The following is a 61,986-nucleotide window of genomic DNA, read 5'->3' as shown; positions in this document are numbered from 1 at the left end:
GCTGGCCATACACGTTCAGATTTTTCTTCTTCTGACAAACGTATGGTATGGATTGTGCGTTTAAATGCAACTATCTAAAACTAACATTCAGCCTTAAATTGTAGGATAATGACCTAAAAAGAACAAATGGGAGGAGGTTCTGAGCATGAAATAGTTGGCAGCACCAATCGTACCAAAGTGACTCCCAGTGTAGGTATGTATGTATGTATGTATAACTTTATTTATAAAGCGCTTCTTATGTATGCAGCGCTGTACAGTAGAATACATTAATATAAACAGGGGTATTAAAATAGATGAATACAAAGTATTACAATAAGCACAAATAAATACAAGATACAGTTGCAATAAGTTAAGAGTCAAAGACACAAGAGGATGGAGGCCCCTGCCCCGTAGAGCTTACAATCTATATGGGAGGGTAACTTACAGACACAAATAGGCAAATATAAGTGCTGTAGGTCACAGTGGGTGACATTACAGTATAAGTGCCAGTTCCCAGATTAGGTGCTGGGCGAGTGTTCCAAAAGGGAGTCTTTTAGTTTGTTTTAAAAAGACTGAGGGAGGATTCTCTCCGGAGGAAATCAGGGAGGGCATTCCCAATGTGAGGGGCAGCAAGGGAGAAAGGTTTAAGGCGGGAAACAGCAGTAGGAGTGGGGGCGCAACCAAACGATTGCTCTGCGAGGAACGAAGGAGTCGGCCAGGAACGTATGGAGACACAAGGGAAGAGATGTAGGTTCCCCAAGTATATTGCCAGATACACACAGGGTCGGACTGCGGGTGCAGGGCCCACCGGGGCTTCTGCCTTGGGTCCCCCTGCACCCCCCAATTGCCCCCGCCACAGCCTTTCAACCCCCCCCCGCCGGCCCCTCTCCCGTCCGACCCCCTCCCCTGAGCACTCCTAAATTAAACTTATGGTCAGCACGTCAGGGGAGGCGGGAGGGAGACCGGGCTCCAGCAGGTCCGGGGCCCACTGGGTTTTTTCCCGGTGTCCCAGCGGCCCAGTCTGACGCTGGCTGCCAAGCTCTCAACCCCCCCTACATGTGCAGATTTTATCCTTATCCAGAAGAAATGTTCTAACCCAGCCATTTGACTAAACAACTGATCACCATGGTACAAAAATTATGGGGATAATTCGGAGCCCACACAGTCTGAAAAGCAATTTTGTACAATTTTATCGGTGTGTGTATGACAGACAGGGACTAGGGTGCCAGGTTTATAGAAGCACCCCTAACAGATGGAGCAATAGGTGTAACTTACAGTAACAGTAGACAGTAGACATAGAAATGGGTGTAGCATATAGTAACAAAAAGGGATAATGTAATATACAGTGACAGGGGCAATGGGTGCAATACAGAGTAAGAGACACACAAGTCAGAACAAAGACATTGGACATTGGGTATAACAGTTTCTCAGAGGGATCAAGAGTAACAATTAATATCCGACAGGGACAAATAAGAACTTCCTATTGGTTGGCCTGTGCGTAACGCTACACCTATCCGCAAGGCCATTGGTGCCCCAGCCTGCCGCTCTCCGGGACGCCCCGCCCAAGCTGCAGTTCCACTTGCTGTATGCCTTGTTCCCTGACTAACAGTGCAATGGAACTCTCCTACCAGGCGCTCCGAGTTGCTTCCCAGAACCGAGAGGCGGTAAGTGCCCGTACACATTATAGTTTCGGCTATATGTGCGTTATTACCCTGTTTTTTCTTGACACTAAACCACCGATGTGCTGAGGGGGGCACTGTGCTTATTCGTACCGCTGCGGTGATAAGTAGCGAATTATAGCGGTTTTCCGTCCTACCAGTCTGCCCATTATCGACGAAATAACTAGTGAGGACGTTGCCTATCACTTTGGCACCGAAAAGGTTAACCCGGTGTGAAGTTTCTTTTCGTTGCCATGGTAACAGGCCGTGCGCTCTAGGTGGTTCCGGGTGTGTACAGAGCGCATGCGCAGAGTTGAACATGGGAGAATTAGAGAAGGACACGTTCTAAGCAACTTTTCAACTGTTTTTCATTGTCTATTTTGTATTGTGTTTTTGAGTTATTTTCCTTTCTCTTGTATCACTTCCCATCATGCAACCCAAGATGCTGCCTGGCTTTGGGGGTCACTGACCCTTGGAAGCAAAACCATTGGAATTATAAGCCATCCTCTTGTACCACTTCCCATCATGCACCCCAAGATGCGGCCTGACTTTTGGGGGCCAGAATCAAAATCAGAATGACTTTGAAACTTCAGATTTATTCCTATTCTATTTTTTATTGCATATCTTTCTTTTTAGGTCCCTTAATGCTCTTCTGCCATTTTCATTATAAGACAGGGTTACATAGTAACATTGTAAGTTGGGTTGAAAAAAGACATACGTCCATCAAGTTCAACCATAATGCCTATATATAACCTGCCTAACTGCTAGTTGCCCCAGAGGAAGACAAAAACCCCATCTGAAGCCTCTCTAAAAAAATTCCTTCCTGACTCCAAGATGGCAATCGGACCAGTCCCTGGGGCAACTAGTACTGAGAGCTATCTCCCCTACCCCTGTATTCCCTCACTTGTACTGAGAGCTATCTCCCCTACCCCTGTATTCCCTCACTTGTACTGAGAGCTATCTCCCCTACCCCTGTATTCCCTCACTTGTACTGAGAGCTATCTCCCCTACCCCTGTATTCCCTCACTTGTACTGAGAGCTATCTCCCCTACCCCTGTATTCCCTCACTTGTACTGAGAGCTATCCCCCCTACCCCTGTATTCCCTCACTTGTACTGAGAGCTATCTCCCCTACCCCTGTATTCCCTCACTTGTACTGAGAGCTATCTCCCCTACCCCTGTATTCCCTCACTTGTACTGAGAGCTATCTCCCCTACCCCTGTATTCCCTCACTTGTACTGAGAGCTATCCCCCATACCCCTGTATTCCCTCACTTGTACTGAGAGCTATCTCCCATAACCCTGTATTCCCTCACTTGTACTGAGAGCTATCTCCCCTACCCCTGTATTCCCTCACTTGTACTGAGAGCTATCTCCCCTACCCCTGTATTCCCTCACTTGTACTGAGAGCTATCTCCCCTACCCCTGTATTCCCTCACTTGTACTGAGAGCTATCTCCCCTACCCCTGTATTCCCTCACTTGTACTGAGAGCTATCCCCCCTACCCCTGTATTCCCTCACTTGTACTGAGAGCTATCCCCTACCCTTTCCCCTTTATGAGGCTTCCCCCCTGTATTCCCTCACTTGTACTGAGAGCTATCCCCCATTACCCCTGTATTCCCTCACTTGTACTGAGAGCTATCCCCCCTACCCCTGTATTCCCTCACTTGTACTGAGAGCTATCCCCCATACCCCTGTATTCCCTCACTTGTACTGAGAGCCTATCCCCCCTACCCCTGTATTCCCTCACTTGTACTGAGAGCTATCCCCCTACCCCTGTATTCCCTCACTTGTACTGAGAGCTATCTCCCCTACCCTGTATTCCCTCACTTGTACTGAGAGCTATCCCCATACCCCTGTATTCCCTCACTTGTACTGAGAGCTATCCCCCCTACCCCTGTATTCCCTCACTTGTACTGAGAGCTATCCCCCCTACCCCTGTATTCCCTCACTTGTACTGAGAGCTATCCCCCATACCCCTTATTCCCTCACTTGTACTGAGAGCTATCCCCCCTACCCCTGTATTCCCTCACTTGTACTGAGAGCTATCTCCCCTACCCCTGTATTCCCTCACTTGTACTGAGAGCTATCTCCCCATACCCCTGTATTCCCTCCCTTGTACTGAGAGCTATCCCCCCTACCCCTGTATTCCCTCACTTGTACTGAGAGCTATCCCCCCTACCCCTGTATTCCCTCACTTGTACTGAGAGCTATCTCCCCTACCCCTGTATTCCCTCACTTGTACTGAGAGCTATCTCCCCTACCCCTGTATTCCCTCACTTGTACTGAGAGCTATCTCCCCTACCCCTGTATTCCCTCACTTGTACGGAGAGCTATCCCCCCTACCCCTGTATTCCCTCACTTGTACTGAGAGCTATCTCCCCTACCCCTGTATTCCCTCACTTGTACTGAGAGCTATTTCCCCTACCCCTGTATTCCCTCACTTGTACTGAGAGCTATCTCCCCTACCCCTGTATTCCCTCACTTGTACTGAGAGCTATCTCCCATACCCCTGTATTCCCTCACTTGTACTGAGAGCTATCTCCCCTACCCCTGTATTCCCTCACTTGTACTGAGAGCTATTTCCCCTACCCCTGTATTCCCTCACTTGTACTGAGAGCTATCTCCCCTACCCCTGTATTCCCTCACTTGTACTGAGAGCTATCTCCCATACCCCTGTATTCCCTCACTTGTACTAAGAGCTATCTCCCATAATGCTGTATTCCCTCACTTGTACTGAGAGCTATCTCCCCTACCCCTGTATTCCCTCACTTGTACTGAGAGCTATCCCCCCTACCCCTGTATTCCCTCTCTTGTACTGAGAGCTATCTCCCCTACCCCTGTATTCCCTCACTTGTACTGAGAGCTATTTCCCCTACCCCTGTATTCCCTCACTTGTACTGAGAGCTATCTCCCCTACCCCTGTATTCCCTCACTTGTACTAAGAGCTATCTCCCATAACGCTGTATTCCCTCACTTGTACTGAGAGCTATCTCCCCTACCCCTGTATTCCCTCACTTGTACTGAGAGCTATCCCCCCTACCCCTGTATTCCCTCACTTGTACTGAGAGCTATCTCCCCTACCCCTGTATTCCCTCACTTGTACTGAGAGCTATTTCCCCTACCCCTGTATTCCCTCACTTGTACTGAGAGCTATCTCCCCTACCCCTGTATTCCCTCACTTGTACTGAGAGCTATCTCCCATACCCCTGTATTCCCTCACTTGTACTAAGAGCTATCTCCCATAACGCTGTATTCCCTCACTTGCTTAAATAACAAGTAACAGCTTAAATCAGGGGTCCTTAAAATTTTCAAGCAAGGGGCTAGTTCATGGTCCCTCAGGCTGTTGGGGGGGCCGAACTATTGTGCTCCAGCTCCCTGCTGCGGGGTCAAACTACAGCCCACTCCCACTCCCCACTTCATACTCTCTCTTCCAGCTCCCCTCACATCGGCAGTCCTCCCTCTCCCAGCTCCCACCCCGCTCCGTTTCGTCTGTCCTCCCTCCCTTTCCCCGCTGCCCACTCCCCACTCTCCGTTGCTCTTCCAGCACCCGATCCCGCTCTGTCCATCCGTCCTTCCTCTCCCAGCTCCTCCCTCCCGCTGCCAGCTGAGTCCTCCCTTTTCCAGCTCCCCCCTTCTCTGTCTGTCGTCCCTCCTGCTACCCGCTGAGTCCTCCCTCTTCCAGCCCCCCCCTCCGTCCTCCCTCCCGCTGGCCGCTGAGTCCTCAATCTTCCAGCTTCCCCCCGCTCCGTCCGTCCTCCCTCCTGCTGCCCACTGAGTCCTCCCTCTTCCAGCTCCCCCCTGCTCTGTCCGTCCTCCTTCCCGTTACCCGCTGAGTCCTCCCTCTTGCAGCTCCCCCCCGCTCCATCCGTCCTCCCTCCTGCTGCCCGCTGAGTCCTCCCTCTTGCGGCCCCCCCCCGCTCCGTCCATCCTTCCTCCCACTGCCCACTGAGTCCTCCCTCTTCCAGCTCCCCCCCTGCTCTGTCCGTCCTCCCTCCCGCCACCTGCTGAGTCCTTCCTCTTGCAGCTCCCCCCCGCTCCGTCCGTCCTCCCTCCCGCTTCCTGCCGAGTCCTCCCTCTTCCAGCTCCCCCCCTCTCCGTCCATCCTCCCTCCCGCTGCGCGCTGAGTCCTCCCTCTTCCAGCTCCGTCCATCCTCCGTTTCCCAGCTCCCCCTTCCCTCTCCCCACTGAGTCCTCTCTCTCCACTGCCAGGGGTAAGGATGCAGCGGGGGCCAGGTAAATTACCCTGGGGGGTGGATCTGGCCCGCGGACCGTAGTTTACGTAGTTTAAGGATCCCTGACCTAAATGACCAGCCTCCAAGCTACAGAACTAAAAAATGGAAAAGAAAAAAACAAACAATATGCAAATAGAAAAACAATAGCAAATTGCCTTGGAATTTTGCTCTCTGCACAATACTAAAAGTTATCATTAAGGTGAACAACCCTTTTCTTTAAATGGAGACAATGCACTCTGGATAAACAAACTCCTACCAGGCACAATGTGCATCAGGCTTTTAGATAAGTAGGAGTTCATTATACAGAGGATGTGTCTGTGGATTGGTCAGGGCCATTTTAATAAATGGGCAAAAGAGACAACTACCCAGAGCAGTCATCTGCTTTAACTTTAACTGCTGCATCGCCCCCATTTGGGAGGGTCCTTATTATAATTAGCTGAGCTGGAAGGGCTCAGCACAACCATTCTCTTTTGTTTACTTCTAAGGGATAATTTTTGATTAAAAAAATGGTATTTGTGATTACGGTTTATAAATTATAGTTTATAAATTTCTAGGGGCAGCTGTGGGTCCCTTAAATAAGATCTGTTCCCTGGGCCCACTTGTACGTTAGAGCATTCCCTGGATTAAAGAGTTAATTAAAGGGGAACTCCTTTCGACACAACTTTTTTGAAAAGTAAACATAATTTCAAGCAACTTTGCAATATACATCAATTAAATAATATACATCCTTTTCATAATTGTAATGTTATAATATGGTTTGGAACAGTTCTCTAAGCCCCGCCCCCTGTTCCATAAGCCCCGCCCCCTGTTCCCCTGCTGATCTGGCTGCTTTGTGACTCAAATAAAATGTAACATTAGTCGCCTGTCCTCAGCCTGCCTCCTCCCAATCCCACAATTCCCTGCACAGGTGATGTAAAAAAGGAAAGGAACATCCCAGTGCAATGCATTGTTGGTTATGTCATTGTTACAATTTGTAACATCAGTGTTTTAGTCCCTCCTCCCCTGCCAGGATTTCAAATGAAGCAGAAAGAGAAGAACTATTTTGCAGCTGGATTTCAGCATAAAAAAATGGTAGTTATTCCTACTTTTTAATGGAACGGATTACAGTTGTAGATAAGTTAGGGGTTTCTGTGTTTGGCTCTTTAACAAATTTTGGTTTAAAAGCCGGAGTTCCCCTTTTTCTACCTGTAGCTCCTCCCACAGTTGCTTGCAAGAACCAAGGCAGTTGGAAAGTGAAATTGAAATATTAATATTAATCAAACCTTAGCGATTAAATGAAATTAGAGTGACCAGATCACTTGAAAAATCAGAGACGCATCTTAAAAAATCCAGCTAGCAGGGATTGAACTGAATGTAGTTTATTTTAAATTCTGCCCTGCAATATGTATTTATAAGATGTGTTCCTGAGTTTACAAGTGATCTGGTCACCCTACATGAAATTTAATAAAAACAGGATTAGCAGAAGTCCTAGTCACTGAACAAAGGGGTTTACTGCCCCTTTAACTGCAGTTTTCTGAACCCTGCCCATTTTCCCTTTTATAGGGGTAACTGTTGCCTTTATTGTTTGTGGTCATGGCAAAGATAAGCCTTTCTGGATTGTGTTCTAGTAGCAAATAAGAAAATCACCTCGTTAATTCTAATTAATAAATATTGCTCCGTTATTGGAGCACTTGAGAATTTAATTGCGTTTTAAATTAGACGCATTTTGTGCATTTCTCCCCCTTTCCATTTTTTACCCGTTTCTGCTAATTATTTGCAGGCAGCGCAGAGCGGTTGCTTTTAATTACTGCTTTTTTAAGCAATTAGCTCTCACGCATGTTTATCTTACTTAACATTTAGTCGAGGCACCGATACAACGTTTAGTTGGGAAATGCATCGGCATATGCGTAATGACCGCCAGTGCGTATTTACCGACCATTAAAAAGCGCCATTCCGAAGGTTTCATTAAAGATTAAAAAGAAATTATGAACTGTTTAAGATTTCTAGGACAAAAAGAAAAACAGCCCCTGAAGCATTGGTGCTAAGGACACGAGCCACTATTGGATCATATTAAAGGGGAACTATGACCAAAATGGAAGTGTAATATGAGCTTTACCAATGGAAATAAGGAACATTTTAGTATAATCAAATTGATGTTTTTCTGAGTCAGATTTTTATCAACAGTTTGGTAAAAAATGCTGTCTTTCAAAATAACTGACTTGGAGACAAAGCTGCATGTACAGAGACATTGTCGAGAGGGGGGCAGTGAAGGATAACGTGATTATTTTACAATTAGAAAGTTTGTAATATTATTATTATTAACATTTATTTATAAAGCGCCAACATATCCCGCAGCACTTTACAATAAGTGGGTTTCATACATTGGACATACAGAGTAACATATAAAGCAATCAATAACCGATACAGGAGGGGAAGAGAGCCCTGCCCAAAAGAGCTTACACTCTACAAGGAGTAACATATAAAGCAACCAATAACCGATACAGGAGGTGAAGAGAGCCCTGCCCAAAAGAGCTTACACTCTACAAGGAGAAACATATAAAGCAATCAATAACCGATACAAGAGGTGAAGAGAGCCCTGCCCAAAAGAGCTTACAATCTACAAGGAGTAACATATAAAGCAATCAATAACCGATACAGGAGGGGAAGAGAGCCCTGCCCAAAAGAGCTTACACTCTACAAGGAGTAACATATAAAGCAACCAATAACCGATACAGGAGGTGAAGAGAGCCCTGCCCAAAAGAGCTTACACTCTACAAGGAGAAACATATAAAGCAATCAATAACCGATACAAGAGGTGAAGAGAGCCCTGCCCAAAAGAGCTTACACTCTACAAGGAGTAACATATAAAGCAATCAGTAACCGATACAAGAGGTGAAGAGAGCCCTGCCCAAAAGAGCTTACAATCTACAAGGAGTAACATATAAAGCAATCAATAACCGATACAAGAGGTGAAGGGAGCCCTGCCCAAAAGAGCTTACAATCTACAAGGAGTAACATATAAAGCAATCAGTAACCGATACAAGAGGTGAAGAGAGCCCTGCCCAAAAGAGCTTACAATCTACAAGGAGTAACATATAAAGCAATCAATAACCGATACAGGAGGGGAAGTGAGCCCTGCCCAAAAGAGCTTACACTCTACAAGGAGTAACATATAAAGCAACCAATAACCGATACAGGAGGGGAAGTGAGCCCTGCCCAAAAGAGCTTACAATCTACATCCATGGTTTGGAGTTTAGATTACATTTCAATTCCCCCTTTTAAGGTGAAGACACACTGAGCTACTAGTAGCAGCTACTTTTTCATGGCTACTAAACTCCAGAAAATCCCCTGCCATAGACAATACTGAGAATTCCCTCTGCTAAAACACACGTAGAGACAATAATCAATAAATGATCAGCATTGTCTATTTTAGTAGCCGTGACAAGTAGCTGCTACTAGTAGCTCAGTGTGTCTTCAACCTTATGCAGTGTATTGTGTATAAACATACAAAAAGAAAAAGGGATTGATCAATGCACATTCCCTGGTCCCCTGTTTCATAAGTAAATTGTCTATATTAGTTTTATGCTAGTGCGTATATTGACAAAAAAAAGTGCCAGCCTTTGAAAAATATGGCCAGAGGTAAATAGATAGGACCACCATACGGGGTTTACCTTGACGTGGTATGGTGGCTTACCAATCTTATGATCATAATTTTGTAACTAAAAACCCCTGTTTTTTGTCAATATTCGCACTAGCATAAAACTAATATAGACAATTTACTTATGAAACAGGGGACCAGGGAATGTGCATTGATCAATCCCTTTTTCTTTCTGTATGTTTGTAGTTAATTTGGCCAGATCAGTCGCACTTCCATTGTAATTGTATACTTTATTTAGCCTTGGAGTGCTCCCACAACCCCTTTCTGTGTATTATTGTGTATAAAATGTATGAAATGAAGAGCAAACAGACAGTAACATTTCAAACACTTTTCCCTTGTCTCTGCCCCGGTCTGAGTTTTCTTGTGAAGTTTTTAATAAAAAAAAACCCAAAACCCCTATATATTAGGTACCTGTCTACCAATTCATGTACATTTTGTTTATGTTAAATGAAGGAACAAAGTTGCAGCAGTTAAGCAGAAAAAGTGATAGTGATCCTTTAATTTCCCATATAGGAAGAATTGCGCACAGAAGCCCGGAGGAAGAACCTTCTGATCCTTATCATGCATTACTTGCTGCAGGAGGGGTAAGAAATTGCTGTCTCCCTCAGCTGCTGATTGCTGGGGATGTGCTGATTAAAGCAATACTGTCATGGGAAAACATTTTTATTTCAAACCCCATCAGTTAATAGAGCTTCTCCAGCAGAATCCTGCATTGTAATCTGTTTTTCCCATGGGGCTAGCCATATTCTACATTTCCCAGGGTGCTCCAGCCATGTGACCTGTGCTCTCATAAACTTCACTCACACTTTACTGCTGCGCTGCAAGTTGGAGTGATATCCCCCCCCCCCCTCACCCCCAGCAGCCGATCAGCAGAACAATGGGAAGGGAGCAAGATAGCAGCTCCCAGTAGGTATCAGAATAGCACTCAATAGTAAGAAATCCAAGTCCGGCTTGGGACTCCTCCAGTTACATGGGAGTAGGAGAAACAATAGGTTAGCTGAAAGCAGTTCTAATGTGTAGCGCTGGCTCCTTCTGAAAGCTCAGACTCAGGCACACTTTACTGCTGCGCTGCAAGTTGGAGTGATATCCCCCCCCCCTCACCCCCAGCAGCCGATCAGCAGAACAATGGGAAGGGAGCAAGATAGCAGCTCCCAGTAGGTATCAGAATAGCACTCAATAGTAAGAAATCCAAGTCCGGCTTGGGACTCCTCCAGTTACATGGGAGTAGGAGAAACAATAGGTTAGCTGAAAGCAGTTCTAATGTGTAGCGCTGGCTCCTTCTGAAAGCTCAGACTCAGGCACACTTTACTGCTGCGCTGCAAGTTGGAGTGATATCCCCCCTCACCCCCAGCAGCCGATCAGCAGAACAATGGGAAGGGAGCAAGATAGCATCTCCCAGTAGGTATCAGAATAGCACTCAATAGTAAGAAATCCAAGTCCGGCTTGGGACTCCTCCAGTTACATGGGAGTAGGAGAAACAATAGGTTAGCTGAAAGCAGTTCTAATGTGTAGCGCCGGCTGAAAGCTCAGACTCAGGCACAAGGCACTGAGATGGCGCCTACACACCAATATTACAGCTACAAATACATTTGTTGGTTCAAGAATAAAAGGTTAAAGGGCAGAGGGAATTATTTGCTGTGTAACAGTGTCATTTAGAAATAAAAAGTACCCCATAAACATCATGTTTCTCCCTCTGTGATATTGGCAGGTACATGGATTCTGCCAATTCCCTGGAGCAGGAAACCAAAATCAGCTTGAGGCGATTCGATGTCTGCGACAATGTTGACCTTGAGACCATCTTAATGGAGTATGAAAGCTATTATTATATCAAATTTCAAAAATACCCTAAAATCACCAAGAAAGCGTTAGATCATGGTATGTTATTTATTTATTTTTCTCCTTTTTTAAAAGAACAGAAAATAAGACATGTGGCCCTTTTTAAAGGGAAAGTTGACCTTGCAATGAATCATGTAGAAAGTGATAGCCTGAGAAGTTGCAGTTGCTCTTCTTGTTTTAAACTTTTTTTTTTTTGTAAATTATTTACCTTTTTTGTCCAACACGACATTTAAAATGCCCTCTGTACACAGATGGGATCTAAGGCTTGATTTTTCTTGTGGTTAGGATTTCCTTATTTCTCTTTTAAAGTCATCTCCTGTCCTGTTGATCTAACTACTGCCAGACTGGTAGGGTCAGTGACCATAGAAACCATATAGCTACTTGAATGCCAGAGTGCAGCTTTGCAAAACAGGGAGGGATATACAAAAAAAGTAAAGTTGGCCATACACACACCGATAAAATGTATTGGTGTGATTTTAGGCCTATGTGGGGGCTCCGAATTATCATCCCTATAATTTTCATACCATGGCAATCTGTCATTTAGTCGATCGATAACGATAAAATCTGCGCATGTATTGTGTATCTGTATCCATTCAAATTGCAGCTAAGTAGAGTGCTTATTGCTGCAACTGTGCTTGATGCATGGCAACTTACTGCATGGCAGCAATGGTGCAGGGGAAAAAACACTGCATTATGGGGGACATTCATCCAAAAGTCCACTTTGCACCCAGGGCCCCAAGAGTTATTTTGGGGCTTTGTACTACCAAGATAGCAGGGCCCTTCTTCCAGGGTTCCCAATCATTAGCCCACTGCTTACCTTAAGGTGGCCATACACGTAGCAATTTTGATGTTTTGTTCCCACCCACCACTGATGTTCAGGGCTGAATCGTCAGATATGGAGGTAGAAACAATAGAAATTCGACCTCCTTCTGCCAATTCAGGCCTGAAGGTATATTTTGCTCAGGTGCATTCAATGGTGCCCAATCAAAATCTTTTAAGCTGCCGATCAGCGAGTCGACCGATATCCACAGCCTTTTGCGATATCAGTCACCTCGTTGAGCTGCCATACTCGCACCAAATATCGCACGTAACGAGGTTTCGTACGATTTTATCGATGTGTGTATGGCCAACCAAGTGGCAGGCCCTGCCAACAAGTAGAATGAAGCACCAATAAAAAAACAAAAGGCCTGCGTGCTGTCATGCCCCTAATCTGCCTGACCTCGAATCCTTATGCAAAACCCTGTCCCATCCACTCCTTACAAGCCACGCCCCCTGCACAGCCCACAAATTGCACTTTTGTATCTCTTGGGGCCCCCTCACCCCGTACTACTAAGGGCAGCCCTGTCTACACCATGCACTTTGTTCATAACTGAGTTTATAACTCCAAATATACCCAACCCCCAGCATCGGTATTAAATATACTACAAATGTGAACCCTTGTTTGCTAAGGGAAAAGCAGAGAGGCTTTGTGTCTTGTTCCTATAGTACAAATAAATGGCTCTAAAGCACTATTCTTTGCTTTGCCGGGTAGTCTGGTAACCACAGGGAAAGCCTTTATGCTACCCCCCAGGTCTTTTTATTCACTGCCTGGTAGATTAGATTTGTGAGTAGATGTGTTTGCCAGGGTACAAGCAGTGCTGCCCAGGGCTTATTATACTGCACAATCACAGTAGTTGGATTGATAGAGCCACTACTACAGTTTATCCTTTACCTGGGCAACAAAGAGCCCACAAAGATAAACAAGGAGTCTGGTTACCCCTGGATTCATCTGTTTTCAGTACCTGTGGCCTCTGATCATAGCACATTTATTAAAGGGGTGGTTTACCTTTAAGTTAACTTTTAGAATAGAGTGTCCTATTCTTAGCAACTGATTCTATTTCTAGCAACTTTGCAACTGGTCTTCATTATTTATTTTGTATAGTCTTTAAATTATTTGCCTTTCTCTTCTACATCTTTCCAGCTTTCAAATGGGGGTCACTGACCCCGGCAGCCAAACAACTACTGTTTTGCAAGGTTACCAGTTTATTGTTATTGTTACTTTTTATTCCTTATCTTTCTATTCAGTCCCTCTTCTATTTATATGCCAGTCTCTACCTTGCTGCTAAGGTAAACAAGGCCCTAGGGCCTAAAGGTCCCTAGTATGACACAGTATCCACTTTAAAGCCTGGCAATTCATCACTTTAAGCTTATAAAATATACCTGATACAGGGCTGCATAGGTTTCTACATAACATGGTGAGAAATGCTGTAACAAATCTCTTTATAGCCCTATGGGGTGTATCCCTATTGAAAAGGTAAAAGCATGGTATTCTAGTGGAGAGCTCAGCAGTAGCTGTTTAATCAATGTGTGGGCCCCTACATGCGTCCTAAGGGAGAGCCAAATAGGAAGCATCTGATTGCACAAGCCTCCTGCATATGTAATGAACACCTTCCTTGCTTTTAAACCTCTTTTTATATTAAAAAAAGTTAATGTATTTAAAAGAAAACTGCAAAAGCGCTCAGGAGAGTATTTATGCATATTTTCTGTAATGTTCTTATGGGGTTATGTAATAAAAAGCACTAGGTTTGCCCAGGAGCAGAAATTCATAACAACCAATAGGCAGGTAGCATTTACTGGTCACCTGTTTAAAAGCAAAAATCTTATTGGTTGCTATGGGTTACTGCTCCTGGGCAAACTTTTATTACATATAGGAGATAGTCCTTTTACTTAGTTTTCACAAAATCCTAGTCAAACCACCTTTCCTAAGCTCTACCTATGGGGCAAGGGTTAGACAGGTATACACAGTGCTACTTAAAGAATAGTTACATAGGGTTGAAAAAAGACCAGAGTCCATCAAGTTCAACCCTTCCAAGTAAACCCAGCACCCACACCCTATATTTACCAATCTATACACTCACATACATAAACTATATATACAACCACTAGTACTAACTGTAGATATTAGTATCACAATAGCCTTGGATATTCTGCTTGTTCAAAAACTTATCCAGGCCCCTCTTATAGGCATTAACAGAATCTGCCATTATAGACGGCTTCAAGCTATTTTTGTCCAATACATTTCACTTTTTTAATTATAGATAGCCGAGTGCAGTCAAAACCTCGGAGTGCGGGAAAGCTGAGAAGGTAACTATAGAAACACAATACTGTAAGTGAAGCCATATTGCTAATTGCTCGGAGAGATAATGCAATTACACTGGCAGTGTTAGAGCAATTACAAGATTAGCAGGCATCAGCGGGATATTGTGTGGGCAACTAAACAAAGCCCTTGCCCATAATTGTCTCTTGTCCAGTGTAACAATTCTGGCTTGGCCAGTCTTTCTCCAGAAGCCAAATCCTTTATTAGCTTTATTAGCTTTGTTGCTCCTCTCTGGCCTCTGTTTAGTTCTATATACTTTAGTATAGTGGAGACGGAAATTGTACTGCATATTATACTCACTTATTTGTTTCCCACAGAGCAGGCAGTAACTCTACACAAGGGCTTCCAAGGATCGCCCAGCAGACAGTTCTTCATAGGCCAGTCTCAGGCTCCTACTTTAGGACCCATGCTCATCAGAAGGCACTGAGCAGGGAAAATTCAAAACAGGTGAGATGGGGTCATTATTCTAGGAGGCACGACCCTTCCATGTTATAATGAAGCGTGAAATCCATATGGAATAAAAATTACATGAACTAAATGTTTTATGGCTCATAGAGATCTGATTGGTTGCTATGGGCAACATCACCAGTGATGTTTGTCTTCAATATTATTACACCCCAGAATGTGATCACGAGTGGCTATAAGCATTATTGCCCTGTTAGCTTCAAATGAACGGCTGCCGCCACATGTTATAAACTGGGTGTCACCATGGAGCCTGCATTTTGCTTCACAGGAGAATGGAGGGAACAGCCCTCGAGAGGCCTCTGAAATTGGGTTAAATGTGTCGGCAATCAGCAAGACAAGTGGAGAAGGAGGCCAGACACGGAGGGTCAGTAATTTAAGTCTGAACTGAGAAAAATGCTGTGTAATTGTAACATTAAAAAAATGACTATACTGCTTTCCAAGCCTTTGCAAGGGATAAAAATGAGGTCTTTGGGCTCCCTGCGGATGTTCTTTTCTCACAGAGAAACAGACCTTAGGCTATACAGGTAATATTGATATTGGGATACAACTAGAATGAGAAGTCAATTGAAAGTGAACTTCAATTTTTAAAGGATAAGTAAGCCTTTTGTTTTTAAATCCCCTAACATTACCCTAAACAGCCCCCAGAATAACATACCTTTCCCCCGACATCTACTTTGGGAACAGTGGGGTATAGCTGCTACCAATAGGAGACAGGACTCACCATAATAAAAATCTAGAGAAAGAGAGTTAACAATAAGTAACACAAAGTCTCCTTTTCTCCCTGCATGCAGATTTATTTTGTTTCTCTATTACAAACAGACAAACTGCAGCTCTTTTACTGACTTCCTTGTCTAGCCTCCTTTTGCTTTCTGAGCACTCCTTCTTTCTCTGACTATAAAGACCTCAAAGAGGTGCCTATTGGGCATGCTCACTGCCTCTGCTCCAATTAAAATCAACCAGGCATGCACAGTAGGCACCTCTTCAGGACATCATAGTCAAGAGAGAGAAGGCGTGGCTCAGAGAGCAAAAGGAGGTGGAGCTTCGTGTTAGACAAGGAAATCAGCAAAAGATCTGTTGTTTAACTGGCTGTAATAAAAAATTAAATAAATCTGGATGCAGGTAGAAAGGTTATTTAAGTGTATTATTTGTGTGCAGGCAAATACAGAAGAAACTTTCTTGACACTAAGGGGCACATTTACTAATCCACGAATCCGAATCACGAATGGGAAAAAATCGCATTGGAAACGAAAATTTTGGAAGATTGAAAATATCACGAAAATGCTTACGAAAAAATCGTATTAGTTACGATAATATCGCATTGGCGATCCGAAAGTCACGAAATTTTCGTACCGAACAATTGTAAACAACGGTAAAACCTTTCCGATTTTTTCGTGCAAACGTCCGAAAAAGTCGTGCGCCGTACGAAAAAGTCGTGCGGACGCCCGAAAAAATCGGCAAAAATACGCTCAGAGCGTTCGCATGAACGCTCGAGCGTTCGTGCTTTTGTAAATGTGCCCCTAGGGGGCGTATTTATTAACACTGGGGATAAACATCACCGTTGATGTTCCCCATAGCAACCAATCATATCTTTGCTTTTGTTTTCTAACTTGTAGGTGACCATTCAAATTTAATTGCTTATTGGTTGCTATGGGCAACATTGCCGGCGATGTTTGTCTCTGGTGTTAATAAATACACCCCTAAAGGTATTGCCATGGCTCACAGAGCACATTGTCATAACACTAAAGACTGGGTATTCTGAACTTTGCTTTAGGAACTATGGGTAGAGAAATGCATATCACCCCTATATAACCCATAGCCAGTAAAGCATGTACATACCTCTGGATAAATACACACTTGCCTCCTGATGGGTAGAACTGGGAGAGTAGCCCCCCCCCCCCCCCACAACAGCCTTTTTAACAGTAGAGTATTCCCCCCATTCTGCACAAGTAGTGCTTCTTTAGAGCCTAACAATAGGGTTGTGCAGAGCAGTGCATGGAGACAGTGTGAATGCCAGTCAGGGAAGGATGTGGGATACTATATCTGACTAATTGTTATTACAATACTACTCTTTGTCACCTTTTCTTCTCACTTTAGCGGCAAGTCATTGATTTTCGCAGCATGATCCAAGACACAATTAAGGGGGCATCTCAGGAAATAGCGCTGAATAGTCTGAACTGCAATCCAGACCCTTCAGTAAGTGGAGTCTTCTCTAGAATTCCAGAAATTACTAAACTGCACTATTACTGGAATGCTGTATATATGTATAGACTAAATCCTCTCTATTAAACACCTTGTATAGCACTGCTGCCTTGCAGGGCCTGGCTCCTAGGTTTGATTCCAGTCTGCAAGGAGTCGCTATCTTCCCCACGTGTCCCTGAGTTGCCATTACTTATAAGAACTGTACAACATGATATTATATCAAGATGTTTAAATGTACTGATCTGTGTTTCACTTTTTTTCTTCCACAGGAGCGTTTAATTAAACCCGTGGGTGCATTTATTGGTGGAAACAGTGAGATGAGGGAACTGGCAGCTGTGATTAGCAGGGTAAGAGGAAAATCAGCATCAGCCAACTGGTATTCAATGTCATTAAATATCATGTACTACTATGTGCTGTATGTAGGTCCAACTAGGATCCTGCAGTCTGCCAGCTGCTATATATAACATATACATATTTATGTTTATTTATACTGTGCTACTTGTTTTATCAGCACTTTATATACAAAACAAGGTTCCTAAAAGATAATAGAGATCCAACTTGCATCAAACTAGCATCCTGCACTCTGCCAGCTGCTATATATAACATATACATATTTATGTTTATTTATACTGTGCTACTTGTTTTATCAACACTTTATATACAAAACAAGGTTACTAAAAGGTAAAAGGGATCATTTGGTGGCAGTGGGACGGGGTCCAAAGTACAAAAGAACAGACGCAGGACTTAGGTTTCCCCACAGATATAGTACAGGTATGAGATCCCTTATCCGGAAACACGTTATCCAGAAGGGCCATCTCTCATAGACTCCATTATAAGGAAATAATTCTAGTTTTAAAAAATGATTTCCTTTTTCTCCGTAATTATAAAACAGAACCGTCTACTTGAGATACTGAGATATAATTACTCCCTTATTGGAGGCAAAACAAGCCTATTGGGTTTATTCAATATTTGAATGATTTTTAGCAGACTTAATTTATGGAGATCCAAATTACAGAGAGATCCCTTATCTGAAAACCCCCAGGTCCTGAGCATTCAGCATAACAGGTCCCATACCTGTACTGCTTGTATTTGGCAGCCCTGTATTCACTAGATGTCCCCCTAGCCACCCACTTGCACGTCATTCAGTAAGGGACCAGGCTTCCTTGAATGGCTTTTAGCATGTATGTGGAATTTACTGTTGAGTGGTTACAAATAATCTCTATAATGAGGCTCAGTGGTAAAGGGGTAAAGAGAAACTGTTATTTTATTGGACCTTTAACACTGTGTCACAAATATTCTCTAAGTTCATTTTAGTCTTAATGAGGCAGATTTATCAAAATGGGAGTTTAGAGCTTAATGCATAAAAACTCATCTTCTATTCATTCCTATGGGATTTATGAAAAAGTGATTTCTAACTTTGATAAAATTGCTAAATATGCTTACTCACCCTAATAATTACTGAAAATAAAATGTTTTATTCTGTATATCCCTAACTCACAGTATAAAGATTAGGATCACTCAAGAAAATCAAAATCAATATATATATATATATAAAAAGAGTAATAGTAGATTTTTGTTTCATTGTTGGAATTTTACTGTTTGTGCATAAACCAATCATGGCTGCTGTCACTCAAAAAAAAATCACAAAATTTCTAATGTTGTTGCAGGATATTTATCTCCAGAACCCGAATGTGAGATGGGATGATATTATTGGTCTGGATGCAGCCAAACGACTGGTGAAAGAAGCAGTGGTCTATCCCATAAGGGTACGGCACAACTCCTGCCATCATTTTAAATGGCTTAGTACCTTACACTCTATAAAAATGGCAGATATTAAAAACAGATCTATTTTAATATGTACTATCAGGGGGGCACAGGGTGGATAGTCATCAATTCTCGCTTTTAAGGGGGGCCCGGCCATGATACAGTTTTTTTTAGCTCAGGTTCCCTTTAAACAATTACGGGCCCTGTCATTGGTGGTCAGCGGGTAATCCAATTGGTCGCGCCCGTGCATACCTGTGACGTCAGTACGCAGGGGGCTCAACCTTATAAAAGTGAGGACACAGTGGGGAGCCGGAGGAGGAAGCAAGATGATGCTGGGGGGAATGGGACATAGTATGAGGACACTGGGGGAGGACCACCAATGTTTTAGGGGGCTCTGGGCTGGCTAGCAATGTTTTAGGGGGTCCCTGCCCTGGCACCAATGCAAAACTTAACCCCTGGCTACCAATGTTTTAGGGGGCCCTGGCTACCAATGTCTGTGTGTCTTTTGTACTTGTTGTGAGGGGCCCTGTGATTTCTGATGGCGGCCCTGTGTACTGTACGTGGTAATAATCTATGAGGCTGGGCTGCAGGTGCTTTAATGTCAGAGATGTAGACTTTACAATCCCTGATAAGGGGTTAACTGGGTTGCTTTACGGGTCAAAAGGGAAATTGCAAGTGGCAAACATTTTATTTACCTGTTTAATCTTACGTTTTAGGGCATAGATTTTGCATTAAGAACTGTAGAACAATTCCTGAGCCTCAGGGCCGCCATCAGAAACTTTGGGGCCCCCCCATGAACACAAGTGCACAGTACCAAAATTTTGGCCACGTCCCTTGTGTGCATAAACAGCTCATGTACCCTGTAATAACCAGTTCATAGTGATAATTAAAGGCCAGTTCATTAGCAGAAAGTGGAGTTTGAATTTTAATCTTTGCAGAAGTTAAGTAAACATAGATTTAGGGCCCCAATAACTAAAAATAAAGTGGTAATGTCAGTCTTTTAATTGGGGGTCAGTGGAGTTTGCCCCTGTCTGCCCCTTCTTTTGCTTGATATGCGTCAGTTTCTTAAGTTTCTAGGCAACTTTTGTGGAAGTTACATAAATTGCGGAAGTTTTAACGTAACCTTATACGTAACTTATGCAATTCGTGTAAACAGTACCCCCTTTTTTCCCCTGATGGCGGCCCTGCCTGCCTTTACTGTAGGTTGCAATCCTAAAAATCTACCATATCAGTTTGCAACTAATCTGTTACATTTTTCTTACAGTATCCACAGCTGTTCACAGGGATACTCTCTCCTTGGAAGGGATTATTATTATACGGACCACCAGGTAACTACTTAAGTTGCGGATTTCAGTTTGCTTCTGTTGTGAGGTCCCTTAGAACCCACTGCCAGTCGGAGGCTGTCCCACAAGATGTTTCTGAACTATGACTTTCTGTATTTCCTGAAGTCTTGGGAGTTGCAGTTCAGAAGCAGCTGTAGCCCTATCAGAAGCTGCAGTTTGAACCTGGGCTATACAAGCACCACACTTAGGAACACTGCTGTGCTTTATTGGGCACTGACACGTCTCTTGGCCTGTATGATGGGAAGGAGCAGAGAAGCTGTTTAACTTTAACTTAAATTAACAGTTTTTGGGTGGAGTTCCCCTTTGAAGGAGAAGGAAAGTCTAAATCACTTTGTTAGGCACCCCCCCAGTGATTGTAATAGCTTACTGATAACCTGGGCCAGTGTTTCGGGTAGCAGAAAACTGCATCGGCCTGGGCTATTTCTTCAGAAGTTCTACTGTGCAATCTTTCTTCCACTTCTCTCTTGCACCTGCCCAAACCGGAACGAAGACACTAGATAGCGATGGGCAGGGTCGGACTAGGGGGTGCAGGGGCCACCGGGGCTTCCGCCCCAGGGGCCCTGCAGGTTCCCCCGCAGGCCACATCCCCTAACCCCTCCCCCCGCTGGGGCCCCCCTAACCCTCCCGCAGGGTCCCCCATGCGGCGTCCTCCCCTGAGCGCGCGTAAGTTTAACCCATCAGGGGTGGAACGGTCAGGAAAGGGGAGTGCCGGCAAGTATCGGGTCTGGGCCACGGGGGCCCCCCAGGATTTTTCCCGATATCCTGGCGGCCCAGTCCAACCCTGGAGATGGGGATCTTCTTCAGAAATACCCTCGGCTGGTGCAGTTTTTAGCGAACAGGAGCACCAGCCCAGGTTATCAGGGAGGCAATATCAAAATATTAGGCACCCCCAGTGACTTAAACTTTCTTTCTCCTTTAACAACAACTGCTGGTTTGGACATGTATGGCATTGCTTGTGTATCGGTTCCCTCACTTAATCTTCCAATCTGCTTGGTTTCAGGAACTGGAAAGACATTGCTAGCCAAGGCAGTGGCCACAGAATGCAACACAACCTTTTTTAACATTTCAGCTTCTACAATTGTCAGCAAGTGGAGAGGAGATTCAGAGAAGCTAGTACGGGTAGGGACATTAATATTCCTGATATTCTTCTGGTACCTGTGTGTTTGGATAGCAAAGTCTGAAGCGCCTGGGGTACTCCTGATATGAAACATAGCTCATCCAGCTCATTAAAACAGGGGTTTATTGCGTTCAGAGGGAGTGAGATTGTCTCACTGTAGCCTGTGGGATAGAGATGCTTCCTGGTTAAACTGGCGAGGCTTGGAATTGGGGATTTGCCCAGTTCTCTGAAGAATTGGCAGAGTTCATTTCTGTAAAGCTTAATGTTCACTAGATGGCGATGTTCCTCTGTTGGTATGGTTCAGGTGCTTGAAGTCGCCAACCCCCCTACTATAAAGTCAGTCTTTTCACCCTCCCATAAATGGTTTTTCTTTGCTCAGGTGTTGTTTGAGCTTGCCAGATACCATGCTCCCTCTACTATTTTCTTGGATGAACTGGAGTCTGTGATGAGCCAGCGAGGGACTGGGCCAGGGTGAGTGGCTTGAACCTTTAAATTGCCCCGTTCTGTTCTTTTACATATAAACTATTAGGGCTAGGGATGCACCGAACATAGGATTCGGTTCGGTATTCGGCCTTTTTCGGCAGGGTTCAGATTCCGACGAATCCACGGTCCTGGACGAAGCGATTCCAAATTAGCATAAATTCGGCCGAACCCAAAAAAACTGGGTGCATCCCTAATTGGGGCTGTCCTGTAATCCCGAGTCGGTGTTCCAAACTGCACAATCTTTCCCTTTCTATTAGGCTGCACCAAATCCAGGATTCAAATTCGGGCAAATCCATACCCCTGGCCGAACCAAACCCTTAAAATCGTGTGACTTTTTGTCACATAAACACGGAAGCTCTTTAACCCTTCTGTGTCCTAATTTGGATATTTGTCTTTTTCAGCAGGATTTGGGCAAACGGAATCAAATGCTTAAAATCACATGACTTTTTGTCACATAAACACGGAAGTTTAACATTTTTTTTGTCTTTAACCCTTCCTTATCTTAATTTGCAAATGCAAATTCAGACTTGGTATTCGGCCAAATCTTTAGCAAAGGATTTGGGGTTCAGCCGGATCCTAACATAGTGGATTCAGTGCATCCCTACTTTCTGTAGGGGGAGTCAGTTGCCCTTTTACCCATAGGGTATTAGGATTATGTATTCACAGTTATACCAGGGCTCCAGTGTATTGAAAGCTTTGTACACTTATAGTACCTTGAATTAATCTAAGTGTGCTGTATAGTGGGCTTCTAATGCCCAGATACTAACACTGAACTGTCTTCCAACTCCACCCAGGGGGGAACACGAGGGAAGTCGGAGGATGAAAACAGAATTATTGGTGCAGATGGACGGCTTGGCCCGATCTGATGATCTTGTATTTGTCCTGGCTGCTTCTAATCTGCCGTGGTAAGGAAACGCTTTGTGACTACATACCCATCATCCCCTAAGCACAGATAAAGAAAGTACTTAGGGCCTTGTTTTGCTTAGAGCTTTTAAAGATTAATCACAAGCTTTTTCCTTTTTTTTCCTCCTCTCATATTTACTGAAATCATCTTTAATAAACTCCAGCCGCCATATGGCCGCATTTAGAGTGTTCTCTCTGGCTGAGACCCAACTTAGTTACTATCATTAATGTAAGGATTTCAACTTGCAAGTAAATCTACCCAAGCTCAGAGGCACATTCTAAGTACAGTGATGGCAGCTTTGGTTGGGGTGGGGGGGTCAGTTAGATGTCACAGTGGCATCATGGGGGATTTTAAAGGGGGTCGTTCACTCTGAAATTAAATTTTAGTATGATGTAGACTGTGATAGTCTGAGACAATTTGCAATTGGTTCTCAATTTTTGTATTATTTGTGTGTTTTTTTGTTATTTAGCTTTTTGTTCAGTAGCTTGGAATTTTAACAGCTACCTGGTTGCTAGGGTCTTGTTTACCTTAGTAACCTGGCAGTGGTTTGAATGAGAGATTGTATTATGAATAGAAGGGGGCCTAAATAAAAAGATAAGTAATAAAAAATAACAATAATAGAACTTCATATATTGCCTGCCCCAGGGAGCTCGACTACGCTATGCTGAGGCGCCTGGAGAAGAGGATTCTGGTCGATTTGCCCAGTAAGGAAGCTCGACAGGCAATGATCCAGCACTGGCTGCCTCCCGTTAGCAACAGCTCAGGAGTAGAACTAAGAACGGATCTAGACTACAGCACCCTGGGGGCGGTAAGCATGATGCGTTGTGGGTAGAAGGGTATTTAGAGTGGGGGAGCACAATGCTTTCTCCCAGTTCCAAGCAAATCAGATTTTATTTGGAATTTCTAGGAGACCGACGGCTACTCCGGTTCGGACATTAGGCTGGTTTGCAAAGAGGCAGCTATGAGGCCAGTAAGGAAGATCTTTGACGCACTTGAGAATCACCACTCAGGTAGGTACAGCGCTGCACACATTCGTTTATACTGATCCCTTGGAATACTGCCTCTGATAATGCAAATATATTGGGTAGCACTCTCTAAGGCAGGGATCCCCCTTTATTTTTACTTGTGAGCCACTCTCAGATGTAAAAAGTGTTGGTGATCCACACAAACATGAAAACATTTTTTGGGGATGCCAAATAAGGGCTATGATTGGCTATTTGGGAGCCCCGTGTGACTGCAGGAGGTTCTACGTGGAGTAAAACTGGGTCTTTGTGCTTCCAAAACTTTTCTCCAAGCTGAAATGTAAAAATGGCACCTACTTTGAGGCCACTGGGAGCAACATCAAAAGGGGGTGGTGAGCAAATGTGCCGAGGGCTTCATACATTTTAATCTTGTCTGTTTCTTCATAAACAGATGAGCCGTGACTAAATGCAAAGCATATAATTAGAAACTAGGGAAGGGGTCCCCAACCCTTTTTACCTCATTCACATATAGAAAGAGTTGGGGAGCAACACCAGCATAAAAAAAGTCCTGGGGGTGCCAAATAAGGGCTATGATTGGCCATTTGGTAGCCTGGCTCTGTCTAGCAATACAACCATTTTTTTTATGCAACAAAAACTTCTCCAAGCCAGGAATTGAAAAAAAAAGCACCTACTTTGAAGCCACCGGGAGCAACAGCCAAGGGGTTGGGGAGCAACATGTTGCCCCCGAGCCACTGGTTGGGGGTCACATTGCTTACTAACTATTAAAAACTAGTTTCTATTTGTGTTATAAAAACATACCAAGAGCTATTCCTGTTGCAAGCCTTTCCCTACATAATTAAAGGCTGAGGACCCACAGAGTGCTTCAGTCGCCCGTGATAGATCTCTGCTATGGCAGGCGACCAAATAAGAAAGTAACTATTTCATTGCCCCTTTCAGAGCACAAGAATCTGCCAGTTATCAGTCTGGACACGGTGACCACGAGCGACTTCTTAGAGGTTCTTGCCCACACCAAGCCCTCGGCCAAGAGCCTGGCAGAGAAATACGCAGCATGGCAGAAGGAATTCGAGTCTGTGTAGCAGGACGTGCCCGCGGGTGGCAAAGCTGCCGCTGTATCAGCACCAAACCCAACTGCCCTCTAACCACCTGAGCCGGGACTCACGCACCCAACCAAAGAGACTTTTTATTTATGGTTTATTTATTATAGTGACAAATAAACACTCATTTGCTTCAAACAGGGCCATTAGCATCATCCCACTTCTGTCATACACTCACAGGCAAACGTTATAGTCACTTAGGGGTATATTTATCATGCTGTGTAAAAAGTGAAGCGTTATCAGTGATGTTGCCCAGGGCAACCAATCAGCAATTAGATCTCAACAGTTAGAAAACCAAAGCAAAGCAAATGATTGGCTGATATGAGCAACATCACTGGTAATGTTTTACTCTGCTTTTTGAACAGCATGATACATATACCCCCAATTAACTCCTTCATGACCATATGCCTATGTATCCTGGAACTGGAACGGTACATTCAGTACCCTGCTTGCTTATCCCTTTTCAGATAACCAGGTCCTATTATAAGTCCTATTATTTATATTCATGAGGTTGTCTAGCTGAATATGTACATTACCCAAGAGCATTCACAGATGCCTTTATTCCTATCCCTGCTGTCAGTCATGCAAACCAATATATATATATATATATATATATATATATGTATATATATATATATATATATTAATAAAAGTACCCCCTATTGTAAAATATAGGGATATTAGAAGTCACCATATAAATACAGGTCATGGAACTCCGAAGTTTTTTGAATCATGTGAAATGACATCACTAAGCTTCAATTACAACTGATGACATCACTAAGCACCGTGTATAAGGATATAATTTACAGTTTGGTCCCATAGGGAAATGACCCAACTGTATATTATATATACCGTCCCCTTCAGCCTTCCTAGGAGCCGTCTCACAGCAAGTTCTTCAGTATATGATCCACTGCTTGGGGGAAGGAGTCGCATACGACATATGGAGCCGGGTCTATTTTCCCTTCGTCTCCTGCTCTATATTTTCCTGTTTGGAAACCAAGAAAAATGTAATTTACTAACAACATAATGGCCAGAGACAGTGCCTGGGTTTCTGTAAGGCAGGGATTTCCCGCTATTGCCAAACTGCAACTCCCAGCATCCACTGCCATGAGAAATGACTTCAGCAAAACTCAGGACAAGGCATAAAAGGGGTACCGTGTACCTCACAGGTAAATGAAGCCGAGTGTCGGCAACCATGGAGTTAACTGACTAGGCAGGCAGCACATTGTTAGGGTAGCAAGTCTTTCAAGAGCCATTGAACCAAAAGCCAATAATAGCAGTCTAAAACAGCTATGTCAGAAACCACTAAAAACAGATTTTATTTACAGAAAAGTACTCAGATAAACTCATTTACATCAATTGATTGAGTTTAGATCCAGATAGATTGGAAATGGATACAGTGTCCCTATTGGTGGACCTTAATGAGTAACAATTACATGGTTTAGAAGAGGGAAAAAATAGCAACTAGTTTCTGACAGCACTAAAGCTGAAATGTAAAAAAGAAAAACTTGTAAGATGTCTCCTATAGAGGCCAGACAAATGTTTTGGCCTCTGGGTACTGGAAATGCCAGGGTCTATTCTGAATACCAGGTCTGGCCTGGCAGGGGTTAATGACCCTAATATCAGATAGGCCAGCAAATCCCTATCCATCATAGTATACATAATGTATATTGCAACAATAGTACATTATATGGTGGCTGTTTATTGACCTCAGCTGCATGATGGGAATTGTAGTGCAGGATTCTGAAATCTGATCTATTACAGCACTATTGCCTAGAGTGGCAGTTGATGAATTTAACAAGGAAAGCAGAATAATGAGTTAGTATAGATAGTGCCACTATGTATGACAGCTATATTATATATTTTGCAGAACCTACCGGTTTTCACAAGTATTCCCAGCATCCCTGCGTTCTGTGCCCCTCCGACATCGTCCCTGCAGTCCTGGCCAAGGGAAAAGCAGAGAGTGATTTCAGTACAGGTATCTACAGAGTGATGGTGGGCCGGGGGGGCACAACTAACAGGAGCCGGACGTGCCAGAGATGGTGTAAGAATCATTCTGCAGGGTCCCAACCACCATATTTACACCTTACATTCCATTAGATGCATTTACTGTTCAATCCCAGCCGGCACCACAAGAGGGCGCTTTAGCATTAGTTACCTCCATAGAATATGGGCTGGTCATGCAACAAGGCCTATTCCAATGAATGTAACATCAAACAATCCCCACATTCAGCCCAACATAACAAATAACAGAGAGGTTTATGGTCACAAATGTTATCAACTTCCCCTAAGGATCCTCACATGAACCAGACCCAGGATAACACCCACTTATTGTTTTATGTTCTATACTGAAGCCGTGACAGCACCCAGGCTCCCGGCCCCCTAGGCTGGAAATCTGGGAAGGGAGAGAACTAAAGCAGCCTGTATTGGGGGGGGGGGGGGGTTGGGGTTCGATTTAACGTGGCTATCGACACTAAATGGGGTAGTTCACCTTTAAGTTAACCCCTAATGGGTTATAGAATAGCTCAGTAACTTTTTAAATGGTCTCCATTTTCGAATGGGGGTAGCTGACCCCGGCAGCCAAAATCTATTTTATTGTTACTTTCTGCAACTTTCTATTCAGTCCCTCCCCTATTCATATACCAGCCACTCTCTCAAATCACTCCCTGGTTACTAAGGTAAACTGGAACATAGCAACCAGATTATTGCTGAAATTCTTAACTGAAGAACAAAAAGTAAAATAATTAAACAACTACCAATAATAAAAAATGAAGACCAACTGCAAGTTGCCTCAGAATAGCACTATATCATGCTGCTATAGATGGCATACATCTTAAAGGGGGTAGTTCACCTTTAAGTTAACTTGGTCTTGATTATTTCTTTTCTTATAGTTTCTTTTAATTATTTGCTCTCCTTTTCTGCCTCTTGCTTCCAGATGTGGGTCACTGACCCCCCAGCAGACTATTGCTCCAATGTTACTATTTACTGTATAGTTATCCTTCTATCCTACTCATATTCTATTCTCTTGTTCAAATCAACTACCTTGTTGCCAGGGTAAATAAGACCCTAGCAACCAGGTTGCTGCTGAAATGCCAAGGAGCTGCTGAACAAAATGACAAGTAGCTGAAAAACCGCAAATAATAATATATGAAAATCAATTGCAAATTGTCTCAGAATCTCTCTCTACTTCTTTATACAAACAGTTAATTTAAAGGTGAAGCACCCCTTTACGGTGGAACCATTGGAATAGAAGTTCTCATATAGGATGGGGATTTTCCTGCATGTCATTGGCTTTTGAATTATTACCATAATATTCCCAGTGTTTTACCCCCCCCCACCCTGCCACTTACATCCCCAATCATTATGGCCTCGGCGGGGCTGCACCCCGTGCTCCTCAGAGCCTCCAGAAAGAAGGTTTTCTCCGGTTTCCCCACCACGGTGGCGCGAGTGTCGGTGGCATATTCCAGCGCTGTAACAAATGGCCCCGGGCCCAGCGCCAACCCATCCTTCTTCTTATAGTACCTGGCCTTGTGAATCGCTATAATCGGGGCCCCGTCCAGCGCCAACCTGCCCAATGGAAGGAACATACAGACATTTCTGTAGATGTCAATTCATTGAGTTCATGGATTTTGATGCGACTACAGACCCTGCCAATGTTCCTGAACAGCAGTGGATGGAATTCTGCCTTATGCCTAAAGGGAAACTATACCCCCAGAATGAATACTTAACCAACAGATACTTTATATTACAGGTATAGGACCCATTATCCAGAATGCTCGGGACCAAGGGTATTCCGGATAAGGGGTCTTTCCGTAATTTGGATCTCCATAGTGTACTAAAAAATCAATAAACTATTAATTAAACCCAATAGGGCTGTTCTGCCCCCAATAAGGGGTAATTATATCTTAGTTTGGATCAAGTACAGGTACTGTTTTATTATTACAGAGAAAAGGGAATCATTTAACCATTAAATAAACCCAATAGGGCTGTTCTGCCCCAATAAGGGGTAATTATATCTTAGTTGGGATCAAGTACAGGTACTGTTTTATTATTACAGAGAAAAGGGAATCATTTAACCATGAAATAAACCCAATAGGACTGTTCTGCCCCCAATAAGGGGTAATTATATCTTAGTTGGGATCAAGTACAGGTACTGTTTTATTATTACAGAGAAAAGGGAATCATTTAACCATTAAATAAACCCAATAGGACTGTTCTGCCCCCAATAAGGGGTAATTATATCTTAGTTGGGATCAAGTACAGGTACTGTTTTATTATTACAGAGAAAAGGGAATCATTTAACCATGAAATAAACCCAATAGGGCTGTTCTGCCCCAATAAGGGGTAATTATATCTTAGTTGGGATCAAGTACAGGTACTGTTTTATTATTACAGAGAAAAGGGAATCATTTAACCATTAAATAAACCCAATAGGGCTGTTCTGCCCCAATAAGGGGTAATTATATCTTAGTTGGGATCAAGTACAGGTACTGTTTTATTATTACAGAGAAAAGGGAATCATTTAACCATGAAATAAACCCAATAGGGCTGTTCTGCCCCAATAAGGGGTAATTATATCTTAGTTGGGATCAAGTACAGGTACTGTTTTATTATTACAGAGAAAAAGGAAATCAGTTTTAAAATTCTGAATTATTTGATTAAAATGTAGTCTATGGGAGACGGGCTTTCCGTAATTCTGAGCTTTCTGGATAACAGGTTTCCGGATAAGGGATCCCATACCTGTATGTTAATTGACCTATTGAAGAATCTCGCCAAACTGGAATATATATATCAGTAAATATTGCCCTTTTACATCCTTTCCCTTGAGCCGCCATTTAGTGATGGGCTGTGTGCTCCCTCAGAGATCAGCTGACAGGAAGTGACGCAGCTCTAACTGTAACAGGAAGTAGTGTGGGAGCAAAAGGCAGAACTCTGCCCATTCATTGGCTGATGGGGCCTAGCATGTATGTGTGCCTTGGCTTGTTTGTGTGCACTGTGACTCCTATGATCCCAGGGGGCGGCCCTTAGTACATAAAATGGCAGTTTCCTATTTAGGATTACCCAATAGCACATACTACTAACAAAGTATATTTATATGAAAATGGTTTATTTAGATGAAGCAGGGCTTTACATATGAGCTGTTTATGCAATATATTTTTTTATGACACCTACAATGTTTAGGGTGTTACGTGCCCCAGAATATCAGTGTATCATACTATACTATAAGCTGGCACAGCGTTGGCACCAAGCAGGGTACTGGCAGGGTAACAATGAAGCTTATTTATCAGTTCTGGGAACTCTGCAATGGAAACTACTGCTCCCTATCTCATTCTGGCCTGATAAGCAGCGGGTTCGGCACTATGGCAGAGTGACCCGGTGCAACAATGGGGATAGTCAGAAGCAAACACAATCCCCGCCCAATGAATACGGCCGCTTGGTACCACGCTGTGATTCTGCCACCGTTCCATCAGGGCAATAAATCCTTTGTATTAACCAACAAGTTCAAAGAGAAGTGTTTATAACATGTGAGTAATGCCCCTAGGGATTAGCAGGGCAAACAGAGCCGAGACTGGCACAATGTGTGGGTAATTACGCTACTGTTAACCCTTGAATGCAAGAGAAGGGCTCCTATCTGGGTTAAAGTGGCAGTACCCCATTGGTCAATGTAATTCTGAGACCCCTGAACCCCTGTGAGGTGTATATTTAATAACTAACTTGTAGATTGTAAGCTCTTTTGGGCAGGGCTCCCTTCACCTCTTGTATCGGTTACTGATTGCTTTATATGTTACTCCTTGTAGATTGTAAGCTCTTTTGGGCAGGGCTCTCTTCCCCTCTTGTATCGGTTACTGATTGCTTTATATGTTACTCCTTGTAGAGTGTAAGCTCTTTTGGGCAGGGCTCCCTTCCCCTCTTGTATCGGTTACTGATTGCTTTATATGTTACTCCTTGTAGAGTGTAAGCTCTTTTGGGCAGGGCTCTCTTCCCCTCTTGTATCGGTTATTGGTTGCTTTATATGTTACTCCTTGTAGAGTGTAAGCTCTTTTGGGCAGGGCTCTCTTCCCCTCTTGTATCGGTTACTGATTGCTTTATATGTTACTCCTTGTAGAGTGTAAGCTCTTTTGGGCAGGGCTCTCTTCCCCTCTTGTATCGGTTATTGATTGCTTTATATGTTACTCCTTGTAGATTGTAAGCTCTTTTGGGCAGAGCTCTCTTCCCCTATTGTATCGGTTACTGATTGCTTTATATGTTACTCCTTGTAGATTGTAAGCTCTTTTGGGCAGGGCTCTCTTCCCCTCTTGTATCGGTTATTGATTGCTTTATATGTTACTCCTTGTAGATTGTAAGCTCTTTTGGGCAGGGCTCTCTTCATCTCTTGTATCGGTTATTGGTTGCTTTATATGTTACTCTGTATGCCCAATGTATGTAACCCCTTTATTGTACAGCGCTGCGGGATATGTTGGCGCTTTATAAATAAATGTTAATAATAATAATAATAATAACTAACCAAATGCCACCCAATAGCTGAACTTGGGAAATCAGGGGAAATCAATGGGGTCAAAATTGTGCAAAATGCATTGTATGCGATCGAGCCCAGTGTTCCTGCAGCCCTCTATGCCGAGGTGTGGGGCAGCACGTAAATGGGCAGAGGTGGGAGCGGCCATACAGCAGGCAGCTGGCTTATCAGATTTATTTGTTCTGAAGAGGACCATAAAATTCTAGCCTTTACCTGACAGGATCCATCTAATCTAATCACCATCCAGATAACAAGATCAATTTACTGCTCGGCTAATTGCAGTTAAGCGCTAATAAAATTCACTCTTTATGTAATGTAAGTGATGAGGAAGAGGCAAGGGCTGATTTTCACAGGAACCAGGATGAACATTCTCAGTAATGAGTGGGCGCATTTGGCATCTTAAAGGCAAATAATGCAAAATTCTACCCCCTTCCCTGAGCAGAACAAATCAGATCCCAGTTCTGGTAATTGGATTTGGTTTGGCCAGAGGCATGGACTTGGCCGAATCCTGCTGAAAAAGCCAGAATGCCAAATGGAATCCTGGATTGAATCCTGGGTGAATCCCTAGCAGGGTCGGACTAGGCCAGCAGGGCACCGGGAAAAACACGGTGGCCCAGACCTGATCCCCGCTGATCACTTCCCCTGGGCTGTCGGTCTCCCTCCACCGATGGAGAGGGGTTCTGGGGCCCCCTACAACCCCCAGTCTGACCCTGATTCCTAGACCAGGTGCAACCTAATGTCATGACCCGAGTTCCAAAGATACATCTTTATGTACTTTGTTGAATAACCTACATGACATGACGAAGAGAAGATCCGTTCAAGCTAACTTGACCCAGACGCAATATTCTAGGTTCGATGGTTGACAGGGAAATGGTTTGGGAAACCTTTTTTTGAAGATCTCATCATAGCGGTCTATGTATGAAGAGGTGTCAAGCCAGTCCTGACCAGAAGCCTCTGTCAAAATCAAGATGGAAATGAAATGGAATTTTCTAAAGTGCTCCAATTAGCATTTTTCCAGGTACCTGACGATTTAGCTAAATTATGAAACTGACCTCAAGGCAGAAAGGGAAGAAAAGGATCAAGTCTACGTCTCTTGAAGAACCCATTAGTGAAGAACTGGACAGAAGCATTGCTAAGATCAGATGGTAGGTCCATCCAGCTCTTTTCCAACATTAAAATCAGTCATCCTTCTTATCTCTAAACCTATGCGAGTCATATTAAAAGGTTCTTTTTGGTTGAGCAAGGTGAAGATGGTGAAGATGGAAACCACACACTTGGGCTGATGTCCCATGGAGAGATTTAGTGGCACAAAGTTGCCTGCAGGAGGAAACTTCAAACAACTTCGCAAAACCAAAGCGATGTGTAGGCCTTTCTACCAACAATTCATATTGATGCCGGTGGAAAGGCATTTTGGAGAGATTAGTCATCTGTGGTAGCACAGATCTATCACGAGCAACTAAATCTCTCCATGGGATGTCAGCCTAAAGTGATAAGATCCAGAATAACAAAATAAATAAGTGATCAGGTCAGTTCTTGACCCTGAGGTAAGATGCTGCAGAAGAACAACCATAATATCCATGTTTAGTTCCAAAAGGTATAGACCTCTGCAAGGTAACAAAGAGGTAACTAAGAAGAAGTCTTCCTTACCCTACTTCATTTATGCACTAATGGATGACCAAGCTCCAGGAGTAATCTGCCTATAACTATAGCTATTACTTAGAGAGAACCAGTGAATAATCAGTGGGAGGACCAGCAGGGCCAAGAGGGACAGGTAGCAGAGAATATTATAATGATAATGGTCCAATGAAGCCAAGGACAAACATGGAGACTATGGAGCCAAATTAGATAAGGATCAAATAAGGTGTAACAAACTGTAATAGGGATGCAAACAACTCAGAGGAACAACTCAGATGTTCAGAATTCAAGAGAAACAAGAATACTGTGACACACAGGCAGTAAAATTCATTTCTATGGCGCCCGATCAAAATCTTTTAACCGGTCCGATCGGCGAGTCGACCGATATCAGCAGCCTCCTGCGATAACAGTCGACTCGCCGACATGCCATACACGCACCAAACGAGGTTTCGTACGATAGTACGGGTGCGTGTATGGCCAGCTTAACCAGCATGTAGGTTAATGAGATCAAAGATGGCTTATCTATCATAGTGGCCTAACGTATACCGAGCAGAGATCTAGGGTTCAGACTCCAGAGCTGCCCTTGAATACAGGACAGGGTGAGGAGTGGGGTAGAAGAAGATGTCCATCTCCATGTTATGTCCCTGTACTGATGAAGAGCAGGGTATACGATAGGCCCAAAGAACATTATGATAGACCAAGGAACAGATCTAACATAGAGGGGCGCATCAACAACAAACCTGGAATTATTAAACTCAACCCCCACTCTCACTTTCTTCATTAGCTTCCAGACCCCCAAAGCTGAGGTGTGCCTGTGCTTGGCCCTTTACAGCTGGCAGTGACCACCAACCATTCATGGTGATGTTCCTACAGCAAGTCTATCATTGGGACCTTCAGTCTGAACTTGGCAGAGGGTTTATTTTAGAGGAGCTACACGTAACTCTGTTAGTATGGATGGATAATGCATAGATTTTATACCCCTTCTTAAGTCACCCTAAGAAATAATTCCAAATTTAGTTTTATTGTGTTAGACAAGCAAAATAAACCTCATTTACACTATATAAATAATATAAATCTTGTTTCCTTCAGTCTTGGGATTACACAATCACAGCAAGCAGGCAGACGCCATTTTGTGGGCACTGTTATTGAGGCAAGCTTAGCATCACCCCAAAATCTTGTTTAGACTCTATGTTGTGGGGACTTTCTATGAAGCGTGTCTCCCACACTAAGGGGCATATTTATTATCATGTGTAAGCCAACATTACCGGGGATGTGGCCCATAGCAACCAGTCAGATCTTTGCTTTTGTTTTCTAACTTGCAGGTGACCGTTTCAACTCAAATTGCTGATTGGTTGCTATGGGCAACATCACAGGTAATGTTGGCTTACACATGATAATAAATATGCCCCTGAGTAATACATTAGATATATGAAACCTTTTCTTTTTGCTTATTATGTTTATATTATAAGGAAAGTTTAGAGAATTTATGTGGTCCATTGGAAACCATATACACGTGGTTTTTGGTGAGTCTAGAAAGGTTCTTTAATTAGTTTGGGAAACGTTGGTATTGATGAAGAACCCAGACTTGTAGCACCTTTACCCCCAACTGTTGCTCTGCTGTCTCCATCTTGCTGCTCTAAATGCCCCATTATCTCTGAGAGCGCTCTGGCCAATCACCCCAAAAGGACAGCTCTGATCAAGGTACAAAGGACTGATATGCAATCGTCACGCTATGAGCCTCAGTGGTAAATGATGTAGAATAAAAAAAATAAATAGCTTTTTTAGCGTGTAAGTGTAATGGCAGTAAAACCATTGACCCGCACCAACCCAGAGGTTGAACAGTACTGCAGAAAGAGAAAGGCAATTAGGAGTAAAATGGGAACACCGTGCACATGGAGGAACAGCAATGGCACTGGCAAAATGAATTTATTTCACCTGCAGATGCTGAGCCGATAAGATAAGGGCTGCTGGGAGATTAGATAACATGGTGGGTGGTGTCCCAGCTCCACATGAGAGCCAACGTGCTTCTTTCCTTCTCTTTCCAACCATGACCTCTGCAGAGCTCAAGTTACAGCTTTGGTGGTAGGAAGGAAAGCAGGTTTATATTCCCTACAATACACAGGCTCCTGGTCACCTCAATGCAACTGACCTTTTAATTGTTTGCAAAAAAGAAATTTCCATTAAAAGTAAAACTGTAAGTAGAGTGTCTGAAAGTGTAGGTGTAAGAGCTCACTGTCAGGGTCTAGCAGCAATGGAGTTGGCAAAAAGGGGGCAAGAATGCAAAAGTGAGCCAAGTGAAGCAAAAAAAGTTAGAGACAGCAGGACAGGGGCAAAAATGATGACAGTAGAGAAAGATGGAGAGTGTATAGCAAGACAGTGACTAACAAAAGATGAAGAAAGCAGAGAAAGATGTACACAGTAGAGCAAGATGGGAAAAGTAAGGCAAGATGGAGACAGTAGGGCAAGATGGAGACAGTAGGGCAAGATGGAGACAGTAGGGCAAGATGGAGACAGTAGGGCAAGATGGAGACAGTAGGGCAAGATGGAGACAGTAGGGCAAGATGGAGACAGTAGCGCAAGATGGAGACAGTAGGGCAAGATGGAGACAGTAGGGCAAGATGGAGACAGTAGGGCAAGATGGGAAAAGTAAGGCAAGATGGAGACAGTAGGGCAAGATGGAGACAGTAGGGCAAGATGGAGACAGTAGGGCGAGATGGAGACAGTAGGGCGAGATGGAGACAGTAGGGCGAGATGGAGACAGTAGGGCGAGATGGAGACAGTAGGGCGAGATGGAGACAGTAGGGCGAGATGGAGACAGTGGGACGAGATGGAGACAGATAAGGTGGGGAAAGTAGGGCAAGATGGAGACAGCAGGATAAGGTGGGGAAAGTAGGGCAAGATGGAGACAGTAGGATAAGGTGGGGAAAGTAGGGCAAGATGGAGACAGTAGGATAAGGCAGGAAAAGTAGGACAAGATGGAGACAGCAGGATAAGGTGGGGAAAGTAGGGCAAGATGGAGACAGCAGGATAAGGTGGGGAAAGTAGGGCAAGATGGAGACAGTAGGATAAGGCAGGAAAAGTAGGACAAGATGGAGACAGTAGGATAAGGTGGGGAAAGTAGGGCAAGATGGAGACAGCAGGATAAGGTGGGGAAAGTAGGGCAAGATGGAGACAGCAGGATAAGGTGGGGAAAGTAGGGCAAGATGGAGACAGTAGGATAAGGCAGGAAAAGTAGGACAAGATGGAGACAGCAGGATAAGGTGGGGACAGTAGGACAAGATGGAGACAGTAGGACAAGATGGAGACAGCAGGATAAGGTGGGGACAGTAGGACAAGATGGAGACAGCAGGATAAGGTGGGGACAGTAGGACAAGATGGAGACAGCAGGATTAGGTGGGGACAGTAGGACAAGATGGAGACAGCAGGATAAGGTGGGGACAGTAGGACAAGATGGAGACAGTAGGACAAGATAGAGACAGTAGGACAAGATGGGGACAACAAGATAAATATGGGGACAGTAGAATAAGGTGGAGACAGAAGGGAAAAAAGGAGACAGCAGTAAAAGATGATGACAGTAGGGTCTCGCCTTGCCTTTAGCTCCTTAGTGGATGCAGCTGAAGGACAGTTGGTTGGACACACCATATTCTCTCTCCCTTAACCTAAAACCAACCCTGATCACATGACAAGTTTGAGGACATTCGGTCAGTAAATCAGCTTTTTATGTAACGCACAGCGCAGCAGCTTACGTGTCCCACGGGGCAGAAAAGCAAACGCAATTGCTACAAAGGAAGCAGCCTATTATCCCAACCATAAAATGGAATGAGCGCGGACTCACCTGAAGGCCTCGTTCATGGTCTCATAGTTGAAGTGCTGAGGAGCTAATCCTATCACCAGCGCGTTGGGACTGTGAGTGGCTACCCCTGCCAGCAGAGACACAAATAGAGGTCACCGGGAGAAGGCGCAGTCGTAATTGGATTGCGCATTCGCTCTGTCGATTAGTCGCGCTCCAATAGCCAGCCCAAGGTGGAAATTCTCATCAAAGTAAAAAAAAACTTCTAAAGCTCCGTCATTTCCATTCAGAACCGTCCTGTGTTAAATTATATTCATGTAGCACTGACTTCTCATTTCTATAATTACTCCATTATTCTATGGTTATTTGCCTTCTCTTCCCTTCGCCTTCTGTGTGATCGCTCTGCGCACTAACGCCGCTAGGGTAGAGTTGTTAGGCCTCCAACGTGCGGAGAGGTACCAAGTACCTGGGTTCAGCCGGTGGTTCCAGACCTAAAAGGGGTTGTTCACCCTGAAATCAACTTTTAAAATGATGTAGAAAGTTCTATTCTCAGGCAATTTTCAATTGGTCTTCATTTTTTATTTTTGGTAGTTTTTAAATTATTTGACTTTTTGTTCCGCAGCTCTCCAGTTTGGAACTTCAGTAGCAACTGGGTTGCTAGGGTTCAGTTTAGCTTAGTAACCAGGGAGTGATTTGAAAGAGTGACTTATATAGGAATAGTAGAGGGGCTGAATAGATAAGTAATAGAAAGGAACAATAAAGGTGGCCATACAGGCTAAGATCCGCTCGCTTGGCAAGGTCGCCAAGTGAGCGGATCTTCTTCCCATATCCCCGCCTACAGGTGGGCGATATTGAGCTAATTTCGTCGTTTGGCCCTGGGGCCAAAAAATCGAATTATAATGATGGGAATAGGTGTCCATCGGTTCGGGGACGGCATCAATGAGACAATGCGGTCCCTAATCCGACTGATTTTTAAACCTGCCCGATTTCAAGCCAGATATCGGTCGGACAGGCCCGTCGGTAGCGCCCATACACAGGCCGATTAGCTGCCGAACCGGTCTAAGGGACCAATATCGGCAGCTGGAATCGGCCCGTGTATGGCCACCTTTACAATAAAATTGTAGCCTCACAGAGCAATAGTTTTTTGGCTGCCGGGGTCAGTGACCCCCATTTGTAAGCTGCAAAGAGTTTGAAGAAGGCAAATAATTCAAAAACTATAAAAAAAGATAAAAAAAAATTAAGACGAATTGAAAAGCTACATTTAAGTTAACTTAAAAGTGAACCACCCCTTTAAATTCACATAAAGTCCAATGTCTTAAGCTGTTAATGGGATGCTAGGGGGGCTATGTACCGGCAAAGTTTGTCCTGGTCTATTGGGCCAAGGTAACCACAGGGGAGTTTCCGGCCCAAATGCCACCTTAGGAGGATGACCCAATGCCTGCCGGCACTAGAAGAGCTAGGGTTGCCCCCTGGCCGGTATTTAAATGGCTCAGCCAGTAAATCACAAGCTATGGCCGGCACGGTATTACAATGTACTTGCTGGTAAATTAGTAATGGCAACTACAGAAGTCGCTGGTGGAAAGCCCTTCGCATCACTTCGGTTTCCAAAGTTGCACAAAGTTGCCTGCAGGAGAAACTGAAGTGATGCAAAGGGCTTTCCACTGGCGACTACTATAGTTTCTGGGGAAAACCCTTTTTGGACCCCTGTCCCCATATTGGAGGTGAGACTGTCGGGCTGCCCCAACTGTGGTGGGGGTGGGGTGTCAGCCTTAAGGCTAATTTAGGAGAAATTTTGGGAGATAGCGTCCTTTTTCTCCTCTAGTGTAAAGACACACAGAGCTACTTAGTAGCAGCTACTTGTCACGGGTACTAATGCCAGAAAATCCCCTGCCATAGACAATACTAAGAATTGCCTCTGCTAAACACACGTAGGGACAATTATCAGTAAATGATCAGCATTGTCTGTTTTTGTAGACGTGACAAGTAGCTGCTACTAGTAGCTCCGTGTGTCTTCCCCCTATTACACATGAAAGCCCAGCCTGAAAGTCAGTTAGGGTGAGATTGGCTGACAGGCCTACTATATATTTTGCTATATCTGTAGCCTTGTTATGGACTGGGGGGGGTCTCTAACCAAAAGTGACACCTCCAAGGGGGGGCTTGAACCAAAACAATTGTCAACCGCTGCACTGATGTCTATGGAGTGTGAAGTCACTGTAGAACATGATAATGGTACAGACGCAAAAGCAATTGCCTTGGTTGTGCTTGCATTTGCAAGTTTTGACAGCCAATTAGAAGCCAATTCTAAATGAAACACAGTGATTGGCTGTTTTTATAGAACTTCCAAAAATGAAAAATAAATATGGATTTCCCAGGATTCTACAGAAGGCCCATTAACTGTACATACATTCCCATGATTTGTTTCCCCTGACTTACAGAAAGATATTACCGACATAACCCCAGCACCCATGTTGGTGCCTGTAACTGGGAACCATAGAAATGCTTTCCTGGCAACCAATCACGGTATTCCATTTAGTCATACATCAGAAAATTCCACAGCTTCTCATTTGTATATGACATACATTTTTTCTCTTAGTATCACTCATGTATTATAAGGGATAATGTGCCCCCTACTGTAAATGATAAGGATATTAGCAGTCACTGAGGGGTTCTGTGCCCATATAAAGGCACAAGGCTGCAGGCTGAGTTATACAGGGAACTCTGAGTATCACTCATGTATTATAAGGGATAATGTACCCCCTACTGTAAATGATAAGGATATTAGCAGTCACTGAGGGGTTCTGTGCCCATATAAAGGCACAAGGCTGCAGGCTGAGTTATACAGGGAACTCCGAGTATCACTCATGTATTATAAGGGGTAATGTACCCCCTACTGTAAATGATAAGGATATTAGCAGTCACTGAGGGGTTCTGTGCCCATATAAAGGCACAAGGCTGCAGGCTGAGTTATACAGGGAACTCTGAGTATCACTCATGTATTATAAGGGATAATGTACCCCCTACTGTAAATGATAAGGATATTAGCAGTCACTGAGGGGTTCTGTGCCCATATAAAGGCACAAGGCTGCAGGCTGAGTTATACAGGGAACTCTGAGTATCACTCATGTATTATAAGGGATAATGTACCCCCTACTGTAAATGATAAGGATATTAGCAGTCACTGAGGGGTTCTGTGCCCATATAAAGGCACAAGGCTGCAGGCTGAGTTATACAGGGAACTCTGAGTATCACTCATGTATTATAAGGGATAATGTACCCCCTACTGTAAATGATAAGGATATTAGCAGTCACTGAGGGGTTCTGTGCCCATATAAAGGCACATATGTAATTAACCCAGACTGCACACAGAAGGACACATGCTACCCCTGAGTGCTTACCAAACACTGTCTGATACCTTCAAAGTCACGCAGAGCACTGTCATCCACCAGGAGCATGGGGCGCACGTTCTTCTGCTCCAGAAGGTTCCGTGCCGCTGTCAGTGATGTGAAGATCTCGTCTTCTTGAATATCGAAGTTGAGCTGGTGGAGGCGCTCCAGGAGAGTTTGCTTGCACTCTTTGGTTGTGTTGGTGACAAAGCGCAAGGCGACCGGCGCCTCTCTGAGCCTGCAGTATAAATGGGCAGTATTAAGGGCAGCAGGAAGGGCAGTATGAAGGGCAGCAGGAAGGGCAGTATTAAGGGCAGCAGGAAGGGCAGTATGAAGGGCAGCAGGAAGGGCAGTAGGAAGGGCAGCAGGAAGGGCAGTAGGAAGGGCGGTATTAAGGGCAGCAGGAAGGGCAGTATTAAGGGCAGCAGGAAGGGCAGTATTAAGGGCAGCAGGAAGGGCGGTATTAAGGGCAACAGGAAGGGCAGTATGAAGGGCAGCAGGAAGGGCAGTATGAAGGGCAGCAGGTAGGGCGGTGTTAAGAACAGCAGGAAGGGCAGCAGGAAGGGCAGTATGAAGGGCAGCAGGAAGGGCAGTATGAAGGGCAGCAGGAAGGGCAGTATGAAGGGCAGCAGGAAGGGCAGTATTAAGGGCAGCAGGAAGGGCAGTATGAAGGGCAGCAGGAAGGGCAGTATTAAGGGCAGCAGGAAGGGCAGTATTAAGGGCAGCAGGAAGGGCAGTATTAAGGGCAACGGGAAGGGCGGTATTAAAGGGGAAGGAAAGGCTAAGTCACTTGGGGGTGCCAAAATGTTAGGCACCCCCAAGTGACTTAGATCGCTAACCTTGTACCCTGGGCTGGTGCCCCTGTTAGGAGAAAAAAAGCACCAGCCCGGGGTACATGTAGCGAGTGCTTCCTCCTTCCTCTCTCTTCTGCCGGCGAAATCCGTGGGCCGGCGCCTGCGCAGTAGAGTAAAAAGCCAACTTTCTTGTTTAAGTTCGGCTTTTCACTTTACAGCGCATGCGCGCGCAAGCGAATAGGAAGTAGGAAGCGCTCGCTGCTACCCCGGGCTGGTGCTGTTCTCTCCGTACAGGGGCACCAGCCCGGGGTACAAGGTAAGTGATCTAAGTCACTTGGGGGTGCCTAACATTTTGGCACCCCCAAGTGACTTAGCCTTTCCTTCTCCTTTAAGGGCAGCAGGAAGGGCGGTATTAAGGGCAGCAGGAAGGGCAGTATGAAGGGCAGCAGGAAGGGCAGTATGAAGGGCAGCAGGAAGGGCAGTATGAAGGGCAGCAGGAAGGGCAGTATGAAGGGCAGCAGGAAGGGCAGTATGAAGGGCAGCAGGAAGGGCAGCAGGAAGGGCAGCAGGAAGGGCAGTATGAAGGGCAGCATGAAGGGCAGCAGGAAGGGCAGTATTAAGGGCAGCAGGAAGGGCAGTATGAAGGGCAGCAGGAAGGGCAGTATTAAGGGCAGCAGGAAGGGCGGTATGAAGGGCAGCAGGAAGGGCGGTATGAAGGGCAGCAGGAAGGGCGGTATGAAGGGCAGCAGGAAGGGCGGTATGAAGGGCAGCAGGAAGGGCGGTATGAAGGGCAGCAGGAAGGGCAGTATGAAGGGCAGCAGGAAGGGCGGTATGAAGGGCAGCAGGAAGGGCGGTATGAAGGGCAGCAGGAAGGGCGGTATGAAGGGCAGCAGGAAGGGCAGTATGAAGGGCAGCAGGAAGGGCAGTATGAAGGGCAGCAGGAAGGGCGGTATGAAGGGCAGCAGGAAGGGCAGCAGGAAGGGCAGCAGGAAGGGCAGTATGAAGGGCAGCATGAAGGGCAGCAGGAAGGGCAGTATTAAGGGCAGCAGGAAGGGCAGTATGAAGGGCAGCAGGAAGGGCAGTATTAAGGGCAGCAGGAAGGGCGGTATGAAGGGCAGCAGGAAGGGCAGTATGAAGGGCAGCAGGAAGGGCAGTATGAAGGGCAGCAGGAAGGGCAGTATTAAGGGCAGCAGGAAGGGTGGTATTAAGGGCAGCAGGAAGGGCGGTATGAAGGGCAGCAGGAAGGGCGGTATTAAGGGCAGCAGGAAGGGTGGTTTTAAGGGCAGCAGGAAGGGTGGTATTAAGGGCAGCAGGAAGGGTGGTATTAAGGGCAGCAGGAAGGGTGGTATTAAGGGCAGCAGGAATGGTGGCACTAATGCAATGTATTCCCAGTGTAATACTGCGCTCATTTATATGGGGTGCACATACAATACGAGGGGCTTAGTATCTTTCTGCTGAAAATGCCACAAGTACAATATGCACATACCCATTTAACTCTCGGTTGTGCAGTTATTGTTGGACTATAACTCCCCACATCTGACAGCCAAAGTAACTTGCAGTCAGCTAGCTATGCAGTTCTTTTTCCCCCTTACTTCTCCCATTGGTTTTAAAGGAGACATATTGGATAAATGGGAAAAACCCTAATTTTGTAGGCAATTATGAATAATATACAGTGCTGGTTTCCCTTTGGGCTAAACATTAACCCTATCTGTAACAATGGCCCCTTTATTGGAGCTCCCTATAGATCCTATCAGGCCTGCCAGAAGCAAAGTAGGAGGAGGAGAGCCAATCACAGCCCTGCACTCACACAAGCACAGACAGGCTTCAGTTCCCTCTCAGGTCAGCCTAGCTGCTGATTGGTTCCTATCCTACAGTGCAGTGTACTGAGAGCCGCCGGCCCCCCTGCACATCCAGAGAATTCAGCCAGCAGGAAGTGGAACAGATGGGCGGGGCTACTGAGGTTCGGTGGAATAAATCCGAAAACCTTTTTAAGCACAATCCTTCTATATTTAGGAGGATAATTCACTGGTACATTCTTAATTTTTTTAGGATATGTCTCCTTTAATGGTATTTATGGGCCAAACCCTTCTGTGGGCTGATCCTTTAGTCATCTCTGATTGGCTCCCACCTGCCCCTCTGTATTACATTATTATGTAGGGCAATATCTGTATATTCTCTGAGGCCCAAGCAATGACTGTTTGTGTAGGTGGCCCATTGACAGACATTTGTCACCCACCTTCTCAGAGCCTCCTGTGCCCCGGGTATAGCCGTGTCCTCTACATGCAGGGTGCCACTCAGGTCCACCAGCACCGCCTTGAGGATGCGCCGAGCCGCCATTCTGCAAACACAATAGAAAATGTTTGTAAAAGCAGAGAATTAGATTTCATAAATTCCACTATTTTCTTCAAGATCCACATTTAAAACGGTGGGAGGGACTGGAGCCCCCGTACCCCCATATTATAGCTGCCAATTCACTGCAGACCATGCCACTCTTGAAAGACTGGCTTTGGGCCAATCGGGTCTCCATTAAAGGAAAACTATACCCCCAAACAGTGTAGGTCTCTATATTGCTCCTATGTAAAGCCCTGCTCCATCTAAATAAACCATTTTCATATAAATATACTTATTTAGCAGTATGTGCCATTGGGTAATCCTAAATAGGAAACTGCCATTTTATGTACTAAGGGCCGTCCCCTGGGATCATAGGAGTCACAGTGCACACAAACAAGCCAAGGCACACATACATGCTAGGCCCCATCAGCCAATGAATGGGCAGAGTTCTGCCTTTTGCTCCCACGCTACTTCCTGTTACAGGTCAGATTGAAATGTAAACTAACTGAACAGTTATGTCCCATATGCCCCCCCCCCCCCCCCATCAAGTCCCTGATTGGCTACTGACTGCTAACGGCTTAGAGAGCTGAAAGCAGGAAGTAGTGTTCTGGCTATTATGTTAGACACCTGCCCACTCCAGCCTTTATAGATTACATTTTTACCCAACTAACTATATTGAAACATTTTTTATTTTGCGCAGTCTGTCTATTTCACCCATTTCTATTTTTACACTGAACTGCTCCTTTAAGGTCAAGCAGTTTGTAAGAGGAGTGGCACTCAGTTGGCATTGCCAAGTCAGGGGACTAACACTCTTGTTATAAAAGAAGGTACCTTCCTCTGAAGTGGTGGCAGAACATATAAACAGCAGAAGGGGCAGCAACCCCAGCAGACACAACCCATGAGTGGCACTCTCCCCATTAAAGGGGAACTAAAGCTCAGCAAAGACATAACCCAGACATGCTACCCTGTGTTTATGGCTTCAGTACCAGTTTAAAGCCACCACAGCTGTTAAGATCTGTGCCTCCAAAGATGCCCCAGCAGTTGCCCATCTTCCTTTCTGCTGAGCAGCCATTTCAATGGAATTCACGGCTTTACACGCACCCATGAATAATGCAGACTCCACCGCTGCCCAAATATGCAGCACTTGCTTCCTGCCCGGCCGGCCGGCCGCACTTCTCCTCTGCAATCAGCTCTGTTTATCAGTACAGATTAGACGGAGAGGCCTCTTATCAGCACCCACCATCACACAATGAACTCCCACGGCCTTGGACATCTCACTGCACATATGGGTGCTGCAGCTACTCGGGGCAAGTCACTGCACTGGGTGACACAAGGGGTTAAACAGCAATGCCAACACCTACAGCACGGGCTCTTATCAACAAGACAATACAATGTGGGAATTTCAAGGTTTTGGCTGGGTTCCTAATGGGAAGGCGTCCTTGGCTGGAAGTGCGAGGGAGTGTATAGTGATACTCTGTCTATTAGACTTCCCGAAATCTCTGCTCGCTAGGATATGTATGGGTGCTGTCTCTTGGGGACTGCCCTGGGCCCTGCAGAGCAACGGCCATAGCTGGAGATATAGTAGGGCAAGATGGGGGCACAACACTTTACAACACTATACTTCCAACTCCTTGTAGTATTAAAATGGGGGTCACTGACCCCGGCAGCCAGAAGACTATCGTTCTGTGAAGCTACAGTTTTATTGTTATTGTTATTTTTTACACTTATTTTTCTAATCAGGCCCTAGTCTTTTTCCTTTCTCTCATTCAAACCACCCCCCCTGGTTGCTAAGGTAATTTGGACCCTAGCAACAAGCTGCTGAAACTTCAAACTGAAGAGTTGCAGAACAAAAACACAAATAATTAAAAAAAAAACACAAATAATAAAAAATCAAGACCAATGGCAGATTGTCTGAGAATATTACTCTCTACCTTATACTAAATACTATACTTACACCCCTTTAAATGATACTCCAGTCTGATACTCCAGTACTTGCACTTGTGCTGAAGGGCCCATAGGCGAGATAATTACACTCTATATAAGTAAAGGGCCCCCGCAAAGGGCAATACTACTCTACTATTAAAATAGCCCTGAAGCATTTAACTCTTTGGCTGCCAAAGAATTCAACAATATGCAAGAGAATCCCATATAATGTCCCATATGCGGGTCCCCTATTCCAATATCAATATAGAATGTTGAGTTCTAAGCAACTTTTGAACTGGTCTTCAGTATTTATTTGTTATAGTTTTTGAAATATTTGCCTTCTTCTTCTGACTCTTTCTAGCTTTCAAATGGGGGTCACTGACCCCGGCAGCCAAACCCTATTGCTCTGTGAGGCTCCAGTTTTATTCTTATTGTTACTTTTCATAATTTATTTTTCTACCTAGGTCCTCTCCTATTCATATACCAGTATCTCATTTAAACCTCTCCCTGGCTGCTAGGGTAATTTGAACCCTAGCAACCAGATAGCTGCTGAAAAAAAGGTGAAATAATTAAAAAAGTAAATAATAAAAAATGAAGACCAATTGGAAATTGTATGAGATCTGTTATCCATAAACCTATTACCCTGAAAGCTCTTTCCCATAGAGTCTTATTAAAGGGGTTGTTCACCTTTGTGTTAATTTTATTATTTGTGTTGTTTTAATTATTTCACTTTTTGCACAGCAACTCTCCAGATTGGAATTTCAGCTATCTGGTTGCTAAGGTTCAAGTTACCTTAGCAACACGGTATTAAAGGTATTAAATGCCCATTTACCTGTATTTTTATTTTCCCTTCATTCACACTAGAGGGAGCAGTGAGTCAAGTAGATTCAGTTCTGCAGTCACCTACAGTATTGGTTTCTACCCTGATTATTTATTTTTTTTATTATCCTTTACAGTAAAACCCCCATTTTTACATTTTTTATGGAACCAGAATAAATAGTGTATGACCCAGGGAAATGCCTTATGCATCATAAGTTGGTGGGACCTCAAAGAACAGTGTCAAATGAGGGAAAACTTAAAATGGGGGGATGTAAAACTGAGGTTTTACTGTATTTATAGAGTGCCAACAAATTCTCCTGAGCTTAATACAGATTGCTCATCATTCCCATCAGCCCCTGCCCCAGTGAGCTTACAATCTAAGGTCCCTATCCCATTCCCATCAGTCCCTGCCCCAGTGAGCTTACAATCTAAAGTCCCTATCATATTCCCATCAGTCCCTGCCCCAGTGAGCTTACAATCTAAGGTCCCTATCACATTCCCATCAGTCCCTGTCCCAGTGAGCTTACAATCTAAGGTCCCTATCCCATTCCCATCAGTCCCTGCCCCAGTGAGCTTACAATCTAAAGTCCCTATCATATTCCCATCAGCCCCTGCCCCAGTGAGCTTACAATCTAAGGTCCCTATCACATTCCCATCAGTCCCTGCCCCAGTGAGCTTACAATCTAAAGTCCCTATCATATTCCCATCAGCCCCTGCCCCAGTGAGCTTACAATCTAAGGTCCCTATCACATTCCCATCAGTCCCTGTCCCAGTGAGCTTAAAATCTAAGGTCCCTATCACATTCCCATCAGTCCCTGCCCCAGTGAGCTTACAATCTAAGGTCCCTATCCTATTCCCATCAGCCCCTGCCCCAGTGAGCTTACAATCTAAGGTCCCTATCACATTCCCATCAGTCCCTGCCCCAGTGGAGCTTACAATCTAAGGTCCCTATCCCATTCCCATCAGTCCCTGTCCCAGTGAGCTTACAATCTAAGGTCCCTATCACATTCCCATCAGCCCCTGCCCCAGTGAGCTTACTATCTAAGGTCCCTATCACATTCCCATCAGTCCCTGCCCCAGTGAGCTTACAATCTAAGCCCCTATCCCATTCCCATCAGCCCCTGCCCCAGTGAGCTTACAATCTAAGGTCCCTATCACATTTCCATCAGTCCCTGCCCCAGTGAGCTTACAATCTAAGGTCCCTATCCCATTCCCATCAGTCCCTGCCCCAGTGAGCTTACAATCTAAGGCCCCTATCCCATTCCCATCAGCCCCTGCCCCAGTGAGCTTACAATCTAAGGTCCCTATCACATTCCCATCAGTCCCTGCCCCAGTGAGCTTACAATCTAAGGTCCCTATCCCATTCCCATCAGTCCCTGCCCCAGTGAGCTTACAATCTAAGGCCCCTATCCCATTCCCATCAGTCCCTGCCCCAGTGATCTTACAATCTAAGGCCCCTATCATATTCCCATCATGTAAAGGTGGATCCCAGGTTCAACTCCAGACAGGGCACTATCTGTAAGGGGTCTGTATGGGTTCCTCCCACACTCCAGATATACACAAGCAGGTTCCTTAGCTCCTCATAAAACTGCCCCTAGTGTGTGTGTGACTGTGATAGGGACTTTAGATCCATAGTACAGTATAAACCCTATAATAATAACATACCCCCATGTCCCCCAGCTCCCATTAGCACCCCATGCCCGCCCTACCTGCATACACCAACAGGACACGGCTCAGGCAGCAGAGAGGCTGTCTATTTCATGCCGGAATAATAGCGAAAAGTCTTCGACAGCAGTCAGTGGGTTGGTTTGCATTTACAAAATATCAGCAAACTCGAACAATGATAATGCTAAAATGTGACCCTCCGCTTTCCTACTCTTGAAGATTTCCAACTTGTATATTCTAACAGGCACTCTCAAGACAGCTAACCAGTGCTGCAGGCCTTTGGGTCCTAAACACCGCTTTGCAATAAGAACCTGAGGCGGCTGTCAAACCAAAACGAGTCGTGGAACGCACGGGAAAGCTATTCGCTGTGCAATTTCTTCCGAGGGGCAGATACGCTTTATAATGAGGGTTTAAACAGTCGCACTGAAGGCTGTGGCACAACAAAAGCGATAATCAGCAGTTATTCTGCTGCTGGACACTTTTGTTGCATTATAGGCGGGGTCTATCTCTGGGGTTACAATCCCCAGTACAACTTGCAACTGTTGCATTTATAGTGAACAGAAACATTTCCAAGCAGATTCCAAGGAAGTGTTTTGGCTAGAGGGGTGCTTAACCTTTAATGTGTTATAGGATGGCCTATTCTTAGCAACTTTTCAATTGGTCTCCATTTTTTTTATTGTTTTTGAATTATTTGCCTTCCTCTTCTGACTCTTTCCAGCTTTTAAATAGGGGTCACTGACCCCGGCAGAAGAAAAAAAACAAATATTGGTCTGTGAGGCTACAATTTTATAGTTATTATAACTTTTTATTACTTATCTTTCTAGCTAGGCCCTCCGATATTCACATTCCTGTCTCTATTTCAAGCCACTGCCTGGTTGCTAGTTATTTGGACCCTAGCAACCAGACAGCCGCTGATATTCCAAACTGGAGAGCTGCTGAACAGATAGCTAAATATTCAAAAACAGCAAATGAAAAATGAAGACCAATTGCAAACTGTCTGGGAATATCATTCTCTGCATCATATTAAAAGTTAATTTAAAGGTTGGGACATCCAGGTAGGGTTGTAACCCCGCAGGTACTACGTTAGGTTAACTGCAATGGCTAGGCTTGCTATTACAAACTTACTGCCAATGTACTGTGGGGTGCCCAGATCACTTGAAAATTCAGGGTCACGTCCAATATTGGACCAGGTTGGCGGGTCCTGTCAACATAGGGGCCAATGTGGCTGGGTTGGAGGGCCCTCAAGCTCAAGTTGGCAGCCCTAGTGGGCCCAGCGCACCCCAGTCCGATGCTGGGCAATACTTGTTGCAGGGTAGCACTGACTGAATTTAAAATAAACTGCAAGCAGAACAGCCCTGCTAGCTGGATTTTTTTAATACGTCCATACATTTTCAAGATAGGCCACCCTAACTAAAATGGAGCTTGTCTACATCAGTCCTGGGTAATGTAGTTTTACATTAACCTTGACTTTAGGCTAATTGTTAAATACAAACTACCTTACCCAACATGCACTGGGAGAGGCATGCCAGGAACGCTAGTGGGAAAAAGAAGTTGGATAGTTTTCAATGAACAAACCCACTAAGGTTTCAAAATATAGCCCAAATCTGTACATTGGCAGGTTTGTACTTCGGAAACCTACCTGAACCATAAATTAGTAACCCAGTTTGGCGGAAAGCCTGCCAACTGTGCAATACAGTAATACTTCCTAGCCTTCCCCTCAATTCATAGTACACCCCAGTCCCAGCTCAGACCAGACCACGCCATCCTATCATCACCACCCTGCCCTCCTCCAACACTGGCCAGGGCAATATATTGTCATCCCTATATCCAGGGCTGCCTTTAGCAGTTTTTGTGCTAGGGCTTAGCTTGTACTGAGCAACCTATGGGTCCCTCTGATTTATAATAGGTGCTCAGAGTTGTACTTTATAAGCCAAAAGGATTGGGGGGAAGATATTATGTTTAGTATTCAACAGGTCCCAGTGGAACTGTACCTGGGCAAGAATCCTATAACATGAAAAAACAGAAAACTATTTAGGCTTTATACCTGTGTTTTATTTCCCAAGGTCTAGATAGAAGGTTTTCCTGAATGCAGTAAGCAGGCTTAGAACGTACAGTGAATGGAAGCCCCACTAAAGAATAGGGAAAGGATTGGGACCACATTGTAGCTATCAATAACACAGTTCAATGGCACCTAAAGTGGCACACTCCCTTTGTTCTGGGGAAAAAAAAAAGTTTCCTGAACTTTACCCAGTACTACTATTTAAACAAATTGCAAATTGCAAGCTCTGTGGGGCAGAGATCTCCCTCTTCCTGTGTCTTAACACACAAGAAATGTAGACCTTAACATTAGTATTTGTGTACATTATTTTTTTATTTGTTTCCCTGTCTGTACTAATAATATACTGTAAAAATGTTCAGCACTGTGTATACAAGTAGCACTATATAAATATATAGACATACAAAAGGCCCGATACACATATAATTCAAAATCCAACAATGTCTGGAAAACATGCTTCAAGTATAAATATAAGTTTTCTTGAGACACTCTGGGGACATAGCTGGTAATGCCCCCCCGATGGGCTGTGCTTAGGGCAGCAGCTTTTGGGGGGGGGGGGGGGGCAGCCCTCGGGTGCCTATATATTTGAATAGGACAATAAAATACATCACAAAGTTTTAATTATTTAATAGCATACCCCCAGCTGTGCTGAATTGCTACATTTATATTACCCAAAACTTCTTATTTAGCATTTTTACAGAAATCCTGCACCAGATCTGGTGGAGTGAGCAGGGCCGTATTTTTAGTAATTACTTAGTAATGTAGTGAAAAAATGTAATTCAAAAAATATCCAACGTTTCGAGTACTGACTGTACTCTTCCTCAGGGACAAAACAAAAGACCAAACCCCTCCACCCCCCTAGAAGGGGTTTGGTCTTTTGGTTTGTCCCTGAGGAAGAGTACAGTCAGTACTCGAAACGTTGGATATTTTTTGAATTACATTTTTTCACTACATTACTAAGTCCTTGTGTGTGCGGCTCTCTGTTCATATATTGCCTCATTTTAGCCAGCACCCAGGGCATTTGAACATATATATATATATATATAGGCATCTAAGGGCCTCTGCCTAGGGTGGCAGCTTTTTCTTTTGCAGAAATCTGGTGCTGGAGCATGTCACATATGATCACACGCATGATGCACTAGGGTGGGCATTGGGTGCCTATATATTTGATTTTCTTTTGCAGAAATCTGGTGCTAGAGCTGGGGCACGTCACTGCATTGTGTGACATCACTCATGTGGAAGTGATGTCACATATGATCACACACATGATGCACTAGGGTGGCAGCTTTTGTAGGCAGGCATTGGGTGCCTATATATTTGATTTTCTTTTGCAGAAATCTGGTGCACATCACTGCATTGTGTGACATCACTCATGTGGAAGTGATGTCACATATGATCACACACATGATGTAATAGGGTGGCAGCTTTTGTAGACAGGCATTGGGTTCCTATATATTTGATTTTCTTTTGCAGAAATCTGGTGCTGGAGCACGTCACTGCATTGTGTGACATCACTCATGTGGAAGTGATGTCACATATGATCACACACATGATGTACTAGGGTGGCAGCTTTTGTAGGGCACGTCACTGCATTGTGTGACATCACTCATGTGGAAGTGATGTCACATATGATCACACACATGATGTACTAGGGTGGCAGCTTTTGTAGGCAGGCATTGGGTTCCTATATATTTGATTTTCTTTCGCAGAAATCAGGTGCTGGAGCATATCACTGTACTGTGTGACATCACTCATGTGGAAGTGATGTCACATACAGTATGATCACACACACATATGATGCACTAGGGTTGCACCAGACCTGTATACAGCACTGATCATGGGACACATTCGAACAGCATGATGAATGGGTGGGTGATGCCCCCCAACTAGTTTCCTGAGACCTAGGTTATTCTATTTTGTGTCTAAGTAAAATAATAAATAGGCAGTAAAAGTTTTTTTTACTGTGGCCCCATGGGAACACTGAATGAGCTAAGCGGTTATCATATCTACAATTATTAGTATAATTAACAGAATTTATTTATGTTGTTTAACAATATAGAGTGCCCCTGGGATATCATTTAAGTACGTAACTGCCCCGGGCCCTGATGGGAACCCAGGAAGAGAGCAAAACAAAGGTTGCATGATTATGGGTTCACTGTCTTTGCAGACACATGCGTAATAGGCGTATGTGTAAAAGGTGCGCAGCAATCCCAGCTGAGATACACCACAAGCCCTATTTGTGCTCACAGACAAAAAACTTCTTTTTAAACAATTTATTACAATAGTGAAACCCATCTGCTTATGAAATATTCAAAAAGAGATGTCCGAATAGGCCAAAATAAACCCCATAGTTGCGTTGGTTAGTGTGAAGCAAAGAGCAGCTCAGCGCTGACAGAACCCGGGAGCGTATAAAGCGGATATGTTAGCTAATGGGAGAGCACAGGCACAGCGACTGTTCCAGGACAACAGAACATCCATTTTTAAGGTCCACCATAAAACAAGAAGTTTTTTTTTTTACAAAAGCTGAATCGCTTGCAGCAGAGAATTGTCCATTTGAGGTCTAGCTGCTCCTTGAGGCGTGGAAGTCAAGTTTTTGATACTTTGGGATCTTCCCTCTGGGCTTTATCCGAATAGCAAGAGAAGCACGATCGTGACGGAGTTCACTATAATCAGCGGCACTAGAAATAAAGGGAAAGTGAGTGAAAAATGCAAACCAACATCTGCCATATGCACATATCTAGCAAGCTGCTGTCCAGCTGGAGGCCTTCAGAGTAGATGTGGCCCTCTAAACAATGTTTATGGCCCCCAGCCTGTTCAAGAGCTCCACAGACTTAAGGTAGCCATACACCATAAGGTCCGCTAGTTTGACAATATGGCTGATATTGAAGTTATGAGAATAGGACCCGTTGGCGCAAGGACTGCATCAATGAACATCTGGGCAATTTTAGGCCAGATATTGGTGGAGTAGGTCCTTCGGGGTCCCCATGCATGGACAGAGAAGCTGCTGAATTGGTCTGAAGGTACCAAATCAGAGCTTGAAGGAGTGTTAAAAAGAAACTGGGTAAAACAGACAGACTGCGCAAAATAAAAAATATTTGTAATATAGTTAGTTAGGTAAAAATGTAATCTATAAAGGCTGGAGTGGGCAAATGTCTTACATAATAGCCAGAACAGAACTTCCTGCTTTTAGCTCTCTAACTTCTTAGTTTGTGAGCACGGAGGTCAGATTCAAATGCAAACTAACTGAGCAGTTATGTCCCATATACCCCCCCCCTCAAGTCACTGATTGTTTACTGACTGCAAACGGCTTAGAGAGCTGTAAAGCAGGAAGCAGTGTTCTGGCTATTATGTTAGACATCTGCTCACTCCAGCCTTTATAGATTACATTTTTACCTAACTAACTATTTTACAAATATTTTTATTTTGCGCAGTCTGTCTTTTTTAAAATCTGTCCATGTATGGCTACCTTAATTTGTATAACATCACCATTTTAGTATATAGATTGTCAGCTCTACGGGGCAGGGACCTCCATCCTCTTGTGTCTCTTAACTTATTGCAACTGTATCTTGTATTTATTTATTTGTATTTATTGTTATACTTTGTATTTATCTATTATCTTAATAACACCCTGTTTGTATTAATGTATTCTACTGTACAGCGCTGCGTACATAAGTAGCACTTTATAAATAAAGATATACATACATAATCTGACACTTGACTATGTCAAATAATTGGCCGCTATACTGATAAAGTCGGGCAGCAGCAATCTACTTAGACATAACTGGAAAACTGCTTATAAACAGGTTGAGAATATCCTCACCTCTCATCACTGTCCGTACTGATCGCACGAGGTTCATGAGCTGTGATTTCATTCCCGGTTCCTCTCCAAATCCTCCAATACCTTGGTCTGCTCCCCAGCCAACTGTGCCAAGAACAGGTAAGGAGACATGAGCGCACACTTACACAGAATGGGCAAATTAGTGTTAAGGATTAAGAGTGTGAATTTAATATTTATTGAGGAAAGTTTAGCAAATGTATTTTAGTGCTCAGACTGAAAAGCCATTTTGCCTGTGAGTGTTTGGGTGGCAAGTCCTGACTCCATTGGGATTCTGGGGGGGAGGGCGATATCCGGCTATCGGGAGAAGATCCGCTCGCTTGGCGACCTCGCCACCTTAAGGGAGCGATATCGGCAGCTACAATCTGCCCGTGTATGGCCACCTTAAATGCAGGTCAGGGGTTCCATTTCTGTAGCTTGTTCATCACTAATTTCCACCCAGTCCAAGTACTGAAAACCCCAAATGATTCTATATGGCACCCCTCTATTTCTCATGGTCCACCCATGAGCACCCCACACCCAATATTCTGGGAAGTCCAACTGTTTCCTGCTGGCCACCCCACCATTCTCACATAATTTTCTCCCAGTGCCACCCCTGGCACCCATTCATTTCCCCCCAGTCCCACCCCTGGCACCCATTCCTTTCCCCCCAGTCCCACCCCTGGCACCCATTCATTTCCCCCCAGTCCCACCCCTGGCACCCATTCCTTTCCCCCCAGGTCCACCCCTGGCACCCATTCATTTCCCCCCCAGTGCCACCCCTGGCACCCATTCATTCCCCCCAGTGCCACCCTGGCACCCATTCATTTCCCCCCCAGTGCCACCCCTGGCACCCATTCATTTCCCCCCAGTGCCACCCCTGGCACCATTCATTTCCCCCCCCAGTGCCACCCCTGGCACCCATTCATTTCCCCCCCAGTGCCACCCCTGGCACCCATTCATTTCCCCCAGTCCCACCCCTGGCACCCATTCCTTTCCCCCCAGGTCCACCCCTGGCACCCATTCATTTCCCCCCAGTGCCACCCCTGGCACCCATTCATTTCCCCCCCAGTGCCACCCCTGGCACCCATTCATTTCCCCCCAGTCCCACCCCTGGCACCCATTCATTTCCCCCCCAGTGACACCCCTGGCACCCATTCATTTCCCCCCCCCAGTGCCACCCCTGGCACCCATTCATTTCCCCCCCCAGTGCCACCCCTGGCACCCATTCATTTCCCCCCCCAGTGCCACCCCTGGCACCCATTCATTTCCCCCCCCAGTGCCACCCCTGGCACCCATTCATTTCCCCCCCAGTGCCACCCCTGGCACCCATTCATTTCCCCCCCCCCCAGTGCCACCCCTGGCACCCATTCATTTCCCCCCAGTCCCACCCCTGGCACCCATTCATTTCCCCCCAGTGCCACCCCTGGCACCCATTCATTTCCCCCCCCCCAGTGCCACCCCTGGCACCCATTCATTTCCCCCCCAGTGCCACCCCTGGCACCCATTCATTTCCCCCCCAGTGACACCCCTGGCACCCATTCATTTCCCCCCCAGTGCCACCCCTGGCACCCATTCATTTCCCCCCCCCAGTGCCACCCCTGGCACCCATTCATTTCCCCCCCCCAGTGCCACCCCTGGCACCCATTCATTTCCCCCCAGAACCACCCCTGGCACCCATCCATTTCCCCCCAGAACCACCCCTGGCACCCATCCATTTCCCCCCAGAGCCACCCCTGGCACCCATTCATTTCCCCCCAGAACCACCCTGGCACCCATTCATTTCCCCCCAGAACCACCCCTGGCACCCATTCATTTCCCCCCCAGAGCCACCCCTGGCACCCATTCATTTCCCCCCAGAACCACCCCTGGCACCCATTCATTTCCCCCCAGAGCCACCCCTGGCACCCATTCATTTCCCCCCAGAACCACCCCTGGCACCCATTCATTTCCCCCCAGAACCACCCCTGGCACCCATTCATTTCCCCCCCAGAGCCACCCCTGGCACCCATTCATTTCCCCCCAGAACCACCCCTGGCACCCATTCATTTCCCCCCAGAGCCACCCCTGGCACCCATTCATTTCCCCCAGAACCACCCCTGGCACCCATTCATTTCCCCCCAGAACCACCCCTGGCACCCATTCATTTCCCCCTCCATCTAGCTAAGCTCCCATAGTCACACCCCTCCGCTTCAACCCATTACCCACAATTCCCGCCAGTCCCAAACCCCACCATGTCGCTTCCTACATCCCCCCACTCACTCTTGCTGAGGAATCGCTCTTCGTGCAGCACGGCCACGGCATTGACACAAAGCAGGGCAGCCTGCAGCAGGGAGTACAGAGTGAACGCCATGTTGCCAGTGCGAGTGACGTGGCTGCTGCCGGACTGGCGGAAGCGGTAGCTGCTATAGTAGTACGGGGAGGGGAGAGGGCCAAACCTGGAGAGGGCAAAACATCGATACGAGTTTACAGTCGAAAGTTCTAATCGTACGTTTGTGTGGGAATCATTCTGCTTCCTGTGTTACTCTGCTGAGGTGTTACTGACAATTTGTTCTGCCAGTTACTTCCAGCAGTCCCGAGACGGCATTGCCACAAAGTGGGACACTAAGGGCAAAATGAAAATATAGAGAGTATTTAAGCTCATATAAATGTGTGCCTTGAGGAAAGATATGAGGGGGACTAGTATTTTTTTTCTTTCATTTTGGGAAAATGTGGCACCCCAGCGGCTTGCACAAAATTCCACCCCACTTTTCTGTGTTTCTTGTTTATCTCTGCTCCAATCAGTCAGAGCTGTGTGTAAATGTTCCTATTTCTAAACATGAGCAAAATATCGTATTTGTAGGGTGTATGGCCATTACAGGGAGCGGCAGGGAGTACTGTTTTATTATTACAGAGAAAAGGGAATCATTTAACCATTAAATAAACCCAATAGGGCTGTTCTGCCCCAATAAGGGGTAATTATATCTTAGTTGGGATCAAGTACAGGTACTGTTTTATTATTACAGAGAAAAGGGAATCATTTAACCATTAAATAAACCCAATAGGATTGTTCTGCCCCAATAAGGGGTAATTATATCTTAGTTGGGATCAAGTACAGGTACTGTTTTATTATTACAGAGAAAAGGGAATCATTTAACCATTAAATAAACCCAATAGGGCTGTTCTGCCCCCAATAAGGGGTAATTATATCTTAGTTGGGATCAAGTACAGGTACTGTTTTATTATTACAGAGAAAAGGGAATCATTTAACCATTAAATAAACCCAATAGGGCTGTTCTGCCCCCAATAAGGGGTAATTATATCTTAGTTGGGATCAAGTACAGGTACTGTTTTATTATTACAGAGAAAAGGGAATCATTTAACCATGAAATAAACCCAATAGGGCTGTTCTGCCCCCAATAAGGGGTAAGTATATCTTAGTTGGGATCAAGTACAGGTACTGTTTTATTATTACAGAGAAAAGGGAATAATTTAACCATTAAATAAACCCAATAGGATTGTTCTGCCCCCAATAAGGGGTAATTATATCTTAGTTGGGATCAAGTACAGGTACTGTTTTATTATTACAGAGAAAAGGGAATCATTTAACCATTAAATAAACCCAATAGGATTGTTCTGCCCCCAATAAGGGGTAATTATATCTTAGTTGGGATCAAGTACAGGTACTGTTTTATTATTACAGAGAAAAGGGAATCATTTAACCATGAAATAAACCCAATAGGATTGTTCTGCCCCCAATAAGGGGTAATTATATCTTAGTTGGGATCAAGTACAGGTACTGTTTTATTATTACAGAGAAAAGGGAATCATTTAACCATTAAATAAACCCAATAGGGCTGTTCTGCCACAATAAGGGGCAATTATATCTTAGTTGGGATCAAGTACAGGTACTGTTTTATTATTACAGAGAAAAGGGAATCATTTAACCATGAAATAAACCCAATAGGGCTGTTCTGCCCCAATAAGGGGCAATTATATCTTAGTTGGGATCAAGTACAGGTACTGTTTTATTATTACAGAGAAAAGGGAATAATTTAACCATTAAATAAACCCAATAGGGCTGTTCTGCCCCAATAAGGGGCAATTATATCTTAGTTGGGATCAAGTACAGGTACTGTTTTATTATTACAGAGAAAAGGGAATAATTTAACCATTAAATAAACCCAATAGGGCTGTTCTGCCCCCAATAAGGGGTAATTATATCTTAGTTGGGATCAAGTACAGGTACTGTTTTATTATTACAGAGAAAAGGGAATCATTTAACCATGAAATAAACCCAATAGGGCTGTTCTGCCCCCAATAAGGGGTAATTATATCTTAATTGGGATCAAGTACAGGTACTGTTTTATTATTACAGAGAAAAGGGAATCATTTAACCATGAAATAAACCCAATAGGGCTGTTCTGCCCCCAATAAGGGGTAATTATATCTTAGTTGGGATCAAGTACAGGTACTGTTTTATTATTACAGAGAAAAGGAAATCATTTTTAAAAATCTGAATTATTTGACTAAAATGGAGTCTATGGGAGATGGCCTTCCTGTAATTCAGAGCTTTCTGGATTACAGGTTTCCACATAATGAATCCCATACCTGTATTGTATTATTACCCCAGTAATTTTGCCATTATATGCAGAATGTAAAAACCCTACATATATTTAAAATTCTTTCCCTTTCTATACTGTAACAATTATAAAAGGAATTCCATATTTCCATACACATTTGTACCTAGTTTTGTATTATGCAAAAACCTCATTGTTTCCAATGGAAACCAACTCTCCTGTGTCTCCCACCAGAGAACAGAGAAGCCAGAGACACAGAGCTGTATGTGTGTTACCCTTATTCCTTTCCCTTATTAATTCCCTATTGGGGCACGGCTGGGGTGACACCGGCGCAGACTGAATAACTGGCTATTAAATTGGGGGGTTAATATTACCCAGCAGTCCCTGCTGCCTGCGCTGAGTATTCCCAGAAGAGCGAAGATACATTAGCAGAACTGATCAAATCACCTGGGTGGCTTCTCGGGTCAGTACAATATCATGTGTCTCTGGGCCTTGGGTCACAATTTCACTCTGCTCCGAAATGATCTATTTGCATTGATTAAACCATTGTCCTTTTCTCCTCATTCAGTTGTGCATATATAGCAACCTAGTCAGCCCGGCACAGGTACAGAACGTAACAAAGTAATATTAAGAAGAAATTGCACTGACATATTCTGCAGCGCTGTATTGGGATTATACGTGATTCCCACTCAGTCCCTGCCCCAGTGAGCTTACAATCTAAGGTCCCTATCACATTCCCATCAGTCCCTGCCCCAGTGAGCTTACAATCTAAGGTCCCTATCACATTCCCATCAGTCCCTGCCCCAGTGAGCTTACAATCTAAGGTCCCTATCCCATTCCCATCAGTCCCTGCCCCAGTGAGCTTACAATCTAAGGTCCCTATCACATTCCCATCAGTCCCTGCCCCAGTGGGAGCTTACAATCTAAGGTCCCATCACATTCCCATCAGCCCCTCCCCAGTGAGCTTACAATCTAAGGTCCCATCACATTCCCATCAGTCCCTGCCCCATTGAGCTTACAATCTAAGGTCCCTATCACATTCCCATCAGTCCCTGCCCCAGTGAGCTTACAATCTAAGGTCCCTATCACATTCCCATCAGTCCCTGCCCCCAGTGAGCTTACAATCTAAGGTCCCTATCCCATTCCCATCAGTCCCTGCCCCAGTGAGCTTACAATCTAAGGTCCCTGATCACATTCCCATCAGTCCCTGCCCCAGTGAGCTTACAATCTAAGGTCCCTTACAATCTAAGGTCCCTATCCCATTCCCATCAGTCCCTGCCCAGTGAGCTTACAATCTAAGGTCCCTATCCCATTCCCATCAGTCCCTGCCCCAATGAGCTTACAATCTAAGGTCCCTATCACATTCCCATCAGTCCCTGCCCCAGTGAGCTTACAATCTAAGGTCCCTATCACATTCCCATCAGTCCCTGCCCCAGTGAGCTTCCAATCTAAGGTCCCTATCACATTCCCATCAGCCCCTGTCCCAGTGAGCTTACAATCTAAGGTCCCTATCACATTCCCATCAGTCCCTGCCCCAGTGAGCTTACAATCTAAGGTCCCAATCACGTTCACACACTAGGGGCAGTTTTATCAGGAACCAAATAACCTACCTGTATGTGTTTGGAGAGCAGGGGAACCGGAGTACCTGGATGAAACCCATGCAGACACAGGAAGGAGATACAGGCTTCAGCATTGGTGTGAATCAAACCTAGGCAGCCAGATTAGGTAGGCGTATAGTGCCCCCACCATTGCCCCTAGGCACATGCCTCTTCAGACAGATTTGAGGTGGGCTGGGGGCAGAGGCCTCGTTGTTACAAATATACCGGCCCTGGCCTTGGCTGCTAATTTACTGGCCAATGGCTGGTAGCAACCCTATGCCTACACTGAGGCCAACATCAGAGTGGTGTAAAGTAAGCAAAGTGCAATCATTATTACAAACCAGAATTTATACCAAGCAGATCAGCCTTCTACCCCCCCTCCCTGTGTCTATAACTCAACTGCTACACAGATGCTGTCACCCCCAAACCTACTGATGGGACATACTGTATCACTCCCAGTTCTGCCCAATACTCAGGGGCAGATTTAGTGTGAAGGTAGCGCTCACACAGTACAATCCCACTGCTCTCTTCATTTCTATGTGATTTTTAGAGGTGTATGTATCAAATAGGGCACTTACTTTCACCCACTGATAAACACTCCTCTAGAAATCCCATAGAAATAGAGAATTTCAATGTAAATAATTAACTTCCTCTTACAATAAAGAATTAATTGAATTAATTCAATAGATGTGTTTCTTATTCCATAATGACCATTCCATTACCTTTATCAGGAGGTTTTATGATCCTTGTTTTATCTCTGTTCTCTTCTCTCATGTAAGTAGTTTCATTTTTTTCAGTCAACATCAAGGTCAGTAATAACTCCATCAATATTTTGGACAACAAGGGCACTTTTCCTCTTGTAGCTCTCTGCCTCTAGGGTTCCCACCGTAGTAGAAAAATGTAACTGGCCAGCAGGGGGGCGACTTGTGATGTCAAAGGGGGTGGGTTGATTATGAAAAGGGATGTAGCTATGACATCACAGGTGACCCCAGAAGGATCAGGGAAGAAAAAAGGGTTGGTTTCTGATTGGGAGAAGCAAGCAGCAGGCCCGGACTGGCAAACTGAGTTGTGGCAAATGCCAGGGGGGCTGCTGTAAGGTGCCATAGGCAGTCACTATTTATTGGGCTGGGGGGCTGTTTGTGCCACTGGGTACTGGGAATGCCAGGGGGGCTGTAAGGTGCCACAGACAGTCACTATTTATTGGGCTGGGGGGCTGTTTGTGCCTCTGGGTACTGGGAATGCCAGGGGGGCTGTAAGGTGCCATAGGCAGTCACTATTTATTGGGCTGGGGGGGGGGCTGTTTGTGCCTCTGGGTACTGGGAATGCCAGGGGGGCTGTAAGGTGCCACAGACAGTCACTATTTATTGGGCTGGGGGGGGGCTGTTTGTGCCTCTGGGTACTGGGAATGCCAGGGGGGCTGTAAGGTGCCACAGACAGTCACTATTTATTGGGCTGGGGGGCTGTTTGTGCCTCTGGGTACTGGGAATGCCAGGGGGGCTGTAAGGTGCCATAGGCAGTCACTATTTATTGGGCTGGGGGGGGGGCTGTTTGTGCCTCTGGGTACTGGGAATGCCAGGGGGGCTGTAAGGTGCCACAGACAGTCACTATTTATTGGGCTGGGGGCTGTTTGTGCCACTGGGTACTGGGAATGCCAGGGGGGCTGTAAGGTGCCACAGACAGTCACTATTTATTGGGCTGGGGGGGCTGTTTGTGCCTCTGGGTACTGGGAATGCCAGGGGGGCTGTAAGGTGCCACAGACAGTCACTATTTATTGGGCTGGGGGGCTGTTTGTGCCTCTGGGTACTGGGAATGCCAGGGGGGCTGTAAGGTGCCACAGACAGTCACTATTTATTGGGCTGGGGGGGGGGCTGTTTGTGCCCCTGGGTACTGGGAATGCCAGGGGGGCTGTAAGGTGCCATAGGCAGTCACTATTTATTGGGCTGGGGGGGGCTGTTTGTGCCTCTGGGTACTGGGAATGCCAGGGGGGCTGTAAGGTGCCACAGACAGTCACTATTTATTGGGCTGGGGGGGGGGCTGTTTGTGCCTCTGGGTACTGGGAATGCCAGGGGGGCTGTAAGGTGCCACAGACAGTCACTATTTATTGGGCTGGGGGGGGCTGTTTGTGCCTCTGGGTACTGGGAATGCCAGGGGGGCTGTAAGGTGCCACAGACAGTCACTATTTATTGGGCTGGGGGGGCTGTTTGTGGCCTCTGGGTACTGGGAATGCCAGGGGGGCTGTAAGGTGCCACAGACAGTCACTATTTATTGGGCTGG

At 45.0% G+C, this 61,986-nt stretch overlaps 3 protein-coding genes across 5 annotated transcripts; 1 reads left to right on the top strand and 2 right to left on the bottom strand.

Annotated features, from left to right (window-relative positions):
- The first annotated feature begins 1,509 nt into the window (after positions 1–1,509).
- katnal2 (katanin p60 subunit A-like 2) lies at positions 1,510–24,973 on the top strand. Of its 2 annotated transcripts, NM_001097174.1 has the most exons (16): positions 1,582–1,643; positions 10,021–10,091; positions 11,216–11,382; positions 14,421–14,466; positions 14,797–14,926; positions 15,213–15,308; positions 17,039–17,137; positions 17,413–17,490; positions 18,811–18,909; positions 20,172–20,235; positions 21,251–21,369; positions 21,747–21,838; positions 22,645–22,755; positions 23,400–23,562; positions 23,662–23,764; positions 24,674–24,973. In NM_001097174.1, exons 1-16 carry the CDS (start codon positions 1,593–1,595, stop codon positions 24,811–24,813), a joined length of 1,629 nt encoding a protein of 542 aa, NP_001090643.1. In that variant the 5' UTR covers positions 1,582–1,592; the 3' UTR covers positions 24,814–24,973. The 2 variants fall into 2 exon arrangements, with proteins under 2 accessions (XP_012816618.1, NP_001090643.1); XM_012961164.3 differs by lacking the exon at positions 15,213–15,308 and having other exon boundaries at positions 1,510–1,643.
- hdhd2 (haloacid dehalogenase like hydrolase domain containing 2) lies at positions 24,912–47,756 on the bottom strand. Of its 2 annotated transcripts, none has more exons than XM_031895089.1 (7): positions 44,380–44,975; positions 43,184–43,285; positions 40,183–40,391; positions 36,816–36,900; positions 28,182–28,398; positions 26,709–26,772; positions 24,912–25,816 (listed from the first exon to the last, which is right to left on the bottom strand). In XM_031895089.1, exons 2-7 carry the CDS (start codon positions 43,282–43,284, stop codon positions 25,713–25,715), a joined length of 780 nt encoding a protein of 259 aa, XP_031750949.1. In that variant the 5' UTR covers position 43,285; positions 44,380–44,975; the 3' UTR covers positions 24,912–25,712.
- Positions 47,757–51,999: 4,243 nt separating this feature from the next.
- ier3ip1 (immediate early response 3 interacting protein 1) lies at positions 52,000–55,918 on the bottom strand. Its single transcript, NM_001016260.2, has 3 exons — positions 55,818–55,918; positions 53,562–53,663; positions 52,000–52,419 (listed from the first exon to the last, which is right to left on the bottom strand). The coding sequence occupies exons 1-3, from the start codon at positions 55,906–55,908 to the stop codon at positions 52,364–52,366; spliced, it is 249 nt and encodes an 82-aa protein (NP_001016260.1). The 5' UTR covers positions 55,909–55,918; the 3' UTR covers positions 52,000–52,363.
- Positions 55,919–61,986: the final 6,068 nt, after the last annotated feature.

This window comes from Xenopus tropicalis, chromosome 1, assembly GCF_000004195.4.
Source record: "Xenopus tropicalis strain Nigerian chromosome 1, UCB_Xtro_10.0, whole genome shotgun sequence".
Lineage (NCBI taxonomy): Eukaryota > Metazoa > Chordata > Amphibia > Anura > Pipidae > Xenopus > Xenopus tropicalis.
This window is presented reverse-complemented; position numbering and strand designations above follow the sequence as displayed.

Coding starts and splice junctions, on each gene's coding strand:
- katnal2 (NM_001097174.1), top strand. CDS start 1,593: ATGGAACTCTCCTACCAGGCGCTCCGAGTTGCTTCCCAGAACCGAGAG. Junction 23,563..23,661: donor ACTACAGCACCCTGGGGGCG/GTAAGCATGATG, acceptor TGGAATTTCTAG/GAGACCGACGGCTACTCCGG. Junction 23,765..24,673: donor ACTTGAGAATCACCACTCAG/GTAGGTACAGCG, acceptor TGCCCCTTTCAG/AGCACAAGAATCTGCCAGTT.
- ier3ip1 (NM_001016260.2), bottom strand. CDS start 55,908: ATGGCGTTCACTCTGTACTCCCTGCTGCAGGCTGCCCTGCTTTGTGTC. Junction 53,664..55,817: donor AGAGCGATTCCTCAGCAAGA/GTGAGTGGGGGG, acceptor TTCTTGGCACAG/TTGGCTGGGGAGCAGACCAA. Junction 52,420..53,561: donor AGTACGGACAGTGATGAGAG/GTGAGGATATTC, acceptor CTTTATTTCTAG/TGCCGCTGATTATAGTGAAC.
- hdhd2 (XM_031895089.1), bottom strand. CDS start 43,284: ATGGCGGCTCGGCGCATCCTCAAGGCGGTGCTGGTGGACCTGAGTGGC. Junction 36,901..40,182: donor TGCTCTGCGTGACTTTGAAG/GTATCAGACAGT, acceptor CTCTGCTGGCAG/GGGTAGCCACTCACAGTCCC. Junction 25,817..26,708: donor GGGAATACTTGTGAAAACCG/GTAGGTTCTGCA, acceptor GTTTCCAAACAG/GAAAATATAGAGCAGGAGAC.